This window comes from Clinocottus analis, unplaced genomic scaffold, assembly GCF_023055335.1.
Source record: "Clinocottus analis isolate CAN_PGR_092001 unplaced genomic scaffold, fCliAna1.0.p SCAF_9, whole genome shotgun sequence".
NCBI classification, from domain to species: domain Eukaryota; kingdom Metazoa; phylum Chordata; class Actinopteri; order Perciformes; family Cottidae; genus Clinocottus; species Clinocottus analis.
This window is the reverse complement of record NW_027176251.1, coordinates 16896184-16967368: the sequence shown is the minus strand read 5'-3', so window position 1 is coordinate 16967368 and position 71185 is coordinate 16896184. Positions and strand designations below refer to the sequence as shown.

The 71185-nt window shown below is 42.8% G+C and overlaps 4 protein-coding genes across 8 annotated transcripts; all 4 read right to left on the bottom strand.

Annotated features, from left to right (window-relative positions):
* Nucleotides 1-6873: 6873 nt before the first annotated feature.
* Nucleotides 6874-21364, bottom strand: fbxl4 (F-box and leucine-rich repeat protein 4). Of its 3 annotated transcripts, XR_011077228.1 has the most exons (10): nt 21280-21360; nt 19392-20025; nt 16550-16877; nt 14185-14429; nt 13711-13924; nt 11816-11887; nt 10498-10622; nt 10134-10321; nt 8078-8310; nt 6874-8026 (listed from the first exon to the last, which is right to left on the bottom strand). XR_011077228.1 is itself a non-coding variant. In XM_068570627.1 (9 exons), exons 2-9 carry the CDS (start codon nt 19886-19888, stop codon nt 8147-8149), a joined length of 1833 nt encoding a protein of 610 aa, XP_068426728.1. In that variant the 5' UTR covers nt 19889-20025; nt 21029-21364; the 3' UTR covers nt 6874-8146. The 3 variants fall into 3 exon arrangements, 2 of the variants coding, with proteins under 2 accessions (XP_068426728.1, XP_068426727.1); XM_068570627.1 differs by having other exon boundaries at nt 6874-8310; nt 21029-21364; XM_068570626.1 differs by having other exon boundaries at nt 6874-8310.
* Nucleotides 21365-42033: 20669 nt separating this feature from the next.
* faxcb (failed axon connections homolog, metaxin like GST domain containing b) lies at nt 42034-54646 on the bottom strand. 2 transcript variants are annotated; one of them, XM_068570016.1, is made up of 7 exons: nt 54390-54646; nt 52399-52520; nt 49768-49903; nt 49088-49284; nt 45310-45527; nt 44076-44192; nt 42034-43512 (listed from the first exon to the last, which is right to left on the bottom strand). In XM_068570016.1, exons 1-7 carry the CDS (start codon nt 54486-54488, stop codon nt 43184-43186), a joined length of 1218 nt encoding a protein of 405 aa, XP_068426117.1. In that variant the 5' UTR covers nt 54489-54646; the 3' UTR covers nt 42034-43183. The 2 variants fall into 2 exon arrangements, with proteins under 2 accessions (XP_068426117.1, XP_068426116.1); XM_068570015.1 differs by lacking the exon at nt 54390-54646 and having other exon boundaries at nt 52399-52843.
* A 526-nt stretch (nt 54647-55172) lies between these two features.
* Nucleotides 55173-62570, bottom strand: coq3 (coenzyme Q3 methyltransferase). Its single transcript, XM_068570360.1, has 6 exons — nt 62355-62570; nt 60844-60981; nt 59086-59185; nt 57283-57567; nt 56001-56160; nt 55173-55726 (listed from the first exon to the last, which is right to left on the bottom strand). The coding sequence occupies exons 1-6, from the start codon at nt 62522-62524 to the stop codon at nt 55563-55565; spliced, it is 1017 nt and encodes a 338-aa protein (XP_068426461.1). The 5' UTR covers nt 62525-62570; the 3' UTR covers nt 55173-55562.
* Nucleotides 62571-63109: 539 nt separating this feature from the next.
* Nucleotides 63110-70172, bottom strand: pnisr (PNN-interacting serine/arginine-rich protein). Of its 2 annotated transcripts, XM_068569469.1 has the most exons (12): nt 70106-70172; nt 69494-69602; nt 69203-69379; nt 68615-68865; nt 68023-68185; nt 67119-67315; nt 66823-66963; nt 66598-66697; nt 65930-65983; nt 65308-65502; nt 64003-65098; nt 63110-63472 (listed from the first exon to the last, which is right to left on the bottom strand). In XM_068569469.1, exons 2-12 carry the CDS (start codon nt 69579-69581, stop codon nt 63439-63441), a joined length of 2496 nt encoding a protein of 831 aa, XP_068425570.1. In that variant the 5' UTR covers nt 69582-69602; nt 70106-70172; the 3' UTR covers nt 63110-63438. The 2 variants fall into 2 exon arrangements, with proteins under 2 accessions (XP_068425570.1, XP_068425571.1); XM_068569470.1 differs by lacking the exons at nt 63110-63472; nt 64003-65098; nt 65308-65502; ... (1 more) ...; nt 66598-66697; nt 66823-66963 and having other exon boundaries at nt 67179-67315; nt 68679-68865.
* Between the last annotated feature and the right edge of the window lie 1013 nt (nt 70173-71185).

Here is a 71185-nt window from a genome sequence, read left to right as displayed (position 1 = left end):
TGACATTGTTGTTCTTCAATCTCACTCAGATGCATCGCAGCTAATTACACTTTGCACACTTAAGTACACAAATGCGCGTGTGCGTTCATTTGTAAACGAGTTATTGTTTAATTATAACTTCACATGAACTTTGCTGATCAGTGGGGCGAATCGTGTCTCCCCTTCAGCGCATAATTATTCAGGATATAATTGCTCGGCCTGTTTGTGAAACATGCTCGTCTCCCAGCAAGGCCGTCTTCTGCAGCTTCTGAGCCAGCGCTTCTTTGACATTGGCCATGAGCCAGTTAATGGTTGTGTTAAAGGCTGCTGAGAGAGCACAAAGTGTTAGATGGACAGCAGCCATTGTACAAGTAACATAATCAAAAGGTTAAAAAAAAGAAAATCAAAGTTGTCCTGGTGAGGTGCTGCTTCAAGTTCAAATGGATATTCAACACATGAGGCCGGCTTGACCAGAGTTATGCCAATATATCAACAAATTGTTTAACAGCAGTCACTGCATATTAGAAAATAATAAAAACATGACACTTGATCTCTTGACACACATGTTTATGTGATGTGTGTCGAGCAGTGGCGGCAGGGGAACTCGAGAAGTGATTCTTAGTTGTGTACCTCTTCCAAAAGCTTGATGTTTATTTATGTTTTCCTTCCACATATTTTCCTGTGGAGGTCCTTTCCGAGTGCAAATCGAATGTGCTGACTAAGCTGACGGGTCACGTGACAGGTGCTTCCTGTTATTCTCTGTTTGCACCAAACGCATTCTTACCATTATTTCTGGCCAGACGTGTGATGCTTGATGTGATTATTGTGATTAAAGCGTTCATTTCTTGTCTGCAGGAACTGCAGGAACCTCAACATGAGTACACTATCTTGAACTGGACGTCTTCAGATGCCATCAGACAAATATGATATCATACAGCACATGTATTCAGTAAAAGCGACTTGATGAGTCATGCCAAAGTTATCTTCATTGGACTTGAAGGACATTGTCCACTGTGCCACACGTGTCGGTTATTGACTCCATCAGACAGGAGGTGAGTCAGCGGCAGAAAGGCGAGACCAGCTCATGCCCACATACACATGTGGAGGCTGAACGTGACCGCTGCACACACCTTGCAGAGCAGAGAAGTGGAATGCTCAGTAACTGTGACTTGATATTTAGTGTTTATGCCAGATATTAACCATATCAGTTAACTATTGTCAACACACAGCATGTAGCCTGCGTCATAATCCATTATGAGACCAATATCTTGAGATATTGAAGGCCAAGCATTGTGATACAAACGAGGAAACTTAATCTTCATTGTCATTACACATAATCATGCAACATTTTATACATTTTATAATTTTTCTAAACTATATTGTCTATAATATAAATGCTCTCCAGCTTCTTTGTAGTACAGCTCTTCCAAAGCTCGATATTATTCACTTCTTTCCTCAATGTTCTTTTTAAAGTCAAATTGAGTGTGACAACAAGTCTGCTGGCCCGTGTGATGTGTGCTACCTCTTATCATCCATATTCCAAAAGCTTTTACATTATGGGGAAATATGTGAAGCTTCGATTTGATAATTTTGGCAGGATTTTCTCTTTTAATTGGTTGCTTAGTAAGTTGTAATATATAAAAGTACAGTACCTTGAAACGCTATAGCTGTTTCAGAATCAAAGAAGTTACTTATTATTCAGAGCACTCACATAAGAACTTAGCACTATCAGAGTCTATTTATGTCGAATGTATTAACGATTGTATGTCAAATGAGCAAGAGGAGGCGGTAGAAACTGTTTCCTGTCTCTCTTATCCGCTCCGTTTCATAACTAGACGGCGCCGCTGCACCCAGAACGGCCTCTAAACGCAGCATACAGCGCTGTCCGTGGTTCTGAAACCACATTCACGCAGAGCTGTACTAAAGGTCGTGGTTCTGACATTAGACGCTTCTATAAAAGTTTTTGAACGCAGCGTCTAATGTTTGTTATATTTTGTGATAGTTTGCACATGCAGTAACACGGAGCTACCAGTCAGAGGAAAGATGCCACACTGCGTCATAACTTTTGACAACTTAAAATAACTTCATGCAGTAACCTGTGGGCTCTCAGGAAATGTTCAAAACACCCACTCAAAGCAGCCTACTCTATTCTGACTTCATTTGATGCATTCCAGCAACTCAACAGTGTTTTTTTCTCCAGAAATCATGACCCATTAATCCCCAGACCTTGTTGTGAGGAGTTTCATATAGCCAATAGTTTATTCACTATAGTTCCATATGACATTGCTCACAATATGGTTAATATTGTAAGGTTAATAATATTACCAGGATAAAATAGGTAGGAGTTTTTGCAAATGTTTTTTTTCTTTTCTTTTGGCTCTGAGCACCATAAACCGAGTGCCGTGTAGTTCTATTATATTGGAGAGAAGGCAGACATCTCTTTGACCGTTATCTCAAAAACAAGGAAAGTAATCTCGTTTGATAAACACCACAAGAGGAAGGAGGAAATACATTTTTGATTTTGGGGTAACCTGAACATTAAAAGTTTTGAAATCTGGTTATTTTTCAAACAGAGGCCCTAATACTGCATTATAGTTCACAATTATGTCTTTAGGTTGATCTTTCTCCTGCTATTTGGTGGCTGTACTTCTGAGCAGCTTTTGCTGTGTTTACTTCAGTCCTTGCGCAGCGGCAGGAGCCAGCTTTCTGCAGCTGGCGAAGCGGAGCCTCAAAATCTCTTTCTTCACATTGCAACCATCGCTTTTGAGGTTGCACACTGCCCCCTAGTTTACCGGAGGCATTGTCCGCCTTCATTGAGAGAAACACTAGCGCTATACCTGCACCACGAGCATCAGATCAGGTCCTGGCTAAAGAAACATCGGCCATCGCTGCTGCCTCAAAAATGAGTTGTCCAACTTAGATGAATTTAATGGACCCAGTGCGGACATTTTTAATATACTCTCATACAAAACAGAAATAATACGCTTTAGATAGCATGGGATGACTGACACAGGGATGTCTTCATTATTAGTCTAAGTCAAGAAACTAGAGAAGGAACACCAAGCCACATAATGACGGGTATCACAGAGAGGCCTCCCTCAGGCAGGTCTGTGGCCTGTCGAGTCCCAGCCTGATGAGGAAGGCTCAGAGGAGACAGACCACAACATGCGTCTCACTGAAGAGAATACAATTACTACACCTGCTGCCATATTTGTCAAGGTATGTTCTGGTGTCACTCATCTGGTTTGTAAAAAGAAGAAAAGAGGAGGGGGGGGGGGGGGGGGGAGAAGGTATAAGCAAAGTGCAAACCCTAACCCTTCCCATGTTTACATCTTAATGCTGGATTTATTCTTCAGGCACAATATTTCCATCCATATATTCCCCCTGCAGATGCATCAAGCTTCGTCTGTAAGCTCTTGAAAGACAAATAAAAAGCTGAACTAATTGCTGTGGTTCTCCCTTGGATATATCAGCCTCATAGAGTAGCGTGACAGCAAGAAATCAAGCGGTAGCGCAGAGCGGAAAGCCTCCATGAATCACGTTTGTATCCATTCTCACACACACACAGCAGCCCAGCCAGCAGCAGTGGTGTTGTTGGCTAAGGAATAATCATAGGGGAGGCAGTCCAAATTAATACTTCAGCCGAGTCCGCCTCGTTCTCCGTCATTAGGGCACATTACAGGGCTACAATATACATCATTAAACTAGGCATAAACAATTCATTAAAAGGCCGTTAAGAAGACAAGCTAATGTCACTTCTCTCCGTGGTATTAATAGACTGTAAAATGGCAGAAAGGATCATTCCGCTACTAGCATCCAGTCAGTCATCCTGACTAATGGCTGCGCGTTGTTGTGGATTCAGTACATGTATAACCCTACTTTTCTCCCAATCACACTGACATGACTCTACTTATAAAGGCTCAGCGTGACACAGTAATAACACAATCTTCTTTTCTTTTGCCAGTGATGGCGTACCGTTCACGGAAGAGTAACGGAATATCAGCGGCTTGTTTCCAGCAATGTCGACACTTTGTTGAACACTAACATTCCTCATTATATCCATATCTTCACAGGATCAGAGTGCAGTGAACATTAAAAAGAGAGTCCGCTCTTTCAGTCATCAGCATTCAGTTTATTTAAAATCTAGTGAAAGTGAAGCACCCAGTTTCATCGTGACAGAGGCACAATCTTTTCACAGAACAGTGGCTTTCATACTTCGGCACAGGGAGCACATTTGCATGTCCTACCAATGGCACAAAGGTTGATCGCACATCCAGAGCGCAGAGGAGAGAATGCATATTCATAACCAAAAAGCAGAGCCATCCCACTCACTCAAGGTAGGACGCTAAAGCAAGAGAAATATTGAGAGGTGCTGAACCAAACTGCTTCATTGGTCAGACAGTGATCATCCGTTCAAAATAAAAGAGGGCTGGTATTGCCGTTTAAATCATAACTCGGACTGAAAGTGAACTGAAAATATATATTAATTTCAACATAAATGCAATTTTAATGGGCCAGTCCAGCATTTTGGGGTTTTCAATCAAACCCATAATCAGCCAATTAGAAGGTTGATATTTATTTGGTATCCAGCACAATCACGGGCCATCGTTTAGCCTCAGTTAGCACAAAGACTGGAAGCAGGAAGACCGGAGCTATTTTCTTAATTAACTCAAACAAATATCCTAATCAGCATTTTAAAACAGACTTTATGTAATTTGACTGTTTTATAGAAGGCCAAGTCATTCTCAAGGCTGTGAAATCCTCTCAACAATAACATAAAATAGGACTTGACCTCTGTGTCATGCTATATATGCTTCCAACAGCTTCAAACCGTCCTTAGTTATTACCATCCTCGTCATATATAGTTCTGTGTCCACAACCTGTTTGGCACGTTTAATAACTTCTTCTTCTCTTAGCTTCTGCGGTGCTAGATGAATTAAAAGCTCCCAAGCTAACTATGTCTAACAAATAGCTTCAATTTTTTTCTTGCATGTGTTCAACACACTACATTTCCATTCTTTGTATCAAGCACGGCTGAAGTCGTACTTCCAGTCTTTGTGGTCAGCGAGACATGTACTGAATGCAATCAGATGAAATGAACATTATTCCTCTCATTTGGCATTTTCCAAAATGTGTAGTAGTAAATGCATGTGAGGATAACGTAATGATGATTAAATAACATTTCTATCACACAGGGAAAAGTATAAATAAATATTATTTTGCATATCAATGGCCATGGCTGACATACAGTTTGTGGCATTTAAACTGGTCAAATATAGTTGTGGGATTAGAGACCAGGTGTCTGCGTACTACTTTGGTTGAAGGCCATAAAAGCATCTCACTTCACTAAAACCTACATCACGTGGACATCACACCACATTCAAACAGGAGTATAAGGCACAAATATTGACCAGGAGCATGTGCTTCAAAGAAGAACAAATATAAAGAAAGAAAATAAAGAAAATAAATGCATTTCAAGCACTTCTGCCACATGGTTATTGTGACTTCATATATTTAAAAAAAAAAGAAATAATCAGGGACAGCAATACATTTTTCACAATCATACAGTTACAGCAACATTCCACAGCCAATAAGCTATAACGTTTGTCTGAGTTATCTGTGCTACGTGTGTTTGTTGTTTAAGAGAAACACTAACGACAGACAACCTCAAAGCTCACGCAGTCTGCTGTTACGGACTGTAACCATGTTTGTGCTGGTTTTTGGAGCAAAATACATGTAAAAAACAAAAACCAGATGAAATATTAAAACCCCTGAGTTTCAGGACAAATATTGAGGTCACATAGAGTGTGTATACATACTATCCCTAACTGAAGCCACAGTACTCCTTCACACCGGTGAAGCTTCATTTTGGTAAGTAAATATATAAGAAGGAGGCTGGAGTGACAGACAGCTCAGTGTGAAAGACAACAGGAAGAGGATGCAACATCAGGAAAGCGTTATGAAACTGGTGACTTTCAAACTTCATCATTTATCTTTGGAGCCAAAACTCACTCATCAGCCCCTTAAAATAACGAACCAAAAGAATGATCGGTATGACCGAAACTAAGCAAACTGAAAATGATTAATGCAAATATCTAATTGGCCAACCTCACAACCTTTTTATCCTGACTTGGTCAGAGTTAATTGTTGAAAAAGTCTCTTTCATAACCAACAAAACAATAAAAGGCTTTTCACACAGAACACCACAACAGCACCACTGCGCTCTGAAACCCATTATTTCCTCCGGCTTGTGCAGCCTTACGACAGCTTTGCACTTGGCCAAGCAAAGAGTGAGAGTGGGCGTAGCGCAGCAGGCCGCGTCCTGAGTGAAAGGCTCTTCTAACACTCGGATAAACTCAAAGGGCAGATTTAAACAGAAATTGACCCGTACCGGGTACTTTAAAATCTGGTGACTTTCTCTACAGATTTAATCCAACTAAAATCTAAAGTTAAGTTTAACGGAGGTATCATTTGTTCAATAAGAAAGGCTCTTACAAATGCCACAATTTCATTCAAAGTCATTTCTAATATATATATATATATATATATATATATATATATATATATATATATATATATATATATATATATATATATATATATATATATATATATATATATATATATATATATATATATACACACATATATACACACACACACATATACATATATATATACACATATATATACACATATATATATATATATATATATATATATATATATACATATATACATATACACATATATATATATATACACACATATACATATACACATATATATATATACACACATATATATATATATATATATATATATATATATATATATATATATATATATATATATATATATATATATATACACATATACATATACATACACAGTGTATAGAACCCATATATCATGGTTGGAGACTTCCTCATACTATGCTCTCAAAAAATTATATTATTATTAGTATTATAATATATTGTATTAATAGATTGGTTGCAATAGAAGCTGTATGGTTGACATTAACAATTTGACCTTAAATGATAAGTCGATTAATTGATTAGTCAATCGACAATTATGTGCACACTTTGATCATTTAGAAAATAGATTCTGTCCTTTTGCTTCTGTTCTCGCTTTTATATAATTGATTATTGTTTATCTTTGGGTTTCTGTCAAACTGTGTAACGTCTCAGGGTTTTGTTTTCAGATGAGTCAGCCTTTCAGTCTTGTGCTGATTCTATGCCTCGGGTGTTTTTACTACTTACGTAAGTTATTTATAGCAGATGTGTACGTTTAAACAAATGTTTTTCACAAGTTCTCACATATTTTTCTGATGAAACTTGTTATCAGGGAATCTCCAGTGCAAGGATAATTGATGGTGTATTTCTTTTCAACATGAGTCTGCAGTCAGTTGTTCACTGTGCCCGCAATCCGTGCACTGTATGAAATAAGGCCGTGTTCACTCCGTTGTTTTCACCTTCAACACAACAGCCTGCGTATGATTTCTAGTCATCAAATCAAAGTGGCTTGATGTTGGCGGGTGCCTTCAGAACGACCCTCATGCATTAAAACCACCAGCATGATTGCTGCACATTCTGCCAAGACACCGACCAAGGCCCTGATCTTTGATTACAATACCAGCTAACACAAATATGTGACTCCCAAGGTCCAACCTCTTCCATTAAGACCATGTTTCACACCTTTTTGTGTCTCTTCTTTTTGTCATAATAAGCTGTTCAAGGGAGGATTACACACAAATGTTTTCGTTTTGTGTTTTGTATCTAGTGGCACATTCCCTAGCCTAGTGTTGTTTCACAATACATAAGTGGTGATTTTGACTCTGGGAAGATGTCGCAGTTTTACTGCAACAACCCTGATTTCAAGTGTCCAAAAAAAATAACAAAAAAGTTTCACGTTCTATAAATACTGTGACTGGAAGTCTTTAACTGTTTGTGCTCAGCTGGTTAATCCAAATAACCTCCTCACCCGTTTCGACTGTTGTGGTCTGTAGGACCACTTAAGGAAGATCGTGTCTGCGACACAGAGGCAGGCCAGCTATCTCCTAAGACATCTGACCTGCCTCTTATTCACTTTGGGGCAGTGTCTGCGTGCGAGCACTTCCCTCCTCTTACTTCATCTGGACTGTGTGGTAAACGAGACAATGCTGAGGTCACTGAGTGAAGCTCTTCTTGATGGCCACCTTAGGAAAGAGGCTGGAGAGCTCTTGGACAACTCGCATGTCTATCTGCGAACAGAAGGAGACGTCCAGGAGGAGAAGTCGTGGACAGGACTGGAGTAGTTTCTTCAGGGAGGCAGCACTCACGAGCCGAGTACCTGAAGAAAAAGAACGAAACATGAACAGAGAAGAAAGTAAGTACGGGATAATAAAATCCTCTGCGGTATGTCTTTCACTACCAGTGCTTGAAGTGGGCGTCACTGTGGCATACTTCTCACAAGCTGCCGGGACTCTTTCTGTCCCCTCCATATCAGGCTTTCTGGGCGATTCATAACCATGTTTAAATTTGCGAACAAATATAACTGAAGAAACACGTAAAAGGTGATTGTACACGGCAAACATTTTCAGACATAAATAGTGAAATGATAGTTTATCTATTGCCTATAATAATTGTCTAAAATTATGTGAAATTGCATAGTCAAAAACTTTTTGGGGGGGGAGAAAATACAAACTTATTCACTGTAGAAATTAAGATCGCGCACCCCCTCCCCCCCTCCCCCTCACACACACTTCAAGCACTGCTTACTTTTACATATAATTGAGACCGAAATAATAAGCTTCATGTTTATTCTTTGCACCATTTGAGTTACTCTCCACCAAACACATCAGCCCAACTACAGCAACAGAACTGACACATCACCATAAACAGCCTGAAAAACACGCTGTCATGCCTTTGTGCTGCCAAGCCCATCACCTTACGCAACTGGAACCATAGTGTTTGTGAACAGCAGCCACTGCGGTGCAGTTACCACTTTGCTTAGTGAGCAGTATTTCAATAGTAATATTTAGGTTTCTGTTAGCAGAAAACTTTTTCAGAAATTCACGACTGCAATCTTGGGATTTGCCACACAGACATGTTGAATGTACAGCCATGCTTCGATCATGACCGTGCACAATCACAAACGAAGGCAGTCATTCAGAAAATGGGGTTTTGTGTAATTGCTGAAGACAGATCCGTCTGTCTGCGCCTAATCAGCGCGTGGTATGAATAAGTACAACAAAATAAACGTAATCTGCATATTGTTTCTTTTATTCATTCCACTACATATACGCTGGACACACCCGACACTCCCTGCTCCCTGGGGGGCAACATGCCACCAGACACACCTGGAGGAGATCTGAGGTCTCAATAATAACCGATTTGTACGCAGAAAATAGGTCCAGGAAGAGAGTTATCCCCCTTCCAACACAAAATCTATTAAAAAAAAAAACTTGATGGAAGAGCATGTGAGATGGATGTGTGCACCTGTACGGAAACTCTGGGTGATTTGAAGCCATTAAATGTGAGAGGCATCGTTATCACACCTTTATTTTCTCTGCATATCACACATTACTTATGGATCTTTTTCAATTGTAAAAGATATAAGCCAAATTCTGATCAATATTTCATCAGAGTTGTCTCACCATCACGTTTCCTCCATCAAAAAGAAGAGAGGGTCTCACTGTTTGCGACTGACACCGTGTTCACCTCGCCCACAAGCGCCTCCATTTCTTTGGTCTGCCTGTCAGTATTTGCCGTTGTTCACTAATCACTAGGCTCATTTCATCTACATTCATGTGGTGCTTCGTGGGCGGGATATAAGGCCGATCCATGTGCTGACATATTCAGAGTTGATAAATCTGAATACTTCTGCGGGTATACGTTCATTTCCTCATGTGTACGAATGCAACGTTTAGTGTGGATCCAACACACTGTTTTATAAATGAGACCTCAGCTCTCTACTTAGTGAACTTTCCTGGTTCTCTGATGTGATGACAGCCAACACAAACACATCTGACCACGTCTCACTCTGAATAATGCTTTGGTAAATATCACGTTTGAAAGAAAAACACATGAACAGCTTAAGTTAACTAAATGAATGATCACTCTCATCATCTCGGTTTATGAAGACATATCCACATGTATGAGGTCAGAGCTTACCCAGTATGTCGAGGTGCTGCAGTGAGAGGCAGCTGGCCGCCAGTTCCTCCACGTCTGAGTCGCAGACAGTGCGGTTGGCGGTTAGGAAGAGTTTGCGCAAGCGTGGCAGGCTGCGTGCGAGCTTCTGGAAACATCCGGTGCTGCTCTGCAGCGTAGGACACCAGCCCAGGTCCAACTCCTCCAGCATCCTGAGGGACCACAGAACATGCAGAGGAGCACTGGGGTGACTCAGTCCACAAAATATAGAAATTCACTGAAAACAGATATGCTCTGCTTTGCCCTTGTGGTCTACAGCTCTAAGATGGAAAGGTTTACATGCATAACGTGTTAGTCGCATTAAAGGCTACATTGGTATTGCCTATACCTGCAGCCAGAGACGAGCTCGCCCAGGCCTCGATCAGTAAGGTTTCGGCAGCGCCACAGGTCCAGCGAGCGGAGTGAGCGACAGCGAGCAGCCAGCATACTGGCCACAACATCGTAGTCCTCAATCTGCAAGAGAGACAGGCAGCTGTTAAAAAACAGTCACACCCTCTCCATCGTATGCCACATTTGCAGGGCAACAGTCTGTTTAATGTTTCATGGAGGGCCTTTTGTGGGTTTACATAAGCTTTTAATATGGACATTCAAAAGTATAAAACTCTGCAGCAGCTTACTCAAAGTTGTAATTGATTTAGATCACATGATTTGTACAATTAGAGCTGTAATGGTTGGTGTATTCATACCAAACAGTCGTGGTACGGGGTCACAGAATGCATTGTTTTGTACATTAATGCACGAAATGCTCAACCAAGAGATCACAAACTTTTAGCCGCACGCCTTTTCACACAACAAGCAGATAGCACGCGAGTGTGTAGAGGGTGCCAAATAATGGAGAGAGTTGTGTACAAGACCAGGATGGTGTGTTGCATTGCTTCATTGTTAGTTATGTAAACAAAATAACAAAAACATAATCAACAAGCGAATGCACATTCAACCTCATCAGCCCGACCCCACAAGACGTAACGGAATGCAGGATGTGTCCGACCCTGCCATTTGCCAGTCTGCGCCCACAGTAGAGGGATTAGTTTGCGGTGGGTTTGGCTGGCGGCTAATGGAACTACCAGTACACACAAGTACGCAGAGGCTGCGTACCTCTTGGCTGCTGCATTAAGTGCACTTTTCTCGTTCCACATTAGGACACTTATACCTCAAGAAAGAGAAAGAAGAACCTGCAATAACATTTTTGATTTTCTTTCAGCTTTTCTCACATGCTATACATAAATCCTCATTAAATATATCAGCTGGGTAGAAACTGGGCTCATGGCAAAGTCAGTGGGTGACTTACAGAGTCACTCAGTCCGTCAAAGACCGTGTGAGTTTGCAAATTAGAACTGGAAAATATGTTTGGGGTGAATTCTCCCTTCTTTTTGAAAAACATATATGCCGAGGCACTGAATCTACCACATTATCGCCATGATACACTGAAGATTTACTATAATGTCTCATTTACTCTGATAATCTTATAGTACAAATTATGTTTTTCCGTCGGATTGTGTCACCTTTGGACAGAGACAGGATAGCTTTTTCCCGCTACTCCAGACTTTTTGTTAAGCTACACTACTGGTGTTTCTGCCATATTTTGGATATTTATTTTGCTTCATTTGGACTTCTTCCTGTGTGTATTTGTGCTGGTGCGTCCTCACCCTCACACAGCTCCCGAGGTTGAGGTGTCTCAGCTCTATGCAGAAAGTCAGGATGCTCAGAATAGCCGTTTGCTGCAAGTGACCAGAGGACAACAATGAGAAAGATGCAGTGTTGTCATTTTATTACTCAATTAACACATTGTTTGTATCCATTCCACTTTGGTACACTGCAATCAGGACATCACAACAACCACAACTGATGATATTTAACAGCTCGCCAACAAACTGACTCTGAGATTTAAAAGTATGGATTTAAAATGTATACATTAAAATATTAAAACAATATGTTTTCATACAACAGTAACATGTCGTCCTAAGTTCCTCCTAAGTGATTTCCTGTCTGCTACCTGGGACACTCGGATAGCGTCCATTGTATTTAAAATAATTTAACTGCTAGTTCGTATGTCTCCTTACGAAGCCAAGCATCGTGAGGATAGAAACCTCTCCAGTGGCACTGCAGCTTGGAGAGAGACACGGGAACCCAAAACTGCAACTGCCAACACATGTACCTCGGTGGCAGGAGAAAGTGTCAGACATGAAAGTGAAAGCCTTTTGTGTGTGCAGGTTTGGTGTGTGTGTTTGAGTCTGTCCCTGGCATCTTTATAAACGCCTCTCTCTGGTGAGCTAGCCATTTAATTAGAGCAGTGACAGGGTAATGACAGCTGAGATGTCAGGGCCTCGAACAGACACACACAGCTTGCTCTGTCTGCCCGGGTATAAACAACCTGCAGCGCGCTGCCTGGCTCCACCGCAGAAACTCTACACTGCCTCACACTGCCCACAACGCCGCTCTGAAACATGACGAACGCTGGAGAAACGCTACGGTGTAACACCAAAACACAATACAGCTGTTTTCACACGACAGGCAGGCCTGAACCTGAACACATGCATGCAGTACGTGTCTTCAAGACACCCTTGGATCAGAGTTGACACGGTTCATCTCAAAAGACAACAACATAGAATGCAATACGCTCCAACCTTAAAAAACAATAACCATCAAATGAGCAGAGGTCATTAGTCTGGCATGAGGGCAGGGTTTGAAGTCAAACCTTTACTTTACATTTTTTTTCTTGTGATTGAACCTATTCAACTTACAGGGAACAAATCTCAACTGGCTCAAGCCATTCCTCCCAAACTCTGTTGAGACCATCCGTGTGGTCCAAAAATAAGTCTAAAGGGTTTGAGATGATTCATTGGTTAGGAACATTAAACCAAAAACAATTCTGTTCCTATTGATTTCTTTTACTGGATAAAATCTCCAGGCCTTAAAAAAAAAAAGATTTGGTACTGCTCACAGCTCAAACTGCAACTGCAACCTGTGACGAGGCTGTGTGTAGACATGACTCCACTGTGAAGGCTCAAAAGCTTAAAAAGGACGAGGACGAGGCTTACTGTATTTCACTGTTCACATGCTGTAGTTTCATCGTACACCAGAACTCATGTGAGTTGCCTCCCAGGAACAGGAAGCATGAATTGTTTCGTTCCGGACAGATATTTTACATACAAATGTGATATATCCGTCTGTATGCTCAGGAGCCGAGCATCTGATCATTATTACTGGCTTGTGATGGTTTTTGCTTCTTGTGCCCTTCATAGTTGTTACATTGGATGGAGATGCAGTATGTGGAACAGGTATCTACATTGACTGCCACAGTTGATAACAAAAAAACTAAATCAAACCTCCCAACACCACCATTAAAACTGCTGACTGAGGTTTGCTTGTTTTTTTTTCTTGTCTAAAAGATAACCAAGCAACCTGAACATTGCAAACTGCCAGGGCAGGCATTTGGGAAACAAACATATCATGTGACAATTTGGACAGGACGGATGTAACTGCGCAGGGGAAAATGTCATTTTGGTTGTCGTTTCCCAGCTACACTGTTGAGCACGCTTACCTCTATCTTGGTCCGATAGAGCACCAGCCTGCGGAGGCGCGTTAGTTTCGAGATGTGTGCGAAGGCCTGTGGGTGGAGGCGGTCGCAAGAGGACAGGTTGAGCTCCTGCAGCACAGGACAAGTCTGAGAGACGACCTCCAGGCAGGCCTCATTCAGGAAGTGGCAGCAGGACAGCTCCAGGCAGCCGAGGCTGAGGCCACAGGCCTTCATGAAGCTGAGAGGAAGAATAAATGGAAAGGGAAAAGCATAAGAGGATGTAGAGACTAACAAATGCATGACACATCAGCAACCTACTAGTCCAGCTGTCTCTCTTTCAGATGATAAGGCGTTCCTACTTTCTTTTTGCCATAAATTAAATAAAAAAGTTTCAATCCATGTCTTTGCCTCAGCATGTCCCTCCCTCAAAACAAATGCTTGTGACCATTTGCTAGTTTTTCAAGGTCGTCTCTTTTTCTAGCCCGCTGACAGCCTGACCTGCTGAAGCCCGTCAGGGTGAGTGCTCCGCGGTTGCCGGTCCAGGACAGGTTGAGCCTCTGGAGGAGGGTGCAGCGGCTCTGCAGGTGTCCCAGGGAGGCGTCACTCAGTCGCCCCCAGTAGGGCTGCAGACTCAGCTGGGTGTACTGCAGCGGGTCGCAGCAGTGCTGGTGCAGCAGCTTACAGCTCTGGGCCAGACGGCTGAGGTCTGGCAAGGTCAAGTGGCTCAGTATCAGCTGAATGAGCTGAGGATGGAAGATGGGGCGAAAGGGGGCAACAGAGGAGAAAGAAAGATAAAAGGGGAGGGGGAAAGACAACAAAAGAAAAGAGACAAAATATACCTGTTAGGTCTGGTAGGGAGAAAGTTAAGTAAAATACAGACCACGAACGAGTAGAACACAGTAGGGAACAGTCGTCTGGAGAATGTTAATCGCGTCCCCTCCGCCATATAGACCAAAATACTGTTTATCTGGGACACAAAGCACTGATAGCAGGATCAGTGAGGAGGTGAGCCGGCTTGTTTTGCACCGTGTTCATGTGCCTCTGAAAGGGAGAGGATGACTGTGCTCGTGTAAGTGTGTGTTGCAGTGAATTAACAATACACGGCGTTCAAGCGGGTATCAGCTGACAGATAATGGCTATATTGTGTTTCTGAAACAAGCACGCGGCGGTTGTGAGGACTGCCGTTAATGGCAGCGGTTTGGGGAAGAGATAGGAGAAGGAATATCAAGCATACTGCCGGTGTTTTGAAGCTCGCCTCAGACAACACGATACGTCTGCGTGGCATGAAAATTACTCTGTGTCAGTGACTGCATAAGAGATCACATGTCAAAAAGAGGGCCCCAGCCACAATGTTCATGTGTTCGTGTGGAATACTAGTTAATATAATGTACATATACACTCTTGTAAGTTGTGATCATCTCCATCATCAGCTATTTAAAACAACTGTTGGCCCAATTAGTCACCTAGATACAGACACATAGGGAAATAGGGTCCAGGTTGATAAATACTGAAGTTAACCTTTATTGTTATTGTCACGCATGTCAGCAATTTTGCTGTTGGTAAAGGGAATTTTTACAAAGGCCTTTTTTCTGCCTTGTAATTAGCATACAGTTGTAATTTATCCATTGGTAATGTTTCTACTAATAACATTCCGCAATGTAATTAAAGTTGCTCCTTTTCATAGTTTAATGTAAAAACTACCCAGACACTTTATATTAACTGGCTAAAAAGCATCCCGAGGAGCAGTGTTTTTATGTGTGTGTGTGTTTTAATGGCTTTTCACACTATTCCACTGATCTACAGGTGGCAGTAAAGTGCCAAGAAACACTGAACTGCACCAACAAAAGCAGTGAAGAGGAAGACCACAAACATGGAAACAAGGATGGAAACGATGCGGTGCTTAAACTCTTCTAGTCCAATTTTGATTTCCAATTTTATAAAAATCTGAAAAAAAATTCTTTCAAAGAACTATTATTGACAACGAGGCTCCAAGAACTGTCCCGAAAAACAATGTTCAGCACCAGCGTCAGTCTACACTTTCTAAAGTCTAAATGGTATCCTGTCACTTAGCTATTGTCATTTGTAGTGGTTGTTTGAAGAAAACATGCAATACAGATGATTAGGAAATACATTGTAGTTGTATTTAAATACTTAACAATAAATACTAAACAATAGTTAATAGCTTGGCAATAGTGCTGCTTAGAGATAATGCTAATATGTTGATATATAACAGGTGATATATCCCTCTCTAATCTATTTTATATTGCTGTGAAAACATCTCCTTTGTTAAAGTTTCTCGGAAAAAAACTACATTTTACAAAATGACATTGGGACACTTTATGATAGCATTATATATTTGACCTTCGGCCAAGATGCATGTTTACTGAGCCAAGCGGGAAACGTGACATGCACGTCAATGTAACGTCCGTTAATGTTCGCAGTTTGGTTTCATGGTGTCGGAAGAAGCGCTGTGAATACCTTGAACAGCATGCATAGAATTGAATATGCGTGTCTAATAAAATTTGGTTTATTTTGGACTTTCCGAAGTGACGAATTGTGAACTTTATGTTTTCTTTACTGTGTGTGAATGGGACGTTACCGTCTGTCCGCTGACGTAAAACTATCTTGTGGCGGATCAGGGCTGATCAGTGAGATTTGATGAGTAACGCTGAATGTAGTCAAAACTTCTCAGGTTGTCTTCAATGACATCCACTAGTACATATGTGGCTGCCATTGGTATGACCTCCATACTCAAAATAAAGAAAAATGATCAGAGGGACCAATTGGTCAAAAATGGTGTGCATCTACGTTTTCCCTTAGGCACGAGTGATTCATTGTACACATCATTAAGGTCTGTAATCACCTCATAGGGCAGTTTGTCAAAGTAGCCATTGCCTGTCCTCTGCTTGCTGTCTCCTCTGAATGGACCTCCCAAATCGGACAGCTCCTCCTCGCTGTCACTCAGGTCATTTATGTCGATGATAGGCATCTTATAGAGGGCCAGCATTGGCCGCTCTTTCACCCCACGCAGGATTACAGCGTCCAGCTCAGTGTAGTAGTCCAGCAGAGAGCTGTTGACCTCCAGACGCAGCAGGTTAGTGGGGAAGTTGATGTGCTTGATGTTCGGGGAAAACTGACGTGCCTGGGGTGTCAGTACCTTGGTGGGCTCCCCCGACCACAGCACCTCCCACCTGGACAGAAGAAAGAGTTGTACTGTGAAGCCACAACCAGTAGGCACCTGAACTCTGGCCTACAGCACTGTTGGTTGGTGGACTCACAGGCATCTATTTATCTAATGAGTGGCACTACGATGCTTTATATGGCTAATAACCTCTGACCATTATAATAAGTCAACATGATGTCATTCCCTGACGTTTGTCTCACATCTTCACCTGCTAGTTCAGTGTTTCAAAGCTTGTTTGGTGTGACAGACTGAAACGGCCACTGTAAAGTAAAAAAAAAAGCCTTGACACTGGACACCATGACGTATTCACAACGTCACAGACTCATCACAGACGATTGAAGTGATGAACTATTTAAATGCCCTCTTGTTTACCAAACTTACAGAAGGTAATACCATGGTTATGGTATTATTGACACAAATAGGTTGACAGATTTTAAAATGTTTGGCAACTGGTAAAGGTCCCATTATGTTTGTCTTGACACTGGTTACAAATCCATACTCTTTTGGTAAACTATATGTAGGATGATGACCTTGTATTCCAACTCAGTACCACCTAAGGTGACTGTTTAGTTGTCTGTTTACAAAAAAAACACAAGGAATAATTGGTATAACTGTACAACAATCACTTGTGCAAGCTGTATGATAAAAATAAAAAAAGAGATGCGTTTACTGACAATTCCTTTAATACATGTTAAAAAAAACATTAAAATATAAATCCCTCTTTGCTCGGGAAACACAGCTGTGACCTCAAAAACCCGGGTAAAAATGCAATATATTGGTCACTTAAATCTATAGTCGTCTGTGGAATACTAAAAGGTGGCACAATTTGACAAATTGAGATTTGGAGTTGTTTCCGTGCAGTGTGTGAATATGCACCTCAAGGTGTGTTACACAGCGTGCCTCTGCCAGACAGAGAGACCAAACGTCTAACTCCTCAACTTGATTTGATGGAGGTTGGTTCCACAAAAGTAACGACCTTTGCTACACTTTTCCGGGGGCTTTTTTGCTTTCTATGTTTGATTGAAAACTGCATTACAGTTTTATCTTTTGACTGTTATCACTAAAATGTCAAGCTAACATTTGCACCATCTGATTTTGCCGTTATATAACAGAAACTTCACTGCTCTGCTAGGACACTGTGGGACAATTTCCTAAAGTAACCATGAACATTATTTATAGAGCACTTACGTGTTTTACAAACGCACATAAGGATGCAAATGTCGGGTATCAATTTGTGAGAGCATAAAAATGCAAGTAATGCATAATAATTCAAATTAGCTTAACATTGTCTCCAGGGTTCAGTCCTAAAACTAGCAGACAATAGCTTCTACTTCAAAGCTGTGCATACCTGCTAGTATTGTATTTTCTTAGTGTTGATCAACAACAGAGCAGCTTCTTTCCTCAGGTCTTAACTTCGGTTTGACGCCTAACCTGATTGGGCATGTTTTAAACCCTGGAGCATTTCTTTGGATAGTCCAGTTCGTTTTGGCTGGTGTGAAAAGAGTCAATCGAAGCCTGGTGCCAACCTAAAACAGAATGGAGACCGCTTGAAAAGGTGGGTCTCACGTTCACTTCCAAGCGGACTCTGGTGCGGTTTGTTTGCTGTGTGAAAGCAAACTACTACAAACACTGGCTTTTTGAATAGCATACATTTGATTTTAGTATGATTTTATAAGCTAAACTACTAATAGATCAACCTGCTGATTGTGAAGTGTGTTCAGAAAGCGATAATTGATCTGTATATAATCTATTTATGAGAGTTAACACGTATTCATGTCAGCGTGGGTATTTTCCCTAATTAATAGGTTATAAGCTGTTAAAACAGCTGTTCTTGTGTCCGACTCTGTACTTTGTCAGTTCATTAACAAAATTAAAAAAATAAAAGAGTGTGACAGCACAGTAATACCCACAAAATCATACTGCACAAGGCTCCAGATGCGTGTCTGTGCAATCACCAACGTTTGTCATCTGGGCCCACTCTGCTGGTCATTATTCATAACATGTGGTCAATTTGTAGTTTAATAATACTAATAATGTGTAGTTATTTCTTTCTGAGCTCATTGTGACACCAAATAGCATAACTAGATAAGTACATCAACTTTTGTCAGTCACCGGAAATTGATTTCCACATGTGGGCACTGGGTGACAATTATAAAAACTGCCCAACACATCACTCATGTGTTCTTCTTTTGGTTTGTTTGTAATAAGGCAGTGAAAACAGAAAAACCGGCTCAGAACCAATATGCAACAATGTTTTGTTTTGTCCCTTGGTCCAGACCTAATGAACCCAACTACAGGTGTGAAAGCACCCTTGACTCCTCTCGTCATCCTCTGTACTCCACAACAACAACAACAAAAATGTGTTTTGTGGTTGTTCTTTTCTTGTGTAACATAAAGGGACTACAGATCACATTTCGTTGGGAAACAGTGTGTTGTCGAATGAAAACAAATTAACTTTGAACTCTTGGATCACTGCTGAGAATGACTGATGATGGTTTCTTAGATTGATGGTTGTCTTTACCTGACATCAGTTGGTGGGTTCTGGGAGAAGGGGTTGTGAGAGCAGGCCAGAATTTGAACAATGGTTCCAGGGTAATAAGTCTCAAGCACATCCACTGCTGTTGGGTAGACAGGTTCCTCGAAACCCAGTTCAATATAATCCTGGCTGTGGAAGCCTTTCGGGGTGCGACGGAAAGGTGGTGGAGCACTGGCACATTGTTCCCACCACGTCCCGTAAGCTCTGAATACTGCCGTCTGAGTGAAGTCCCCTGAGCTGGGGTAGACATTGGGTACCCCGGCCAGGTTCCACATGGTGTAGGACATGCTGTTCTCACTGCCGTAGTGGGAGCTGAAGTCCAGAACCTCCTTGGCATACTGCTCCACCTCCACACTGGCCGGTAACACCGCACGCTGGCCGGACTCAACGGCCCTTCGACTGGTAAGAGCCTCGCCTCGAGTCCCACTCCTGGAGCGTCGCCGCAGACAGATATAGTAAAACATGCTCAAGAGGGTTAGCATAAGGAACTCTGGGGCTGATGGGGGCAGTGGGGAGAAACAGGCTAGAGGGAGGACAAGCCTCCACCTACTGGAAGAACACTGGCTCAATGGCTGGGAGTGTACAAAGCGCAGACTAGAGGCCCGGCTGCATGCATGACCTGTAGGTTAGGCAGAGACAAACACAAGTGAGAACACCAAGACAGCAGGTCTGAGACACCACAGAGTATAACTCAACAACATTGTGAATGCTCATCTATTTGGCAAAAAAAGGTTTAAGGGGAGGAACATGTGCACCTAGATTAGTAGCTGGACATAAATGGAAGCTTTCCAAAATATAGAAACCTGCCCAGGTCTAGGAGAATGTAAATTAACAGATCCATGCCTACTTTGTGCACTCACAGGGAAACTTCCAGAGAACAAAATATCATTGAGAGCGAATGTAGAGCTTATTGATAGGAGTTGTTACTGTTAAAGCTAATTGATTTGAGTTTAAAAGCTGTTAAAGCTCATTGACAAGCCCGTGGCGTCCTGCCAAAGGTTTTACTTAGCTAATACTTTGCTGGCATTAATGTACAGTAGTAGAAGGTGGCACCGCCCACGTTAACTGGCAGATACCTTACCAGATATTCCTACTTCAAATCAATTAGCTATACAACTTAAGACATGATTCAAGGGCCAACTTGTGATCCAGATGTAAACAAAAGGCACAGTTCCAATAGTATAATTCAAAACAGGACTATGGCCACTAGTATCAGTCCCAAATGGATTGACAGGCGTTTTCAATACACCCGAAGGCAATCAAATCAAAGTTGTTTAATGTTTACAAATACTGGTAACGCTTTAGCATGCATGTTTTTAATTGCATTGACATAAAACAGCTCTGAAGTTAATGGAAGACGGGGAAAACCGCACATAGCCATTCGGCTCGTCCATAATAAGTAACAGGAAATGGCTATCCTGTTTAGCATTAACGTTAGGTCAGTAAGATGTCATCTCTGCTATGGTTTTCTAGGTGTGCCGGGAAGGACAGTTAACTAGCTAGCTAACAGACTTTGCAAATTGTGCAGATGTAACTAGCGTAAGCTAACTTGTCATAAAACCATGGTATACGGTTTCCCATTGTAGATACATTGACGTTACACGTACATGAACTAACGTTACCTTGAAGAAACAGTTGCTTTCCTGAAGTAACGTAACGTAAGTCAGTGAGGGGAGCTGCCTCCCTCCGCTCATGTTGTTTGTTTAGCTACGTGTGACCATTAAAAAGCTGGTGTTAGTCAGCTAGCTAGCCAACGTTAGCTAGCCCTACCGTAATACAAACAAGCTCAGCTGTCAAAACATAACCGTTAGCCTCTGTATTCAGCGCTGCAAAATTGAGCAATCGAAAAGGATGGGACATCATTTCAATTTACAGTGAACGTAGATCGATATATTCATTCATGATGATCAATCCTCTTCGTCCCTTTTACAGGACATTTTACAGCCAAACCACATCATACCGTTTACCTTGTGATGCGTTCCCGAACACTCGGATAATGCAGTTACTTCGCACATTATATCCAACCGTGTCCAACTATAATCTAGAAGGTAGTGCTGGAAATACTAAAATAGTTCTTCTAAATTAAGATTTTGAGATGCTATGTTTACTGAACAAAGAGAAGGAAAAAAAGGAAACTGCAACATGTTCCTTTTGACAATTTCATTCAAAACAAGTTACGGAATTCACGGAATAAAAAACGCCTGCAATTGGTGGGAGCTAGAAGTTACATGGGAACCGTAAAAGCCGCATCACTTCCGCGATAAGCATTTTTAAGCAAAGCATTCTGGGGACAGTAGTTATTTGGTAGTGCGCTAACTATGGAAGCATAATTAGTACCTGATGAATGGATGCAGATGACCACGATTCTTTCCCTACATACAGATGTTGAATATATTTTCGTTCATCTACTTCTGCGTTCACCTTCAGTATTTTATATCATAAAGGGACGTGCAATATAGTAAATACAGTATAATGATTTCGTTCAAATGTCATTGTACAGTTTAGGGTGGTGGATTAGTATTTCTTCTCTATGTGAGACACCGATGATGAGAACTTCTAAACCTCCTGCAGGTTTTTTTTAATTACAACTTCAGCCATATGATATTTGAGTATAAAAAACAATATAGCCGAATATAATATTGCTCATATAATAGGACAGAACAAAATATTTCTGATTAGAATTTATCACAGCGTGCTATTATTATAATTATTATTTTATGTTGCACCTTCTGGAAGAGGACATTTAAAAGATATATGTATATTGGCAAAGCTGGTGCCACAAATCAAAAAGACATGTGTGCTTGTGTGTCTCCCTCCGCAAACATAGAGATGAGTCCAGTTAATGGTTCATTAACGCGTTTTGTGTAAGTTTTAATCGATAATGATGACGTTACAGTTGATTATAGTAAATATCTAATCGTTTAAGATCATAACTATGATCAACTTTTTGGAAGCTCAAAGTCTTATACTTACTCCCTTTTTACTGTCAAGTTGCATTCTCATGCACAGGCTTTATTAGCAATTTGATAAGGTGACTTTTGATATGATCAGGATTTTTTTTCAACTCACAGTCTGACAATTATTGTGTTATCCAATGGAAAACAGCTTGTATATCTCAGTCTGTTTCCAGTTTTTCAGAATTAAATTTTGCAGTGACACCTCACACTGAATGTGTTTCCTTTCAGGCATGGGTATGGGCATACATTCTTTGTGGACAGAAGAGATCTGCTTTCTGTGTTACATCCAGAATTCTTATTTGACAGTGGGCTCTTGCATTTTACGTTTGTTTCCAGGAAAGAGAAAGTAAAGTTGACATGGAGGACAAAGCCAAATCAGAATTCCTTATGAAGCGCCACAGAAAATGCTCAGACAGTGCCTGTCTGTTACTGAAGATAAAAATGTGCCAGGTATTCTTATCAAACAAACATCTGAATGACATTCTTTGTCAAATTAAGGTTGTGAAAGAGGACAACAACAAAATTCCTCATTACCACACCTTGGTATAACTGTATAAGGGCTTTGTTGGATTTCTCATGAAACATATTGCCACCATGCTGTCACAGTCTCCACAGTACAAGCCTCAATTTGATTAAATCACGTAAACAGTGAGTTTGCTTTTACTGCACTATCAGTGGTTGGTCCGCCGTGAGGCGGCTTATTTGAGGAAATTACTCTATCAGCTTTCTGACAGTATGAGAGTGTCTCGACCTGCTGCATGAAAAAGATCATGGTGAATAGTTTCTGACTGTTATTGAGTGTATGTGTATTTTTTGGGTTACTTGCTCAGTCCAGGAGATACATACAGTGTATATGTATATACACTGTATGTATATACATGTGTGTGTGTGTGTGTATATATATATATATATAAATGGTATATGTGTGAATATTTTATGTGTGAATATTTTCACACATGAAAGTATGATTGTTTGGGGGCTAGAGGTTTAAAGGAAGTTGTCAATGTGCTAAAAGCCTCTTCTCTGCAGCCTCTAACCTCCGCCAAAAGCAAACAACAAGACGTCACATACCAAAACCCCAGTGTCGAGGAAGACAAACTCCCAGCATGCAGAGTGTTTGTCAGGTCATGGAGGTCATTCTTGGTGGTAACTTGGCATGTTTAGGTAAAGCTCGCGAAAGCGGTGGTCATAAAGGAAAAAATATCATCATGTCCTCAGAAAAAACCCACAGAAGATAATGTGTGAGCTGACAGAGGTTCTGCTCTTTAGGGAAGAGATGGCCTGATGTCTGGAAACCCCTCCAATACCTATGAATAAAAAGAGTCATATCACAGCTGTTTCATGCAAAGGTTACAGTGATGTTTGCTGAGTTATTGGAGCTCTGAGAAGTATTTTTGTTTTACTGTGATCTTACTGTATTACAAAAGTGTCATTCTTTATTTATGGATGTTTCAAAAAGGCCCACAGATTATACATCTTCAACTCAGCCAGTTGGTTGGAGGCATAACGTCATACTGCTGTGGATCATTAGCTGGAGATACCACTGGAGAATACTCATTGTGTTTCTTTCCTAATTGCACAAGAAAACATGCATTTAAGACCAGCCGTAAATGTGCTGGTTTGTAAATAATGGTAAAACATATGTATTACTATTTTGCATTTGATATATTTAAGTCTCACTGTACTAGTTGTTAGTTCTTTCTGAACAATCTGCCATCAAATGAACATGTGAAGCTTCGTTTGACTCATTTCTGCCTTTGTCCTTGTTGATATACAGCTATCTGCACCGCATGTGTGTGTGTGTGTGTGTGTGTGTGTGTGTGTGTGTGTGTGTGTGTGTGTGTGTGTGTGTGTGTCCAAATAAAATGAAATCTGGGAAATATTATATTTAATCCCTGGCAACATATGTTAGTCACATAGTGACTGTGATTGCAGACAGATAGTACAACAAATACACATTTTCTGCTTTCAATTACCAGAATTAAGTTAAATTCCATTCAGTTTATTTTGTATAGCCCAAAATCACAAATACAAGATTTGCCTCGGAGGGCTTTACAATCTGTACACATAACATCCCTGTCTCAGGACCTCACATCGGATCAGGAGAAACTCCCCAAATAAAGATAGTAAAACCCTTTAACAAGGAAAAAAAGGGAAGAAACCTGAGGGAGAATGTATTTGTACAGCAGTCTCTGCCACTTTTAACCTGTGACAGATTAAATTCATTTAACCATAAAAACAGACAATAATTGCATTACTACAACTTTAATTTATTTATTTAAAAAAATAATAATAATGTAAATCAGTTGGTGCCAGAAGTTAAACACTTCAAAGTTATAGAAAACAATGAATTCCTTTGTATAAGGAGCTGGAAAAATGTACAAGAAAATATTACATTACTTTGTTGAAATAAAGTTCATCAAGTTGAAAATATAACTGTTTCTGATAGTTACACATCTGGCATGGTGATTTTCTTACAGTATACGATTCGTCATCCAGTCATAAAGTATCACACATTAAGCTTGATTGCGTCCAACCATACAAGAAATGAGAGTTTTTTTGACCTTGTTTTGGATTAAATTAAAGATTAAATTGGGTTTCATTTCAGGCCTAAGGCAGTAGCAAACAGACCTCTGCTGATCTTCAAATTGAAAATGCGTGAGCATCAATATTACTGAAAAAAATCATTTAAAATATCAAAATATTAAATTATTCTGTACTTTGACTTGAGTATTCAAGGCCATGAATAGTGGCAAAAACAGACTCATGCACGCAACCTCATATTCACACACAAACACACACACACACACACACACACACACACACACACACACACACCCCATGGTTGATACAGGGCTGATAATTAAGAGCCTAATGGAACTTGGATGTGTGTGTACGGTGGTGGTCATGTCTTGGCTGGCATTTGCGTAGATGAATGACTTGTCCGGTCGCTCTGTCTCTGCAGGGCCGAGGCGCCACTGTCGCAACCAAAAGAGCCGAGCTTCCCCTCAGACCCCGCAGGCAACCAATCACCAGTCCAGCTCTCATTAGCAGGCATCCATAGTGGGCGACAGGAGGAGATAATTACCTTTGACTACAAGAGCTCTTGGTCTCTTTCTCCCAGTGGCATCAATGTTTGGCCTGTGATAAAGACTGTGGGCCGCTTTAGAGATAAAAATACACCCGGTGTGACTAAATCGGTCTCTTTTTTGAAAGGAGGCTCGTCTGTGAATTGTAAAGTGCTTTGATTGTGATACTGCTTGAATAATCAGATACACTTTGGCATCAATGCATTAAAATCAACTGCTTGGACTTGTTTCTACAAAAACAAAAGGATTAACTCTCACAGAACAGCCCGTTTCTCAGCAATCCCTGTACCAGTTTTTCATCACTTTGTCTTGATTGATCTCTGTCTGAAACATGCAGCTAAGACCGTAGCACAGAAACACATGAGAGAAGGATGCCTCACCCCATTCACTCTCTCTCCTGCTCTCTCTCTCTCTCTCCTGCTCTCTCACCCAGACAAACACACACACACACACACACACACACACACACACACACACACACACACACACACACACACACAAAGAGACACACAGAGTGTATAAACAGTGCCCAGCCAGATTTAGAGTTAACAAGATAGGATGATGTGAATAGAGGGCCAGTGGGCATGCTCTGTGATTGACGGGCCGGGCCGCTGTCAGCTCCTCCAGGCAGGCATCAGCGAGCAGCGGTCCTGCTACTGTCAGAGCTCTGTTCTGGTCCACTGTGCCACACATACATATGCACACGGCCGAGCACACACAAATGCAAATGGGGATGGACACACACGTTTGGGCGCATGCACAGATACATGGGTACGTTCACACTCTCTCTTTTTCTTTCTGTGTCACTCACACACACACACACACACACACACACACACACACACACACACACACACTCACACACACACACATCCATGCGCTCGCACGTGTTCTGTCCCTCTGCTATGCCCCAGCTGTCAAAAGCCAGTTAGATAACGAGTCTGCTGCTCTCCTCTTTTTCTTTTTTGCTTAGAGGCTGAGGAGCCGGTTATTGCTTGTTGTATAGAACGGTGTATGGGCGCTTTTCTCCCAGCTGCAGCGTGGTCAGCCCACATGGGGGAACGTCTCACGAGGCTCTGAGAATATCCAGGCATGCCTGCCCATCTCGGTTTAGATTGAAGGCAGAGATAGGCAGCCTTGCAATGTGGCTAACCTCTTATTTTGAAGCGCTTCGACAAAACAACAAAAAGGCAGAAGCACGTAGCAGTGCGTCATATTGTCTCTGTTGATGCACTGTGGGACTTTGCGTACACTAAGGATGTGTAGAGGCTTATGATATATAATTGGACCGTCATGAATTATGTTACAGGATAGTTTACCTCAGACAGGTCTGTGGTTTGTGCCATTAAAAATATGACTTCCTGGTGGCAGGACATTTTATTATTCACATTCATTTGAATATTTCTGAGAGTCCAGCATGTTTTATGCATTTAGTCCTGTCAGCAGTGCAAAACCTGTGTGGGCAGTTAAAGTGTGAAGTACCTGGAGCCGAGAGGGTTGCATTTGATTGACAACAGAGAGGGGCGATGGCAGTGCAATTGTTCTTAGGTAAAGATTTGCTTTGCTGGTAATCAGCCAGCAGAAGAGAGGGGGTGAGTGCAAATTTAAAGCTGTAAGAGAATAAAAATAAAGATAGCATCAAATATTAAATTCTCTTATTTTGTATATGAAGCCATGAGGACTTATACAAAAGCCCAAATGCTGTGTAACACTCTAGTTCAGCCCCTCCTTTGTTAAAGTATATAAACAATAATACTTTTTGCTTCATACCACACAATAACGTACGCTATTTGTACATTTCAAAGCATTTAGTGTGTCATTCTGTCATTAATCCTGAAGCAGTTGTGTGATCAGTTCACAATATAACACAGTTGTAAGCATATAAAGTATTCATGTTATATTGATTAGATTAATTCATTTTGATCTGTTTATTTCTCACTCTCTATGACAGCAGAGCAAATTCAATCCACAAAGAAGATCATGAGATGTGACTAAAAGTACTGGGATTTATTTTTTTAGTATGTGGACCTTAAATGAAAATCATTTGCGTTTTGACATCAATTGATTTGTACGTTCAATGAAACACTCAATACAAATGCTTAAGGATTTGTTCATGTGTTGACTTATAGATTTGATCAAACACGAAAACTGCAGTATGTTATATTGTCCTTTATGTGTTTATGGATGCTCTATGTTACTTACCTAATATTTAAATTTCATGAAGCCTCTTTCAGATCCCATCTGCTCATCGTTTTGAGTCTCCGCTCAGGTCTGACCTCCAACAGAATCTTTGACATCTGACTCCCTTTTCCACTTGCTGACAATGCCATTCAGCAGAACGCTTCCAATATATCCGACTGATTGCGAAACTTATCCGGCTTTTTGGTCTTAATGACAGAATCTGCAAATATAATTACTGCCGCAAGAAAACGCAGCCAGAGAGAGCGACGAGAAGCTGTCATCTGCTATTGTTTTCAGTCGGCGTCCTCCAACTGAACTTCACCGACCGACAGTTTAATTGGTTTCAGGGAATCGGGTGTGAAGAGGAGTCATGACCTTGATCTTTCTCCATGATAGAGGATTGTTGGTTGTTTTTTTTTTATCAACTATACATGCAAATATGCAAAGTGTGTGTGTATGTGTGGTCGAGAATTGAGATGGAGGTAAACAGATACAGATTGTCTCAGTTTATTGTGTGTTTAGTGGCTGATTAGAGGCCTAATTAAATACAGTGTTGGTGAGTTCAGAGGCAAACAGAGGAGACGCTGACCCTGCGACTTCTAATGCACCCCGGGGATCATCTGAACAAAGAGAGGAGATGCACATAATCTGATAAAGTACATGCATTTAGAGACTTTGAACAAACAAGCATCATCAGGCTTTTATCACCAGAACTCCCTCTTCACCTTGTATAATAAATATTAATAGGAGAGCAGTCGGGAATTTACGCAAACCCAAACTTCATCTCACGGCTGTACGGTAAAAAGCACCACAAATAGTGTATATAGTGGTATAAAGTAAAGTTACAATCTTGACACATGTCCAAGACTAACTGTGCTCACGGTGCATGGATCTATGTGGATCTATGTCAGTAGATGTCCACTAATCCCTTCTAATGCTGCAGGAACGGGTGTCAACACACTTGGTTTCACTGAAGCAATCAACAGCCAACCAGTTGACATTTTGAAGCCATCTTGGTTCGTGCAACAAGAAGTGACACGAGAGGCTGTGGCCAAGTACAACCCAACGCTGAATAAGAGATTTTAAGGCTAACAAAAAGATTGCAATGAACTTTTCATGAACTGAAACATACAGTTAAATAATGTTGAAGAAGTTCTTCACAGACTTCTATATGACCAGACTTCTTTTTGCAACCAGGAGTTTCCCCCATGACCATTAGAAAGAAGTTTAAGGCTCTTATACATTGGCTTCACTTTCCCAAACATTAGGTTGCTACGTAGATGTGTGTAGTCACACAGAAGAGGAGGGGCAGAAACGTCTTATTTCATGAAACATATATAAACTTGCAACTAGCTTTGTAACAAGCCTCAGTCCCAGGTGTTGATACCCTTTTGAAGGTTTGTTACTTGTCCCATACAAAGAGACAGACCAACAAAAAAAAGAGTACAAACACGTCAGATCTGATGCAGGAGATCTTTTTTTACCTTCTAACGTCTCTGTAAGGCTACCGGCCCCGGCAGAGTGGACACACTGCAGGACCGTGGCAGTCCCAGTCCCACTGGCGAAGCCCCAGAGGAAGAATTTACACATTTAGATAGGAAACAGCAAAAATATATGGCAAAACATAATCACAATATGACGAATGGGAATAGAATTATGCAGATGGAATTATTTAGAGAAAACAGTTCAGCTTGCTGCAGTTTCAGTGTGCAAAGAAACACGTACAAAATAATAACATGAACAGATACCAAATATATGCAATCAAGTAACTAAATTGTTATCTCATTTGAAGTAGAAACAATTTTTAAATAAATGCCACAGGATGTGAAAGCATCATATTGCAGCTAAACGTTGACACATGCAGAGAGAATATAGATGTGCTGCAAAACGTAGTCTGCATATACGACTTTACAGACGATCACGTACGGACTGTGATGTGGAGGCCAAGTGACTGGCGCGGTCTAAACACCAGGAAGTGTGCTGTATATACAGAAGCAGAGAGCGCTCATCGTATCTGCATGTCGCCTGTTGTCAGTGTCATTATTAGTAATCCAAACCAAGGGAGGAAATTGTTTAAAATGAGCCAAAAATATCACTGCAGTGGCAAAAGCCTTTGATTTCCATTTCGCTCATGTTCCTCGTCAGGCCTGTGAAGGCTACTTCACATGCAATCCCCCTCCGCCGCTGCTGCACCCGACCCCACCTCTTTATCCCCCCCCAGCTCTCTCATCCCCTCTCCACCCCATTTACGCCAACAACACCCCGCTCCCCGCACCGCCCCCTCTCTCAACAGGCTTCTGCGGAATTTATTCAAATATTTTGACATTTCGCCTCCCCTCACTTCCCGAGCAGAAATGATTTGTGACAGCTGGAGATGGGCTCGGTCGGAGGAGCTTCCTCCGACAACCCTGCCTTCTTTTTTCCCCTCGTCCTAAAGGCAGATTTTTTTTTTTGTACTCTTTCGTCTTGCCCCCCCTCTCCTTTATTCACCACTGCTCCTCCTGTCAACTGGCGAAGGCCTTGAAAGTGTCTCTCCTCGTTTTTTTCTTCTCCTTTCTTTCTTCCTTTCTTTCTTGTGACTCCAGTGTGAGAGACAAACTGGGTGATATTTCTCTATTTGTTGACATTTTCTGTTTGCTGCCTTTTTTTCCCTCTTCTTTTCTTTTTTTGCTTAGTGCCCACCTACTGTCTGATCCGGCGCTGACACCATGTATTGGCAGCACTGAGGGTAATCCTCACAGGAAACGTCTTTCATCCCAATCCTGCACGGCTGCACCGCGTGCAACAAAACGACTTCTATTATTGTTTATAGTAGACGAGAATGTTAATTAGACGATGGCTGTCGTACAGTATGATCACCCGAAGGATGAGGCTCGTGCACAGTGCAGTAAGTGAAGTCTGAACTACCAACAGTTTTCAAGGTGCCTTGTTTTCCCACATGCATTTCAATAAGCGATGAACTGATAGAGCATCAAAATGAAGAAGCGGTGCATCAGGCAATGCCGCCCATGACAGCGGTGTGCGGACTACAGCGCAGTGCACTGACAACAAAGACTCCATTTGAATAATGCTGCTCATTAGTTGGGGGACAGGGCCTTTTTCTGTTGGCGCCTGTCCCCGGTCACTTTGCGATAGACAAACACACACACACACACACACACACACACACACAAACACATACACACACACACACTCAACACCAAGGTTGTCATCCATCACTGCACTGGGAGAAAGGTGCGGGCTGGCCAAGACAAATGCGTCTTTCTGTTTTTTAAATGTATTTCCTCTGCGATGATGATGAGACGTTTCCTCCGGTTGAGCGTCGCGGCATCCAGACAGAGAGAATAAAGTGACGCCAGCTCTCTCACGCTGTGCACAGAGCCACCTGAAAAGACAGCTATTGGAAGAAAGATCAGAAAATCCAGTGGAGACGTGAGGTGCTGGAAATCAACTTTGATATCAGCACACGTGTCAACAATAATGAAGCTTTTGGCGAAGCGTCAGTAGATGTTGTCATCCAATCAGGCTTCAGAAACAAGAATTACACTCTCAATTTCTCTGTTAGGCTTTTTTTTTTATCCTGTTAGACGAGATGATCCCATGTCTGTTTGTAGAATAGGTTATAAGTTACCGCCAGCAGTCATAAAGAGGGAAACAGCCGGCCTGGCTCGTTCCAAAGGTCACCAAATCCTCTCATCAGTCCCTCTAAATCTGACTAAAAACATGTCATATCTCTTTTGTTTAATCCATACAAGAGGAGAAATAATCGTAGTGTAAAGTGACATGTTCCTGCAGTCTCAGGTAACTGTCTGAGATTCCTGGAAGATACCACGCTCTGCCAAGAAATGACTCCCCAAAAAACCAGGTGCCATTTTTACATTTCGGCTTAAGGGATTAATGAACAAGCTACAACGTGTTGCTTAGTGAGCTTTCGATGTGCTTTTAGGCAACATTGGGACAGAACCAGACTAACTGTGCCCACTCCACACACCCATTTCCAGTTGTAGTGCTAAGCTAAGCTAACCACCTGCTGGTGTTAAAGCTTCATTCCCTCTCAGCAGCACAGCACATAAGCACATTTTCCAAAAGGTTGAAGTGTTCCTTGAAGTTTTAAAAGTTATGGGATTGGTAATGTAAAGGTGTCTGTATAATCACTATAAGCAACAACACTCAGTATCAAGAGAATCCATCATCAAGAACGTGCATAAGCACATCTCTAAAGGAACAGAATTAGTCCGGGGCTAATCCTTTATGCAAATGAAAAACCCCGACGACTAAATAATCTGATTTAAAAAAGAATACAGGAACACTGTGACTGTTTGAACAGACCTGAGGAAAATCCAACAGTAGCTCTATAAAAGGAGAGAATCAGTCATCTGCCAAGGACAGCCGGAGCTAATAAGTGTGTAACATGATAGAAAAGAAAATTAGTTCATAGCTGTCATCTTCCTGATGAAGAGGCAATCAAAATCAAAGTGAATCATTCCGTGAGGAGGATTGTGTTTTGGAATTCAAACGGGCAATGCTTCAATATGACAAATCAGCCGGTGTGGTGCATGTTGATTGATTCCATCCATGAAAACCTAATAGATTTAGCCCTCTGTGAATTTGGCTCTCATTAACCTCGCAGCGTTTTCATATGAGAATGTATTGGAGCCATTTTATCCACCACTCAAAGGCAATTCACTGGGTGATAAATCCTTTGGCTTATCTGGCTGCAGGTGACAGCACAGCAAAGCACTGAGGCTGACTGGGGCACAAACACACACACAACGATGCAGGCACACACACACACACACACACACACATTTCCACATAAACAACGATACAAACATCCTGCAGACACGCACGCACATTTCCTTGATGGGGTCGCCATGGTGACCCGCAAGCGGAAAAAACCTTGTGATCCGACCGGAACCGAAGACATGCTCCTCGACCCGAGCGACCAGCCGCAACAGAAAAATCTTCCTCTCAGCTCCCCGAAAGAGAAGAGGAAGAAGAAGAAGAAGAAGAGGAGGGAGGGAGAAGAAAGAGGAAGAAAAAACCCACAGAATTCAATTACACAGTCGAAACCCACTCCTTGCCCTCCGGGAGTGATATCAGCACCATTTAAAAGTCTGATTACTCACAAAACCAATAACATTTTGACTCCTTGGTAATGGACCAGTAGATTAGAAAATTTAGATTACATTTAACTGCCTGTAGATTCTCATTAAAACGCCACCAACTAGTTAGAAACAATAGGTAATTAAGAGTGTAATGAAGCGCAGTAGCGTTAGCGCACGGCGGCTGTATGCTACTCTTGTGGGACCCAGCCTTGCTTTGCGCTTATCCTGCAGCAAAGCCACACCAGCGTCTCATTTGGGCAATACGACATATTTAATTAGATTAATGAATTTCGGTGGCGTCTCCGCGGGGTTGGCTGTGCTCCTTGCGGTGACAGTGTAACAACAGATTATATATTAGGGGAGGCCTGCGAGCTGCAGGCAGGCCGGCGCAGGTTGGTCCCTCGACGGAGGCCCGACGTGTGACAGTTTGGGTGGAACCTGTCTCAGGTTCACTCCTGCTAAATTGTCAAATGCAAATAATCCCAAGCAAATGTGTGCTGCACGAGTAAACACAAACTTGTATCCAAAACTCCAGATTTGATTTAGCAAAGCGGGGCTCTATTGAATTAACGAATGATTGATTGTAAGAGAGGGAGAGCACAAACAAGAGGCAAGAAAGCCCAGGGTGATGAATGGGTTAGCGCCGGGCTTTGAGCTAGTCTCTGTGGCGCTGGCCGGCCACAAGTAAACGCTTCTGCACAAAGTAAAGACTAAAGGAAATGAACCGGGCCATGGCTCTCTGAGGCAGACACAAACTAGTTGGAAGAGTTTTTTTCTTAATGTTGAGGATTAACTCTGAAATGCAGATTGCACAAACAGAATACTATGAAATGAATAATGTGAGGATTTACCCATGAGGGCATGATAGTGCGTTCTGTTTGCAGAACAACTGAAATTATTTGCTGGAATAGTGAAGATTAGGATTTATATTTTTCAGTGTAACGTGAATATTTGTATCCTGCTCTCCTCTCTCTGACACGTCTGCATTGCATAGCAACATTTCAATGTCACATGGATGCCTTCTTGTAGAACGTCTTAGCTCACTCGATCCTTTTGTTTGGTGGAGATAAGTAATTCCCTCTCAGTCCTCACATGCAAAGCACGAAGACAAAAGCTCATTTCACAAAATTCAAGGTGACCAGGTTTTCAAAATTAAGTTTTCGTCTCAGGTTTACGGAAATGTTTTCGATTTGTATGACTGTAGGATTTGAAGTGGAGTTTGCAGAATTCTTTTGGCTCTAAAAGTCACCTTTTAGCTTTAGCGTTAGCTTGAGGTCACATTTAGCTTCAATCTTATAGATTCAACAGAAGTTAAACTGTAGGTTTACAGTTGTGTAGCTTGTTCTTTGTTGCACTAAGTATTTATATCTCTAATCTATAGTGAATTTAAATTATAACTTTTGTTTTCACTGTAGTTTTAGCTTTAACGCCACACTAAGACTATTTCTGTTGTTAAGTTTGATTTAGAATTGGAACATACCATGATTGGCTACAACTACACACACACACACACACACACACACACACACACACACACACACACACACACACACACACAAATACACATGGTCAAGCATTTAAACAAAGCTTTGCGTTTTATAGACGGAGAATACAACAACAAAAAAACACAAAAACACCAGCAGCCTCGCCACGTTGAGCCAAATTTCAGACCTTAAACTTGACATTTAACCACCCTTAAATGAACTGTTTGTGCTATTTAAAGCTAAAGTCAGACTGCAGGAACATTTGGAGGCTGTCAATACTGAGCGCTGTACACCTCTCTGTAGGGCCGGTGCTCGATGTTGTCCTAGAAAACATGATGTTGAGACCAGTCTTCTTTTGTAGTATCACACTGCCCTCTATAGGGTTGGATCCTCACTGCGTGGACAGATCCTCAACACAGACATGGGACTTCCACTCATGTACCCTCCCCAGCTGTTTTCAAAACTCTCTACTGATGTAGATTTCAACACGGAGAGAAGCGCTGAGGAGCTTCTTTTTTTTTTTTTTAGCAACATTTACCTCCGTTGAGCTGCATTCAGTGTAAACTGTAAATGGCTTGCTTTTTAAATATTGCACTGATTTCAGTGGCAGACGCAGATGTTGCACTGTCTATGCGTATACACACAGACTGTATGTGAATCACAAGGGGAATATGTCTCGAAAACACACACACACCTCCAACCTGGCAGAGTGTTTGTGCTTGTAAACACAATTGAGCCAGATTCAAACACACCGTCTCTCCAAAAGGAGTCATGGAGGAAGAGGAGGAGGGGGAGGAGGAAGAAGAGAGAGTAGGAGAGCAGATGGCCCAGTGCAGATAGACTCGGAGACTGGGAGCGAGGAGTGTTCTCTGAAGGACGAGGTCTTGTATTGTTGTGGCTGCGAGGGCCGCTCCGTCACACGGCGTACCGGGGGTCCCCAAAGGGCCTGGGTCTTATGGTGTCAGTGTCCCCCCCCAAGTCCTCATCCCCAGCCCTGGCCTATTGTCATTCCAGTTTTTTAATTTCTCAAACGCAATCAAGTGTGACACAAACTGTTTACCTAGCGTGTCTGCCACAACCAGGAAGAGAAAAGGCGAGAGAAAAAAACAGACACACAAGCCAGGATCTCGGCACAAAATAATCCTCCATAATACCAGAGAGTTTAAAGAGGCTTTGCCAACACCTCTCTCCACCTCCCCCCACCCTTTTCCCTCCTCCCTTTGCTCTTATGAAAAAAGGAGGTGGAGATAAAGAGAAAAAAAGGGGGGACACACATCAGAAGAAAGCTGTTAAATTCGCCCCTCAGTCTCGTTTGGGATTGCTAATTATTGTTTTTACAGTACAACAATTGGGGTATTAGGGCATAAGCGGCTGGAGATAACATCCAGTAGAAGGCGAGGGGGTGGAAAGGGGAGAAAAGGGAAGAGAAGCGTGGGGGAGAAAGATAATGGGTCGACAGAAGGGGAGCTATGATAGGGTCTGGTCCATGGCGGCGTCTCTGCTCTCTCTGCAACAACACACCACAGTATCAGGAGACTCACTGACTCACTCCCGTCTCCAAGGATCTTGAAAAGTGAAGAAAACTTGACGAGGAAAAGTTTTGAATGTTGGACAGTTTATGAACCGGCGAAAACCAGAGAGAGTGAAGGACGACGGAATCATAACCACGAAGTGTAACACATAACTCTGAGACGCCACTTGGACAAATACAAAAGAGTTAAGTGAGTAAAAAAGTTAAAGCTGCTTTAATAAAAATAATGTATCAGCAATGTGTCTCTTTTTTAATTAACAATGGATCACATGACTCTTTATATGTGACAGGTCACTTATGGGGATAAAACCACAGAAAATTACAATATTCCTCACTTCTACAAAGCTTTGTAGCAATATTAAACACACTGTTTTGTTTTTTGGGCCTGCCACTTCACTGCTTTGGCTTTCATAGGGCAAATTTGGGCCACGGCAGGATTTTATGCTCCAGCACGAACAGGCAGATACAGTTAGCAACTAGTTGGTGATCATATTCTTAAATTTAAAGAACATCTCTAACCACTTCGCACCTGAGAAGGTGAGATAGTCTATAATACGCTGCAACAGGGTCGTTCCGCTGTGGAATGACATGTCGTGGCCGGCAGCTCCGACCTCTGCAGGCATGACTCATTCATTATAAGCGTCACCCCTTAAAAAGGCTCAACCGGGCTCAACAGGTAGATGATCGGTTAGCTCCTCTGGCCCTTTGCTCCAGCAGGTACCAACTGTCCTTGTACTTTTTCAAAGTTTAAAAAAACCCTCTGTTGTTCAACTTTATTTATGGTTAAGGCTGTAATAAGTTATGACTTATTTATGAAATAATTAGCTTTTATCCCAATGACAGTTTTTTTGTACGCGTTTGTGTGTGTGTGTGTGTGTGTGTGTGTGTGTGTGTGTGTGTGTGTGTGTGTGTGTGTGTGTTTGCTTGTATATGACTCTTACCTGTTATGCAGCCATCAGAATTTATGGAAACATCAATTTAAACTGTTAAAGTGACTGTGAGAAGTTGTAACAAACTGTCTGACAAGCATTGCTCTGTTGGTTGTTACAGGTCAATGCATTGTGTGTCATCAGCAGAGCAATACAATGTGTGCTTTCATTTTTTAGGACGTGGCCAAATGGCAGCATGTGCACAAAGAACAAAAGGTGTTGAAGCACTGAGCATCGAACACTCAGCTTTCTCAGCCACATAAGCGTCAGTTGGGATTGCAAGAGAAAGTTATCGATGACACGTCAGCTCACATAATTCATTTTGTTTCGGTGAAGCAAAAAACTCAAAGTAAGAACTATCATATTATAAGTACTGAAAGTGATGACGATGGCTGTGTCTCATGGTCGAGCATCAAGGAAAACACACACACACACACACACACACACACACACACACACACACACACACACACACACACACACACACACTGGCTTTATCCTGTGAATGAGTAGACCAGCCAAAGTCATCTGGAAGCTTTCACATGCCAATGAATAAATAAAGCTCTAATTAGTAAAGAAAACAGCGCCACCTGTTGGTGTCCAACCCTTGTGAACTCAGACCATTATAGGGTGCTGTGGGAAACACCTGAGCCTGCAAAGGCTGTACGTTAAGGGGTTGGCACGGGACACATGCACGATGTGTGTATGTGGGTGTGTGAGAGAGCACGTTTTTTTTTTGTTTTTTTTTCATGTGGGCCACCCGTGTAACCGTGTGTGTTGTATGGCTTCCATTTGTAAAGAGGCTTACCGAGCATATGTGTTGGTATTGTGAGAGTGTGTATGTGTGTGTAAGAGAGATTGTGCGCTCCCCCCTGTACGTGTGTATGTGACGGGGTCCGACAGCGTGTCCTGGGGCCCACCTGGCAGCGCTGTGCAGATTCTCGGGCCTGAGCAGCTGGCCTGGGGGCTGGTGAGGATAGGTTTGAGAGGGGGACGGGGGGTCTTCCATGGCCCCTGTCCCACCAGACCCAGACAGTAGGAGGCAGATGGACAGGCCACAGCCACTGCCAGAGGGCCAGAGGGCCAGGGGGCCAGGGGGGCCACAGGGCCGAGGGAGAGGGCCAGCCAAGACCAACTGAGCTCACTCACACACAAGAAAGGAAGAAGAACACACACATAAACAGAGTAACAAATGAAAAACATGAAAACACAAGAATAATAAAATTCATACTGCATGTAGATACACATTATGAACATTTTTTCCCCATATTTTCTTAATTGCTAAATGTTTCACGATACACACGGAAATAGATTCACGATTGTTTGCGAGGTATGAGAATAGAAGAGAAAAACTGTGTGTCAGGTTTATGTGTGTGCAGTGGATTGAGTGTGTTATGTTGTATTTACATTTTTAGTTGCTCCACTAATCCTCAAAGGATAATTTAAATGTACTACTTAATTTGTATTGTTTTATTGGTGTTTAGGGCTGGCCATCTTTAATATCGGCAATGATAACTTTGTGTTATTATTAAATGAAGTAATTGCTTGGATCTGGGATGGTAGCAACATTGCCAAAAAGACGTTTGACATGGCAAGACAAACACGACTCTTCAGACAAACACTCAGGTTTGCTTCACTCGAAAATGAAAGCTAACTCAAAACAGCTTGTTGGAAACAACCACACTTTGACTTCTGACTTTGAGGATTTCCTTGTTCACCGTTGACCTGCTGTAGTTGTGTGTTGATTATTAGAGACATTTTGATAGACTCACGTTCAGCCTCACTTCCACATAAAGTAGTTTACAAGTTGATCAGAGCACAACAGACGATAAGCTGTAAGTCAAAGCCTCTGTGTGTGAACTTTCTGCAACACTTGAGTGACCATATATTTGGTGACTTGGTTCTAAAGAAGGCTTTGCAGGACTGTCTGTTGGGTGGTAGCTCTACCATTTTGCTTCAGACTGAAATGTCCTGGATGGATTGCCAAAGACAGATAATGAATCCTCATAACTTTGTTGAGCCTCTGCCCTTTTTGTATGGCTGTGAGTGAAATATCTCAAAGGTCATCAACGGCCATTCGTGTCCCCCACCGGATTAATCAGAATCACTTCGGTGGTAGTCCCCTCGACATTTCCTCCAGCGCCATCACCCGTTAAAAATTGCAGGTGGTAAAGATGTTGAACAGTATACCTGAAACACAACATGTTAGGACTGTCGCTGTCAACATGTTAGCAATTAGCTCAAAAACCCCACTGAAAAATAACTTTAGAGTAGATGAATGACACCACGACAAGACAACAAAGAAGACAGGTGTGTTATATTAAAAAGTCAGGATGGAATAGAAAACACAACATTAGTATTCAAGGAGGCACTGTAGCCGACATGCTTTTACGTATGACACAGATGCTCATGAACACAGATCCATCAACCATCAAGCCTCTATCCTAACCTCATGGTTTTAAGCACGCAGAAGAACAACGATGTTTCTTGACAACAATGCCCAAAAACAACACCATACGGAGGGCTGTTCTGAAAAAAACAGACAGGCCCGGTGATTTGAAGAGACTATGCTAAGAGTGTGTAGGATTGACACAGAGCTTATTGTGAACATGTACTATAGGTGGTGGTGGGAGGTAGCCACCGGCTCCAGCAGTCCAGAGAGCCACAGATGCTCCACTGTTTGTGTGTTGACTCTCTGTAATTTGTTTGCTCTAATTTGTTTTGCCGTGCCAGGGGAGTTCCGATTTTAATTTTGCTCTGTGTGTGTTTACCCCTCTTTGTGGATCGCTGATCTGTTAAGCATAGAGAGAGAGAGAGAGAGAGAGAGAGAGAGAGAGAGAGAGAGAGAGAGAGAGAGAGAGAGAGAGAGAGTCAGTGTGGAGGGTAGGTTGTTCAGAGAGCCAAATTAAAAAAAAGGAGCAGTGCAGATTGTTTTAAGCTCTGGCAGCCCCTTCAGGCCCAAAGGCCTCGCTCGCAGCCTGCACCTGCTCCGTCCCCCGGGAGCCTGGTTCCTGATCCGTGGCCCTTGCTTCTCCTCCCCGGGCCCCTAGCCCAGCCGCCTCCTCCTACTCTCCTTTAATTTCTCCTTCTATTTTTCTTGTCTGCTTTTCCTCCTCCCCATCAACTTCTCTCCTTTTCCTTCCCTTCTGCTCCTCTTAAACTCAAACTCTCCTTCCCTGCCCTCCAAAAACTCCTTTCCTCTTCCCCGGTGACTCCCATCTACCCCTTCACTCCTCAGTGCCGGCCTCTTCACCCCTTCTCTCCTCTCCACCACCTGCTCCCCCCTCATCCTTCTCCTCTCGCTCCTGGTTACTTCCACGTTTTGTTGTGCCTTTCTCTCGTCCTGACTCAACTTCCTCCAATCCTTCTAATTTTTGTTTCTTATTTTTCTCGTAAAATGTCCTCTTCCAGTTCCCGTTCCTCCTCTTCTCGCCTCCAGCAGCTGGCAGAGTCCTAATCAGCCCCCCTCCGCACCTGAATGATTGCGACTTGTTAGTCTGATTGAAAACACACAACCACACACGAAAGAAATACAGCCAGAGATATGACAACATAACACAATCTGTGGGCTATTATTATTACTAAACAGCAGAGCAGAGCCCAATAAAGCAGCGTCATAACATCAACATCCCTTTTATTAACCCCAGACACATAATGAGGATGCAAATTAAACTCACAACAACAAGCCTATTTAAAATTGTCACAGCTATTCTTTATTGAAATCCACCAGTCGCTCCAGTTTTAACTGCACACCCGTAGGTGGTTTAAACAGTCAGTCTGCTCTACATACAATATGGTACACTTTGTCACACATACAATATTAACATTACCCCGGCAGTAATGCGATGATAACAAGACATTTAGTTTTAATATGGCTTGATTAAAGCAGTCCAACTGTATATGATGCCCAGACTGGATGAGGCGACTGAAAAGCGCACAATCCAGGTGAGGGGCGGGTCGACGGGATATGAACCGCCGGACAATGTGGCGGCAGAAGGTTGCCTTTGAGTCCAAGTGTCTGGCTCAAACTCTGGCCTCCTGTCACTAACTATCGGGGCTTCTCGTCTGAAGGGTCACCTCACCACAAACACATCTTTACACACATGGAGCCATGCAGAGAGTCTCATTTTGAAGTTGGCGTGGCAAACAATTACAATCCAGCAGACACGGCGCTGCATTAGCATTCATTCGGAGTGAGTAAGTCCAATATTCACTCTGCTTTTTGCTCTACACCAACCCCTGAGGGAAATATCTGCCTCTTACGCTGGTAAATGCTCCACTATGGTCACCAACTGGTCTCTAACTTTGTCTGCTGTTGTTTGGTGCAGAGCAGGGGGCGAACTGTGTTTTCTCTTCTCTTTTTGCTTTTGCTTTGTTGGTGGAAACGCATGTGGAAAATGATTGAGTGCAAATCCAAACAAGAAAGGTGCGGGCTGTTAAACCACAACTGCAACAATTTAGGGAATCTGCAGCGTTTGGTGATCGACCTCTGTGGTTTCATCCTAACAAGCGACCCATTTCACATCACATTGATCCCTTGTTAATATGAAACTATGACTGTAGCAGCTTAAAGTAAAAATCCACAGGTTTCCACAGCATCGCTGTCTTCGTTTTAAAATTCTAACAACTGTATGAATCAGGAAAAAAGCATTAAGGATTTGACATAATAGATGGACAAATCTTGGACGAATACTATGAACACAACAAGCAAATATCAATTCACCTTCATCTGAAAACCTGGAGAAATAGAACCCAAACTCCCTGCATGGCTCCATAACATTTAAGTAAGAGAGCTTTCTTGTTACTTGAGTGAACTGACCCTTAACCTTAAATCACATCTACTCTATACGCACCACAATCTTTTTACATCAATCATATTGCCATTACCTGCACTTCCAGCGGGCTTAACGCGACGGACCCAAGCGAACAATACCGGAGACATTTTGGTCCATTTTATTACCCAAGGTTTCTAAAGTAGTGATGTTCAGTTCTGTCCATTTGGTATTCTGACTGTCTCTACAAAGACTTCATCTACTGCTTCATTGATGGCATTCACACCCAGTAAAATCCACAGCGACGCAGCACAATCGTGATCAGAACACTCAGCGCTGTACTTCTACATACACACATCTATGTTCCCCATTCATTTGGCCTATGCTGTCCTCTACCTCCACAGCAGATTGAAATAAGGTGAAAATAAATTTCCACTAGTGCAAAAAAACATCTCTCTTTGAGAGCAGTAAGAAAACAAATATTAACTATATATATATATATATATATATATATATATATATATATATATATATATATATATATATATATATATATATATATGTATCATAGGATCAGAGAGAAATAATAAAGCGGCACTGATAATAAAATATATCGCAACAAAAAATAACAATTCTCACCCATGTATTTAGTGAAAGAACTAAGGCGGAGTATAGTTGCTGAGCTCAGTGTGCACTTTGCACCTCCACACAGACTGACAGGTCACCTATGAATGGAAACCACTATATTAAAGTTTGGGACTGCAGGAAAATTATTTGCATTGCAGGTCCTCGGGGTGGAATGACCTTGATGTTGCAGAATAAATTAAAAAAAGGCATTAGGCTGACTGCTGACTCCACCTAGTGGTCACATATACAAATTGCACCCAAACCCAAAAGGACGTTTCCATCAAATGATTGAAAGCACCGACTTAGCCAATAACAAAGTGCGACAAATAATAACTAACAAGTGAGCGATAAAGACAATAACTGGTAAATCAAACACACATCTGCCCCTCTTTCCCTCTGACTTCTATTCCACAGGAGTGCATCTTCGGACGTGGTCTTAATGGGGACATCCGGCACATTTTGATACAGATACTCCCCACACACACAGTGGCATGAAGGAAACGACACGAGGATCAATCTAGACTTGAGAACGAACTGGCACCCGGTGTCATCTGTGTCTCCTCTCCAGCACACGGATGGTTAACAGCGGGGACACAGCAGCTGTTCCTTTCAGCCACATGATCAATCTCCACCTGTTCCACCGGGTTTGTGCGTTAAGACACGTGGCGGAGTGGTGATTAGTCGCATCGTTTCATAGCAAGTGATGTGCCACCTGCCGCGTCTGCACCGCCGCTGCTTTCCTTCGAGGTGTATCCTTTGTGTTCACCTTTCACACCGGCTTCTGCATCTTAGAACGAGACAAATAAGGCAAAGAGAAACTGCCACAGGGGCAGTTCTGATGTCACAGGAGGGGGGGCAGACCACACAGTTGCATGTGTATTATAAGGTTCAGTTTGTAAGCTCTGCATATTAATACCCTGTCCATCAGAAAGGTATATTGTTGTGGGTACTGGAGGTGGAGGAGCTGGAATAGTTTCTTCAGCTTGTGAGTGCTGCTCTTTGGCAACCCGTCCAGACTGCCAGGTTTCCCCGGCTTAACCGGCACAGTTCTCGTCTCCCGTCAGTCTCAATCTGTCAGCCGATCGCGACCGTTCTCCGGTCAAACCTCCGGGTCGGGGACCAGCTCCTCCTTGAGCTGAATGTCATTGTCGGATCCCGTGCCCACGTCTGAGTCGAAGAGCGAGTGGTCAGACTCGGGCGAGTGTGTGCGCGTGTGCGTGTGTCCGGCCGAGTGGCTGCTGGCGTCGCTGTCGTCCAGAGTGTCGGTCCGTGAGAAGAGGCCAAAGTCCAGCAGGCCTGAAGGGGAGACGCCGCCGCCGCTGCTCTCACTCTCTCCGTCAAAATATAGATCCTCCATCTCCACAAACCACTCGGGCCAGAACCTCCTCCGCATCCGCTCACAGAACATGGCCAGGTTGATCAGCTCCCCTGCGAAGACATCACAGCAGGTTTCACATGCACACGCCTTCACAGGTACGGTTAGCAGCAGCAGGAGGTACCGCTGGCGTCAACCCACATCATGAGTCTGACACAGAGGACAATACGTCTGGGATACTTTAGGTTTCGTGCTATCTCTTCATTATGAGCCCTTTCGTCAGGAACAATGTATCAAAACATCTACAGAGAAACTGCAAATGTTCGTTTACCAGCTCTGATTTTGCTCTCTGGAAAGATAAAAAGACTCAAGTGTGCCCTACTCTGTGCAAGATGTGAAAGCAACAATTAGAGCCTGTGTCAGTGGCACTGCATTGCAGTAAAATATGACTGCCATCTAGTGGCTGAAATAGACAAATACATCAATAACAAGTCAGCAAGGAAAACTGTAAATAACAATGTAAACTCTGCTTATATATTATATAAACTGCATTACAGGGCGACAACAAAGCTCAAACTACAGCATTATGATACACAGTGAATATGCAATAATGTACTTTTGGTCATTTGGTTCATTATTAGAATATTGTGTTCTGCTACTTGACAGATGCACTGACCTTTGATGAGCTGCTCTGGTCGTGTCCCAGGCAGAGTCCACATAGCCTGGGCTAGATGCCCAAACACTGTGGCATCTAATGTCGATATTTTAGAGCCCATAAAGTACTTCTTGTCTCCTGCAGGACAAAGAATACACAGAAATGTAAAGATCTGATGCAGAAACATTTTCAGTTTTCAAGTATTGTTATAAAATAATGAAACAGTACGGAAATAAACATTAATGAACACTTAACAATTTGGGTTTTGTTTAGAGTCTGTTGTCTCGTATTTTTTTTCAGATTTCAGATTCACACTTTAGGTGCTCGAGTGGAAAACGTTAACTGAGAAGCTGAGTGTACTGACGGTGCTTTAACTCTCGCTATATCCGCTTTCTGCTTTTCAACGAGTGGTCGTTTGTTGAAAAGCCACAAACAGATCGATGGAAATCACTTTCGTCTCCACTCTGTGTTTCCATCTGAAGACTGATTTTGTATCCTTGTTAAGGACATCTCCAACTCTCCCATCTTTAAGTGCAAACACAAAGGCAATGCAGTTTGGACAGATACCAATGAATCTTTTGGGATTTTTGTCTGGAAGGAATTGAAATGTGTTTGCACGCTGCTTAACTCCAGACAGTTATTTATTAATATTGTAAAACATGCCTTTTCATCCAAGGATTTATCCCTGTGCATATGTAGCCTGAAATAATGTGTCAGGCTCTATTAGTCATTATTACTAATGCTTCATTAAGCCACATTAGTCTGCCAGAGCTATCCAACTGCTTTTTGGCCATTATCGCTTTGTGGTGCTGTAACAAATGAGCTTAATACAAATGTCTTAAAATGAACATACGTCATGTGCCTGACTCCATCTTTAAGCTGCCACTTTTGATTTCCTGCAAACTTAATTTCTGAATAGATTTTAGACCATCTAGTTATTTGAGAAATCGAGCAGGACTCTATGTACTCATGGCTGGATATGTACGGTTTACTATAATATGTAATAATATGTAATTATTTTAACCCAAATAGAAAAATCTTGTCACTCTCGAATCAGATCATATCACAGAGTTTGGGTAACCCTCATTCATTTGATGAGATAACAACATTTTAATGGCAAAGTTTTGGAGGCATTAAGAACACACACACACACACACACACACACACACACACACACACACACACACACACACACACACACACACACACACACACACACGCACACACACACACACACGCACAGCCCTTGTCCTACCCAGCAGTGTGGCCAGCGTCCTCAGGTCTTTCTCCATCAGTGCGTAGACCTCGTCCTTAGAGAAGCGCCCGATGCCATGGCCGTACATCTCCCTGCGCACCATGCTGCCGTTCAGGTGGCTCAGCAGCCACTTCAGTGTGTCGCTCAGGGGGCCGCTCATCGCCAGGAGCTTCTGAGTTTCCTCCAGGTTGTCCACCCACTGACAGTAGGCTATCGTCCTGAGAGAACACGCACACAAGACACGACAGCGTTGAAGTCACGTCGGCTTTCACTGTGTCAGAGCATGCGAGGGTTGCCCACTTTCTGTTGCGATAGACTCATTTTGTATCAACAAAACAAAACATTTACACAGCAGTTATTTTTCAAAACAGAGATATTAAAGATGCAACACCTTCTTGTATCCTCACTAGTCCTCTGGATCGACTTTGTCACAGTAGAAAAACAGTCATTACACAGGTATTACAGTTATTATTCACAGTTATTACTGAGACTAATGTCCAAAGGTTCACCTACTTCCAGCTCTAGTGAGCTAAATCTGTATTTTAGCAACGTAAAGCAACTCTTACAAGCTGCACACAAGTCCTCATCAGCGATGCTAGCTCTAAAAACAAAAAGGAAGCAGCTGAGCTCGTCAGGAATCGGACATGCACGCTGGTTTTAACAATACGACTTTTTAAATCAGGGGTTCAGCTCCTGTGTCCTACTGCCATCAAAGCTTTATGGCTTTTGACAACTTACTTTTCCTCATCAATAAAAGTGCACCACCACTTCAGTCCCGCTGCCCATTCATCAGCTCGCTGCTGTCAAGCCGCTGCCGGGACACAACGTCATATATTCCAAACTGTCAGGCCGCTGTTGTGTGTCGATGAGGAAATGCTCGCAGTCTGCCGCTGCCTCTCCTCCAGTAAATAGGTTAGAGGAGAAAAGGTGACTGTAAACGCACCCCAGAAATTTCATTGCAGATTTGGATATTTATATTTGTTTTCAAACAACACTATTGGTTGCATTGCACGGCCTCTTTGTTGAGACATTCCTCTTGCTCGTGTTCAAATCTTTAAATAAAAAAAAGGAAGCTGGGCAGCTTCATGAGCCGGCCTGACGTTAAGTAGAGATTTGTCTCACAGCAGTAGACAGACGGATCATGTCTGTGTGTGCAAACACGCCTCTCTAACTCTCCTTCTACTGATCTACATCTGCTCTTTTGTGGCTGCAGATTTAATAAAGTTAGTTAATAAGAGACACCTGCATCTATCTCATTAATACACAAAATGTATTAAAAGAGTAACTGTCTCTGATATTTGGTACATTCAACATGGACTCTGCTCTCTGTTGATATTTTTCCCGGCCAAGCTGCTTAAACACTAACAAGATTAAGCGTCTGAATCTTTATACACTTGCACTTTTTCGCACCGCCCTTATTGGAAATACGCATTCAGCTTCTCTCACAGCTCTTCTGAAAGCCTCGTGTCATAACTCTGCTGGCCGTGGTTAACCCCTGAGCCGGGATGCGACTGTAACACAGCCTGCAGTCTTCTGGATCACTCCAGATGACCAGTCGCTCCATAGGGATTGAATTAAAGCATCTGCCCTCCATTACTTCTGGGAGTAGCGACTGTCCAGGGGCCATAAATGACTTCCTGTCACAGTATCTGCTTTCCCAGGAGCATAAACAGTCCTTTGTTTCAAGATTTTTTTAAAAACCCTGCTTAGCAGAGTAAAATATCAAAACAAGATTTAGGCGTTGAGTTTGAGGGGGTGAGACATGCAAACCAAGACTTTTTTTTTTGTCCTTGCTGCACTTTGTAATTGCAGTGAGTAGGTTTTTCCCACTCCTGGTTGTAATTTAACAGAAGATAATGAGTAACAGTAATGAGTAATTGGTTCCTACTGCACACTAAAACTCATACAATCATCAGCAAAAGGATGAGGCTTTGGCTTTTTAGAGTTCAAATATTATTTCAATTTTTAAAAATCCTATTATAAGAACCAATTTTGTTTTGATTGAATTTCACAAAAAAAAGTGGTTTAAAGAAAAAGGTTGTATTTAGATTTAAAAATTACTTTTATTGATTACTTTAGCTACTGGGGCAGTGGAACAAACTATTAAAAAAAATCACACTTAATATCACGTGTTAGCAAGTCTGATACACTTCCAACAGATACATAGCAACATTAGCATTCATATGGAGTTCCCCTGATGAATGCAAGTCCAATATTTACTGCCCTTTTAGCTCCGTTCAACCACTTAAAAAAGAAATGTGTTTTTTTTTTATAGCAGATAAATTCTCCACCATGTTCACCAGATAGTCACTAATGTTGTCTGTGTGCCGTTTGGTGCAGGGCAGGAAACATTTAGTGGATTTATTAAATAAGCGCTGCTCGCTGCTGTTAGACACACAGTGAACGAGAGGGCGGAATTTATGGGTTGTAAAAAAACATTACAGGGAGCTTAAAGAGGCTAAAATGTGAAAAGGTCACTACAATTGACTTTGGGTAACTGCCATTACGCAAAGTCATTTGATCCATTGTTAACATTACACATATTGATTAGTGCATTTTTTTTGAAAGGCCAGCTGTCTTTTTTTTCTTTCTACGAAACTAATAATCCAAGGAAATGCTTAGATAGTTATGGCAGATAAAGCACTAGGCATCGTTACCACAGTTTCCTGTTGTCTTATTTTTACAGCAGCCTCAATCAGAAGGCTTTGTGGGAAACAGCATGTGTATGACATCACCATCACTTCCTGTCTGATGCTGGCCAGCAGCTCTCTAGCCCTTCAATAAGCAACGCAGCCGCCAGTGTCCTTCCCTGACATAAATAATTCAATCAATAGGTCTATATGTGAGTCTAAACATGGCACAGGGCGTGTGGAGGAGCAGAGAGAAGACAGCAAGGAGGAGACGCAGGAAGCATGACCTCTATAGCTTTGGAGAAATGTCATGGAATTCCCTTTTTACAGCACACGAAAAAGGTGCAATCTCCTATATTTCACCTAAATACAACAATGTCTTTACACATTGAACGGTGTGACATGTGACATCCTCATTTACACTCTCTTTACAGATGGAAACCCTGCAATGATCTGAAGGTGATGACTAAGGTTCAGTTAAAAATGTGTCCTGACATTTTTAAATGGAGGAGAATAGGGCACATCCTCCTGGATCAAACAGTGAGTGTGTTTGTGTGTATGTGGGGGGGGGGGGGGGGGGGGGGGGAGATAGTGAAAGATGGATAGCACTTTTAGGTAATGGAAAACACTCAGAGCCTCTGTGCCGGGTGTGGGAGGAGTGGGAAACAATTTCCTAGCAGCAGCATGTTTCTCACGCAGCGGTACTGGAGTGACTCACCACAGCAAAGCAACACAAGGCTGGAGAGCATGGAGTCGGTCTGGCTTGGAAGGCCGCATAAACAATGCTTCAAAATGAAAAGATCTCAAAATATAGATTTTTCGCCGTAAAATTCAATTGCTCTTTTTCAACAAGGTCCGTGTGGGCGGCTCCTGATACCGTTTGAGTTACGGTGGTAAAATGTGTATTGAAATATGAATACATACTATACTCCCGTCAGCAAACGCGTCATTTTAGCCCTCAAACACAAGGGGGGCATCGAGTCACAGAGACGTCATATATCCTTCCTTCAGAATGAGCTAACGTTGCTTTATAGCTTCTCAAGGCTGAAACAAGCTTTCAGCAAGCATCATGTGGGTTTCTAAAAGAGTTTCCAAAGACAATTGTGACTTGTCCAACACAACATACTCTCTACACATCAGCTTCCTACCAGTACAGGTGTTCCTCGACCATCTTGGTGACAGCTCGGGACACGGCTCTCTCATGCGGGGTGAGGTTGATGTTGAGGTTGACACCCAGCTTCTCCTCCAGGAAGTCCACGATGAACTCGGACCCCGACGCCTGCTCGTGATTGTACTCGATCCAGGGCATCTTACCCTGCGGCGACAGCTTTCCATCAAAGTAGTTCTGCAAAGAGACAGCCTCAGATGAGAATATGTAGAATCCAAGATACACATCCTGGACAAAAAGAGCATGTTATTGTGGACTGACAAAAAGAAATTTGTCAGACACTTTATCATCAATGTTATCTCAGCTTGGGTTTGAACACTGCAAATGTACAGAGAGTCTGGAGAGCAGAAAGAGTAAACTGGGAGATGCTATTAAGTTGAATTGTATGATCTATTGTTTCTGTAGCTTGTCTCATAACCTTAAAGCTAGGATCGGTCTGCTGCACAGTTTTTGACCATTTGCTTTTAAATCAGTCAACTTTGTGGAAATTCATCACACAATTTTGCATTTTATTTCCTTGAATAATAAGTTACTGGACATTATCTATTCACGGAAGGTTGTCATATCAGCTGGTGATCTCCAGAAAGTGTAGTGTAGAAACACCACGGCAAACAGCACGACAGACTGACATAAACTCTGAGACATTCTGCGGAGCGTCACCTGGTAGGGCAGGTCCACCATGCGCAGGTACGTCTCTATTTTGAGGCAGAAGGGCGAGAGGCTGGGCACGCCATTCTTTGGCCTGGAGAACTGATGGAGGATGATGGCATCTTTAGAGTCCAGCTTCTGCTCCTTCCTACACAGATGAAGAACACAATATCTTTAGTAAGCCAACAGTTCGTACTAATCTACATGAGCTTACGCTCCCAGAACAGTTTGAAAGGACCATTGTATAAAATAACTGAATATGATTAGTTCTCTTGTTGTTAAACTTATACTAGTAGATTTAAATTTCAATTCCACAATGTCAAAACAAATGTTTATTTATCTGCTGTCCCCAAAGCCACTTAAAATTTAAAAAAAGACCTTCATGTGAGAATAATGTTTGCTTTTGAGTCATTTCTGACTGAAAGAATGCAAAAGCACTTCACTCCAAGAAAGAAATACACCACAGCAAATGGCTGTGGTGTATTTATGCTTCGATATCTTTAACCCTGTCGGTGTGTGTTGACACCAGCAGAAACAACAATGGAGAGAGCATTGATACAAACTTCACAGACAGTAACGGTATCCTGGCTGAGAGCGAGAGCTTTTACTACCTGTGTTGTAGGTCAGCTGGTGCTGTGAGATAAATACCAAACAGACCTCAGTATCTGCACAGGGAGCAGGGACTTGCTGTCCAGTTTCAGGCTCTAACTAACCTTCCTGGGAGGAAAGGGTCACCTGTAGTAAATTATAGCACCGTGACAGCAGCAGGTCCCCGTGTCCCTGACCTCTCAACCACCACCAACACACATATTTATTTTCAAAGACGACGGAAACCAAACGTAGTACATGTGGAAAACTCTATTGATACTAAACTCCTGTATCACTTATCACCACCGAGCTGGGTGGCATTAGAAACTTCAATTCAAATTGAAATGATTGACTGAGTCATCACACTGCTCCGTTTGAACACACAGTTCTCATTCCTCGTGCCTGCTGTCTGAACACAACTACACACTATTCTCCTGACGTTCTTTTGTCTGGCTGTGCTCCCTGGTCTGCTGTATCAGTTGTCCTCACAGAAATGCTGCCAATATGCATGTTTGTTAGTCAGTGTATTGCTGTATTGTTATCATCACCAGGCCAACAATGCACTTGTTAAACAATGTTCAATTCAGATCTATTAGGGCATTGTCTCGTTTGGAATTATGTTTTATTGAGATTATAATCTTACTTTAACAGGAACATAAATGTGACATAACACGCAGGTCACCATGGATGCTCATAGCGCAGAATTCAAGCTAGCTAGCTAGTGCTGTAACGTTATTACAAGAACATGAAGTCAAAGAGTTAGATGCTTATACATTTCCTATCATTGGTCAGCTATTATATTTTTGTGTTAGATGATGGTGTACGGCATAGACGAGCAATGCCGGGGCTTCTTACTCCATTTTAGGAGCCATGGGGGGCATCTACGCTGATATTTATTCTACCCTCGGTGATATTGATGGGTTGGATCACAGAATGATGTGACATCATCATATATATTCCTAAATCACACCTATACAGCAATGGCTTCAATACTTTTACATATGTTATGATTATGGCCTACTGTCAGTTGGGAAGTGCATTAGTTTTAGCTAGGTGCACCTAATAAACTGGACAGACAGTATGCAACATCCATGTGCATCTGGGCCTGAACGTGTCGCTGTCCATTGCCCTGTGGTGCTGAAACGGGTCGAAGTCTTGAACGTCGCTGTCCACAGTCACGCGGTGCTGAAACCTTTCCAAATCTCGTGTCTATCACACGCTCCTGCTTCATCTTTCCACCACTCAACGAGCTCTCCGACCATTAAAGGACAGGAAGAAGAACACAAGCCAGTGCCAACAACACACGTCACATGGCACGAACACACGACGCCGGCGGGTTGCGGCGGGTCCTCAGTGGCCCGCACGTGATTTTCTGCACGAAATACAAGGTTATGCAGATTATGACGGGGGGCCGAGAGTGAAAGCAGAGACGACCAGGCCACTGTTACAGGATGTACTTAGTCCCTGGCACGGGCCTGCATGGCCATAAATTAAAAAACAATAATAATTCCCCATTGGATATGCACTCCCTGCACTAACAATAGCTCCCTGAGATAAATCCACTTATCCATCGCAGGGACTGATCACATCTCATCCACCCGCCATCACTGCGAGGCATCGATGTAGGTGTGTTGTCCTTGTGTGCACGGTTCTCTGGGCGGCAGCTGCATGTTTGTCACGGCAGAGTTCAGAAGAGGTTGGTCTGAGGAGCGCTTCCTATATAACACGCTCATATGCCGACGGAGCGGCTATACGGGAGCGGAAGCGTGACTCGTTTATTATTTATTTGATTTTTTTTCTGTGTGCATCTCTCTCCATCTAGCGTCGTGTCCTTGGAAGGAGGAAAACAGAGGGCTGAAACCTCAGCAACCACCGCGAGATCTGCACAGAAAGGACTCCCGTCTCCATTCATACTTTTATCACGCCCCATGGCCAATGACGCCGATAAATCACCGTCCGCAGGCGGCATTAACAGACCCGCGCAGCACTCTGGGGATGAAATAAAAAGAAGTGGGGATGGGGATGGGGATGAAGAGGCATGATGTGCGTCCTTACCTGATGGCTAGCAGTTCGTGCAGTAGGTAGGCTGCAGCGGCCAGCAGGGCCCCCCCAGTGATGTACAGGGTCTTCTTCCACCAGGAGTCCGAGCCCAGAACCGACATGATGCCCCCGTAGTCCTGTAAGGGGACGGCGATGATATAGCCATACAGAGACTGCTGCTGCTCGGAGCCGCACAGCCCGAGGGGCAGGCTGTGATTCCGCCCGAGTTCAACCACACACGGCCGGGAAGAGGCAAAGCCAGCAGCCCAGTACATCCTCCCCGCCCCCCCCTCCCGGTTACAGCCACCCAGTTTCCTCCCTGCTGTGGTCCCCGTTAGGCTTCATCTAAACGCCCGGCGGGTGGTCCATGGCATGGCGGCGGCGTGCGGCTGTTATTGCTCCAGAAGCATCAGAAGGCGTAAACATCTCGACTCGCCCTCCCCAGGATGAAGCTCTGCGCCCAGTCCGCTCTCCTTTGCGGGGCGCAGAAAGTCTCGTCAAGCTCGTTAGAAATACAGCAGCTTCACTTCCGGTTTTAACAAATTCAAAATAAGATTTCGCTGTTTGGCTTTGTTGCACTGTCCTTTTGATGACTTGTGCAATAACAACAATCACAATTACCATCATAATTATAATAATCACAATAATCATAATGGAGTTTCATTTATATTTTCTTTAAACAACGAAAACGTATTTGAACATCAACTTGTAAAATTACTTGAATCTCTTCTCGTGTAATCAAGATTGCTAAACATTATTTTGATTCTCAATTGAATGGAAAAATATTTCCTGATTCGTTTTGTCTATGAATGTCAGATGTCAGCAGTCCAAAACCCAAAGATATTTTATTTTGTGTCATATATGAAGAAGCTATTTGAGAATGTCCCGAAAAGCTTCAGTGTTTGCTTGTACGTTTTATTTACTTCAGTATCAAATAGAAGCTGATAATTTTCCTGTTGGAGAACTTATGATCAATGTTTCAGCTCTAGATGTCGGCAAAGAAGCGCAGTTTGTTGGGACTGAAACTACCCACTTCGGTGCTGGATTATTTTTGCCTTTTCCAAAACCGTCTACAGATACTTGTTCATATATATATATATATATATATATATATATATATATATATATATATATATATATATATATATATATATATATATATATATATATATTAAGTGTTTCACATCACCTTGTTACTCTGCGCCATCTTTCTGTATCTGTAGGTCTTCGCACCACTGTCTTTGATCTAATGTGTATTGTGGCATATTTGAGCAAGAACTCATTCATGACCATACAAAAATCTAACTTTGACAGAAATAAAAAGGAGGAGATCGGATTAATCTTCAACAAAAAGATACTACAAGGAGTTACGAACGTGTTTTTAAAATTACATTTGTCACAAGCAAAAATAATACTCTTATTTCCAGGGTGCACTCGAGCAACTTCCGGTGATAATTTGGGTTACTGTGGTAACTTGACGCAGCTGCTCCAGCAGTCACCCCGCCCAGACGAGCCGAGCCCCCTGCGTCCCAGTGAAACCAGTGGCTCGCCATAAAGAACACCATGACAACATTAACTGAGTCCCCGTGTGATATGCATGTCATACATGTAACCGTCAGGGCTGCGGCCTTCTCAAACGTCTTCCTCGGTACCATATCTGCTGTTCGGTGTATTTGTTTAGGATTATTATAGCATAACTCACTTCACGCAGGCTGGAGCCTGTGTGGTTGTAGTATATTTAATTATAAATATTATTATTTATAATTATTATTATAATATAATATAATATATATTATATTATATATGATAATATATATATATATATATATAATATAAATATTTAATTATATTGCAGTGCGCTGTGTATATATATATATATATATATATATATATATATATATATATATATATATATATATGCATGAAAAAAAACTAGTTGATTAACAAACGTGAACAAGAAGTTTGTATAAACATGTAAAAACAATCCAAATCAAAAGTCTACTCACTCTGGAACAACCTCGGAAGTGGAAGAAGATATTCATCTTGACGGATAACTCCACCGACTGTTCTTGGAATCGGTTTGTCGAGCATGCCGAGAGGTGCATGTGGACGTATATACTGATAAAAGATGTTGTGGCCGCGTACGTCGGTTAAATCCCTGTCTCTTTCCGGCCAAATCTCCGTTTCCTTCCGGTCAACCGGTGACAAATCTGTCCAGGTCTTTTCGAGCAGGTGTTTCAACGGAACGGGATGAACTGGGCATTTTAATCCGATGCCCGGAGATGAGCTCGAAAAGTCCTCACTGCAGCCATTGGCTACTGCAAGTTGGGCGCGCACTCCCGCGGCTTTAGGGAGCGCGCATCGGAGTAGGCTTCCTTGTTATTGTAGTCAGATGAACTTCTGTGGTGAGAGTAGTCCTAGTGGTCCAGCTAAATATGTCCTGTCGAGGTATCCCCCCCAATTTGTTTGATCTTTCATCAACAATGCAGTGGTTTCAGTATTAGCCTGGTATACATTTATATAACATCAGCACATTTCTTTTTGCTGGCCCGCTTGGCCCTTTAAGAACACCATGCAAGCATGACTTATTTTTCGCCACAGGCTGGATTTGCATTACATAATGCTTCCACTCATATTCCATTATAATCCCGGAGGAGGCGGCTGTTCCCACCCTCATGTGTGTGTGTGGAGGCATCTTCTCCGGGCTTGAGCATAACCAACACAAGACATTAATAGTTTTAGCAGTCGGACGCAGAGAAATCAAGACACGGTTGTACTTTCACTCGTGAGGAATGCAACTTGGCAAAAGGACCATTTTTAATTGGAGATTTGGCAAATCACAAAATATTCAACCTCAAAATAAACAATAAACTCTGAAGTTGCGCCGTTACACATCTCTATCTGAATGATACATTTAGGGGAAACGCCGTTTCCTTTCAAGCTCAAACACTGAACCTTCCTTTACCTGTTTGCGTCACCTTATAACAAAGGCTGATGGGAAACCTAAAAGCGTGACGCAATCTTATTGTGGTTTGCGACTCGGCCACGACATTACATCTCTCATCCTCTCTCAAGGCCGTCCGTCCCCTTCCCTCTAACGGCCCCATTTTGCCGCATCACATCTAAAAGTATATCTCCTTTTTCTCTTTATTTTCTGACTTGGTCCTCGGTTCTTGGGCTCAGCTGCGGTCCTCTGGGTGAGCGGCGCTCTCCTCTGCGTCGGGGTAGTTGCTCACTTTGACCGCGTGGAGGGCGTAGTTGATGGCAGTGCTGTTCGTCCAGCTCCAGGCTCCTGATGCAGGGTTGTACAGCATCCCTTGGACGGACTGCACCGAGAAACCATCTGAGAGACGGAGACCAGAAGAGCAGATTTTAGTGGCTCGTGTTCGACCATTCAACGAAACGTTTGTATTTTGTGGAGAATACGCTGTTTACTACCTCCTGCACTAAATAAAAACACGTCTGAGTAATTTTGTCATGTGGATCAACGTGTTGCAGGGAATGTGGAGTTCCAAAAACATATGCTCAATTGTGCTGGTTGTCAACACTTCACAATCTGTTGTTTTGTCGTTGACAGAGGAACACGCCCCTCCCAAGTGAAAATTCAGGGGACTTACTGGACTCCAGGAGGCGCTCCAGTTCTACGGGGCTGATGAACTTTTCCCAGTCGTGCGTCCCGCTGGGAACGATGCGCAGCAGCTGCTCGGCGACAACAATCCCCAACGCGTACGACAGGTTGCTTTTATTAATAGTGGTGATGAAGAGAGAGCCGTTCGTCTGCACATAGGGAAAAGGGAGCTGTTTTAGTTCATAGAGTAGTTTTTACTGGTAATGTGGCTTCAGAAAAACATTGTACAATGACATCCCATCAAGTGAGACGCAACTGCTTCCTGAATGGGAAGAGTATTTATAGAGTGGATTAGATGGACAGAGTCCAGTGTGAGAGACTAAAGCACAGCAGTGCCAAACCCCAAAGTTCAACCGAGGTCAAGATTAACAATTTCAACAGAGGAAAAAGGGGAGGAAGAGAGAGCGGATGGGGGAGAGCGGAAGAGACAGGAAATAAAAGCAGGAGAGTGCAGTGAAATGAATCCAAACAACAAAAGAATTCATGCAAAGGTGCCCTGAAGCAAGGTGCAGTCTAAAGCTGCTTTCTTTTTTGTAAAAAGAGTGAGAGAGGACACAATTTAGGAGTTATTTGCTCATCCTGTATTTATCAAGTGGATATAGAAACAACCATTTAACCATAGGCAGAAATAAATCATTTAAGTTGTCAAATAATTCAATTTATTGGTCAAATACATACAGACGATGATAAAATGGGCGAACTAGCTAGCGAGCAAGGATAGTAATGTGGAAAGTACTTAGTAGCCGACAATGTGGTCAGTGTCCAAACTTAAAATATTAAAGTGAACGATATATTTATATTTCTTATTAATTTGGAAATAAACTATTAATAAACCTCCTAATAAGATTCAAAGAGCTTCACTTCTCTTTGGGAAAAGTCAGGAAATGAACCGACCCTTTGCAACCCTCGTGCCTGAACCAAATGCAGCGTCATTAAGTGAAGATTAGGCCGTCTTTTTCTTTTCCGATGCCCCCCCCCTCTCCCCCATCCCCCACACACACATACACACACTGATCTGGGAGATTACGATCATCTGGTCTTAGTATTGATGTACAGCTTTCACTAAAGCTCGTCAAGGTTCAATGCAGCCCGTACACATAAAAGCACATGCTAACCCATTCCCAGTGAAACACAACAGATGCAAACAAAGCAAACATAACAAAATCACCATCTGCACGCTCGCGTACGCTCAGATGAACACACAGAAATATTCGACATGAGCCAACAGCTGGAGGAACACACACAGACACACACACAATCCCGGGACACACCTTCAGCACGTGGTTGCAGCAAGAGGCGAAGGTTTCCAGGTCGGCCAGATGCTCCACCACCTCGGAGGCCACAATGGCGTCGTACTGGCCCGCCCCCTGCTCCTCCTCCTCCTCCTCTTCCTCTTCTCCTCCCTCCCGCTGCGCTGACAGCTCCTCCAGAGTGCAGGCCCGGTAGCAGACCCGGTCCCGAAGGTCCGGGTCCCTGGACGAATGCAGCCGGGCCGTGCCGATGCTGTCGCCTACCGGATCTATTCCCAACACTTTGGCTCCCAGGCGACCGAGGGGCTTGTGAAGGAGGGTGGAGATGGAGAGGAGTCAAAATGGAGTCGAGTATACGTCTATTTTAATTTTTTTAAATGCATTCCTGGAAGTTAGTTCTAAACTTTATTCCACATTATAGAAAAGTGCATTTGGCAGGAACTCTGGATAGTGCGGCTAGTCCTCAGACTACAGATCCCATGAACCCCTTCTGCCTTCTGTGATTAGGAGGATGTTGCAAGCACTGTCGTGATTTATTATCATTGTCACTTCATTAACTGTAATGTGCGTAACCGAGAATGAAACAAGAGGCTTTCAACGGGAAAAACATGCACGCACGCAGTTTTTTCACTACATGTATTGTGCTGCTTCATAGTATAAGTTTACAGAAATGCTTCGTTTAGGCTTTATTTTCCTCAACTAAAGTCATTCCAGTCATACCACCCAAAGCCAACGTGTCTACATCCACCATACATACATGTATAGGACGCATACAGATGTGGTAAGTTGACCCTTTGTTTCTTCTGCAGATGTGTCCAGGTATCCAGAATGTGTTGCATCAAAGAGGAACTCCTGACCAACTTTTCGCCTCCGTAAGGAAAACATTTCCTTATCGGGGTGTTTAGTTATAAATGTAGCTGAATCTAACAAATGGTGTCTAATTAATAGTCATTTTGTTTACTGTGAGATTTTTAAGTCAATGTTTGGTGGTGGCTGAATTTCAGTAAGAAAACAATACATGCTATTTAAAGATATGGTCATTGAATGCATGACGTGGATGGAGAAAATGTGCATTTTAGAAAGAAAAAAAAAAACAGCCTTTTAAACCAGGAATAGTACACATCAGACGCGAGTGGATGTGAACTACAACGCCCTCTTCTGGACCAACGTTAAAACGCAGGACCGTGTGGTGAGCTGCACTTGTTTAGGGGCCGATCTCTCTCCTCGGGGCCGATCTCTCTCTCCTCCCACAGCTCATCCCCTCTGATGGGGAGCGTTGTAGTGACAAGACACTCAGAGACGCAACAACAACAACTGCCATCTCAACAGACACTTTTTGTTTTCTTCTTTATGTGTGTGTGTGTTTATCGGTGTCTGAACATGACAGCCTGTGTGTCAGAGCCACAGAAGCACAGGACCTGATTTTGTCTTCTCAAATCACACAACACAGCTGGTACGTCCTCAGCTCAAATAAACCGGCAGAGACGGACGTCCCTGTCCCGACTGCCCGGCTATCGGCGCTAACAAACAGATAAACAAGTGTAAATGACCGACTGTCGGCTCCACCACACCGAGACCAGTCAAATCAAAAGGGAGGGAGCATGAAGCTGACGGTTAAATGTTTTTCGGGCACTGGTATTTATGTGAAAGGACTGGCTCTCGAACGTAAAGTGCTGGAAGCACAATCTCGACTGCCATCTGAAAAGAACAGGCTTAATCTCGACAAACAGATTTTGCACGAATGCATAGGCACAAAGACATTTTTGTCGACATTGTCTTCGTGCTGCATCTTTTCTTAAGAAAACACACACGTGCCCATTTTACCTCTGTGAGCAGGCCTCCTCCGCAGCCCACATCCAGGACTCTGAGCCCTCCGAGTGGCTTCCCAGGGTGACGGGCCCCGTGCACGTTCAGCAGGTTATCCCTGAGCAGGCAGATACATGATCAGGATTTCACTCGACAAAAAACAGAGAACCAGACAGCACAGATGTTGCACATCAAGAAATGATTCAATAAGTTGGCACACATTGGAATTGCATTATTTAAATTTGTGTTTGCTTTAGCGCCACGTCAAAGGGCAAGAAAAAAAAAGTTGTTTGTGACTTGTTTTTGAACACAAAGCGTGCGTTCCTAAAATCTTTCACAGCTGACGGGATGCTGCACCGCAGGAGGAGGTGGAGGGGAGGTTGGAGCACTTTTTGCTTACACAATCCGCCGTCATAAACCATCTCCATTTCACCGTGAGCCACAGTCAGTGTCTGCCAGCTAACGACCACAAATATCCCCTGGCTACAAATTCATCCGCCCTCATCGCTCCTTTCCTCCCGCCCAGCCTCGCCTGCCTCCTCCCTCACACGCTGTCTGACGACTGCCGGCCTCAGGCGTCACACACGTGCAAGGCGGGCCCAGATCTGGCTATGCATCGTCCTCATTAGAGCTCTGTTGGGGCACAAGAGCATTCGTGCAAGCGGCGAGGGAGGGAGGATTAGGGTGTTGGCAGATAATCCACCTAACTAGCTCCCAATCTCAGCGACGCACGGAGAGAGACGGGGGCCAAATCTACATAGCCACAGTCTGGAGAGGAATATGGAGCCATCCAAACATGATGAACCATTTTTAGAAACAATTATTCTAGTGAGAAAATGTACTCAATTGCTAAATTTGTGCAGAGAATGCTAACTAACGCTAAAGGCGTTTTACTAAGCTTTCTGACTTCTGAACCAATGTTGAAATGCATGTTCGCTTGTTTTAACATTAACCAGGGGAGAAGCAGTGCAACAAAATGGCTAATTTCTTCAAAAAATAAAATAATGCATCCCCCAACTTCCTGATTGATGTCAAAAAGCCTCTGTCTGTTGCAATAGAGTCATTTGTGGTGTAATATCCCTAGAGCTGGCTGTGTTATAGACAATTACACACATATGGTGATTCAGATTTATTCAGGTTTGCTGATGATTTGATCATCTATATTCACAGGTCATATTCAATAAATAAATAAATAAAAAGTTCCCATAGTTTATAGCAGGATTGTCTAAAGAGTACAGCAGCAACAGCAGGGATGCTGCTTCTCATTTAGACCCCCCCGCCCCTCCTCCTCGAGGGGCAGACTCGTATCATGAAAATCAGCCACACTCAGACATTCACTGGCACCGGGTCTGTCATGCTGTCACCACAAACACACATCACTACCATCACCATGGGGGGGGGGGGGGGGGGGGTAATGTAAGGATTATCTTGTGTGTTTGGGGTTAGGCCTACAGCAGATCTTATCAATCAAAACAGATGCAGGCAGGCCCCCCGAAACAGTTGAAATGCTATTTGTTGAAAATGTGCTGATGTGTGGCGGAATCCTGTCACTTTCGATCATGCTGCTTTGCGTGTTTTTTTTCTTTTGCTCTCAACCACCACAAGTCTGGATCTCCTCCAGGTCATGTTTTGCCACAGTTGCTTGACGCCTCTGCCAATCAATCAGCGACGAAGGCGCGACTGCTTGGCATTTCAGAAAATACGACTTTTGAGATGCATATTATGTGCACGCACACACACACACACACGCATGCACACACGCACGCACACACACACCGTATAAAAGGCACCCTCAGGTCATTCATTGCATGAAGAGCTGCGAATTCTCCTCGTTCATCCCACCACTTGCCGGCCAGTAACTGGAACCTCCTCACCTCATCGGGGTCCACTGTGGTTTGGGAGGATGACAGAGCCCTATGCGTGGTAAAAAAAAATAAAAAGACTACATTAAAATCATTCCATATTGTCCTTAAACAAGCTCTACTGGATAAAAACAATATTGCTGCAATATTCTCATCAAAAACCATATCTTGAGTTGGGAGAATCTCATTAAATTTACTGATGCCTGTCAGGTTTTTGAAACGTGACACGGTATGGCTCCGCCCCCTTTTAGTGATTTTATTAAACAGCGCACTCAAAGTGGAAAACACACTAGATCTGCTTCAAGGAGTGATTGTGTCATTTCACATAGGTCAAGCTCTTTTAGCAAATCTGCATTTTCTGTGAATTCAGCAAACTCGTGGAATGCTCTTCCATCACTCATAAGCACAAAAGAAACGTACAAAACATTCACGCATGCCTTAAGGAACGGCTTGTTGCCACTCAGGTGTGCAAGCATTAATGTACTGTCTGTCCTGCCTGCTTTTTTGGTGTTTATGTGTATTTGTCTTGTTTAGCATTGATGTATTTTATGTGCCTCTAGTGTTTTATGTCATTATACTGTGGGTGAACTTTTATTGTCCATCGACACATCTTAGTTGCATTATGTTCTTGGAAATTTTGTAATTTCAGGCTGCCATAAAAAAAAAATCTGGCCAGGGACAGGGAGTCAAATTAGCCTCTCTTGCTTAGTTTTACTGTAGATTAGTATGCATTGTCCCTGCAAAAATAAACAAATAGATTACAAATAAAAATGGTCATACCTAAAACATAAAAAAACACACATAGCTCTTAATACAGGGAACAAACCGCAGCCAATGACACAGACAACCTTGAAAATGTTTAGCTGTACCCTGACTGAATCTTTAATGATGCTGACATCTCCAGTTGGTGCTGAAAGGATTGCTCGATTCCTCAATTGGGAGAAGATTACAAAAAATAACTGACTGCTTTTCTAACCATCCATTGATCGAGTCTATCGAGCAAGAAGGGGATTTCCTGCTTGTAACTTTCTCAAATGAGAGGATTTTCTTCTTCTAATACCACTGAATTATAAATATAGAGGTATTAATCTGTTGGCTGGGTTATAAGAAAAACATCCATTTTGGGCTCTTCCGATTAATTGACGGTTAATCAATAATGAAGCAAATGTTGGTTGCAGTCCTACTTTAAAGTCTTTCTTACACCCAGTAAAAAGCTTTTAGCCTTCTAAAAAGTTAACTTAAATTGAGCTCAACGGTGAGCGCTCAGCCCACGTGATTTGATTCGACCTTTCTCTGATTCGTCAGCTTGAACACACATCGGGGAACTAAGATTTGTCCCGTTTATAAAGACTTAAGGAGATCAAAATGTGCGTGTCCCTAAATATAGGACCAAGAGGGACCACCGACTACAACGCGTCGTTGTACCTGGAGTGACAGGTCACGACGTGCCGCTGGGTCTCCAGACAGGCGCGCTCCCGCCGCCACAGTGCCCGCTGTTTGCACACCGCAGTCCAGCTCGAGGCGCTGCGCGCCGCCGCGGTCGTCTTACGGCTCAGAAGCCCCAACACGAGGCGGCCGGACTTGTTGGCGTACATGCTCGTGCTGACCGGCCCGCTGCTGGACACTGCGAACGTAGCTTCGACAGGTCGACCAGCGGTGTGCGCGTATTTTCTGCTCGGGCAGAAACAACCTACTCTTTAGTTCCTACCGGTTGCTGACGGGGGAAAGGAGTCTTTGAACACCAATAAAAATGGTACATCAAGCAATTTCCTCGTGTGATATATTCCTTGCTATTTCAAGGTTTGGGTCACGTTACAATCAATAATGCTCAGGCAGCTGTCAGAATTTTTTGAGGCTTGATATATTTAGGCTGCATGATAAACTCTGCCATTCAGGGTTCATAAGCATTATTTGACAATTGATATCCTTTAGAGGAAAATGTCAAATCTGCACAGTAGCACTTCTTTTTAGCAGAAAAAGAAAAGCTGGTGACATTTTATTCCTGACCATGTCGTACTCAGCCATCTTTAATATGAACAAGTATACACCAGCAGGGAGCCAGTCTGTCATGTGTGATTTAGTGTTGACTTGTTAATGTAACTGTATGAATCCTCGTGGGGTGTTAAAAATCCTGTTTGCAGTTGTATGCTGCATTAACAAAAGGAGACAGTGAGGCGAGACAATGAACAAACAGTTTTATTGGACATCTTACAATAATTTTTGGAGGGAAAAAAAGTTAATTCTGTTATGGTTTAAAATGGAACAACTTGAGTTTGTTTTTTTTAGTGTCCACTTGGGCTTATTACTCTGCATAATGATGCAAGTGAAAACTCCTACCAGTCAAAAAGTATTGTTCTTCAGTCACACTTTAAAAATAACAACATATTTACAAAGATGAAAGATGTACGAGGGGGTTCACCTACACAACTGCCTCTATAATGAGACAAGCCTGTTCAACTCATGGAATTAAAATGGTAAAGTGCACAGATCAGGAGGTTAACTGTGCTCCTCAGCGTCTGCTACGACGGGAGGGGGATGTAGACCTGAAAGAGAGGCGTTGACACAACATTAATACTGCACCAATCACACATTCCCACTCAGATTGCAAAATACAAACATGCACAAATACCCCCTCCCACCAGACACTGTACTCCAAAAGTACCAAAAGAAACTACATAATATCCATTCAAAACTTGTGTTCTGCAGACTCTAGAGAAGCTGTGCACAGTAAGGCTTCCTTTGTGGGCTGAAAGAAACATTTCAACAAGGTGCTACGAAACAGACTCTACTAAGACAACAGGGGAGGATGTTGAGAATTCATGTCGCTATTGTTAGAAATTCCGAAATGGCATTTTGCAGTTAATAGATAGTCACATGAAGCATTAAAACCCTTTATTGCATCAGACTTGACCCTACACAGGTAAGCAGAAGTGACTGCAATTGACAGTACATTTTCATTTGCCTTTTTAAAGTTGTTGCAAATACATAGATGAAAAGGGCTTCCAACAAAATCACAATGAGACATACAATGAATACATACAGTAGGAAAGAAAGGGAAAAAAACGAATACTACCTTGATCGCGACTTAGACTTGTGTTTGCGGCTTGCCTTCTTACCAGACTTGTGACATTTTTCCATCGACCTTGAGCGACTACGTTTGGATTTTTTTGATTTCTTTTCCTTGCTAACTTCCGGAGTAGGGGATCTACTTGAGTCAGAGTCTGAGCGCTTCTTGCTAGCTTTGGCGGAGCCCTTCTTGCTGGCTTTGCTATCCTGCCGAGAGTGCTTGTCACTCTGAGAGTCTGTGCACGAGTCATTCTCTTTTCTTTTCTTCGATTTCCCATTCTCCTCAGTAACTACAGAGGTACCTTTATCCTTTTCCTTCTCTTTGGCCTTTGGCTTTTCTCTCTTTTTATCGGACTCTTTCTCCCTATCTTTCTCCCTCTTTTTCTTGTCTTTCTCGTGGCTATGACTCCTTTCCCTCCCCCTCTCTCTGTCTTTGCTGGAGGCCTTCTGCTTGTGTTTGCTACTACGACCACGACTGCTATCTCGGCCGTCCCGGCTCCTTTTCTTTTCCTTCTCTTTCTCTCGGCTGCGACTGCGGCTGTCTCTGGCCCTGGCTTTGGCCCTGTCTCGCTCTCTGGATCTGGATCTACTCCTGCGGCTCCGGCGCTCTCTGGAATCACTGCGTTCTTTCTTGTGGCGGCCTGATCTCTCAGTGCTGCTCCTCCTCCTGTCTCTGACCTTCTCACTACGATCACTGCGATGCCTGTGGGAGCTGTGGCTGCGGCTTCGCCTACGAGCTTTGTGGGAGGAGGAGCGGCTACGCCTTCTCTTCCTTCGAGGGGAGGATGATCGTGATGAACTGCGGGAAGACGCGGAGGAAGAAGAAGACGAGGAGGAGGAAGAACGACGGCTGCTGTGGCTGGATGTGGAGCGGGAGCTGCTGCTGTGACCGTTGGTTGGAGAATTGCTGCCGCCTCTCCCTGAACGCTCCTTCCCTCTGCCCGAGTGCTTGCTCTCGCTACCTTCCTTCTCACTACGGGACCTACGCCTCTCTACCAAGGGCTCCGCCTCCCTTTCCTTTACTTCTTGTTTGTGTGGATTCTCGGGCTGGCCCTCATCATAATCCCCTTTTTCTCTGCTCAATCTCTCCTTCGCCATCTCTTCTGTAGAAACAAACAACAAAAATAAACAAAGAAGCATCAGGTGCTGTAAAACACTAATAGTATTTATAATCTTGAGTGATGTTCAAGATGAGATCAAGTCAGCACTAAATTTGATCTTTTAACTCCTGGTCAAACTTTCTGCTTTTCCACAGTTGTGTTAACAAATGAATTCCAGATGTAATTATGAAGGCGTGAACATCACGTATTACCACGTGCAAGCAGAGCCTCCTGTGCTTGTTTTTCTTGCAGCTGCTGCATCTCCCGCTCTTTGCGACGGAAGGCGTCCTGCTTCTCTCGGATGCGGTGATGCAACTCTTCCTCGTCGGTGTCGGAAGATTCAGACCCTCGCACGCTGCGTTCGTCCTCATCATCGCTCTCATCTGAACCATAGTCACCAAGTCCACCTGCCACGACAGAACCCCCGGGTTGTTGAGTGTTGGTCAGGACAAAGAAATACTCTTACAATCAGGTTTTACTTTTTAAAACCCTCAATTCCAACCCGATATCCCAGTGAAAGACACTTACTCCTGTATAACGTAATTTTTCACACTGATAACTCCTTTAAAAACTAACCAATACATATAACCCTTTAAAAAACTAGTAGAAATTCTTTGTTTTCAAGAGCATGCTTCTATCATTTAAGTGCAAGACTAAACCAAAATCTATCCCTGAGAGTCCACTATTAATTAAATGAATCGTATAAATTAGGAAGAGGATTTGTGTGTTATGGCCAACAGCTTTTCCTATGTTTCTACTAACACCGCGCCATTACCTAAAAATTTTAATATTCCCCCTCCCTCCCCTCCCGGTGACAGAAAAGGGGATACTCACTGAGACCAGTCAGAGAAGCCAGTGCACTTGACTGTGCCAGCTGTTTTGCAGGAGCTTTGATTCACATCAACAACAGGAACAACATGTTAAAACACATACTGCCATTTTCTCATAGGCAAGAGTCGCTAGAGAAGGGGGTCACAGATAAAGCACTATTCACAAGAGCTGCCTTTGGTAACAAGAGAAAAGAAAAAATAAATAAAATTGGAGAAAAGAGAGAGGGTTAACAAACAAAATTCTGAAACACAATCCAAGTCAAACAGTCGCACAGGAGGGAAAGAACCAATCTGTACTAATGCAGTCATGTCAATGGAGGAAGCCCATTGTGTCTAAAAGTTGGATGCTGGTCAGATTCAATGCTGAAACTTAATTCACTCGTATCATAGTCTTTCAGCAGGTCCTTCAATACCATGTACCAGAACACCAGGTTTTCAAATACTGTTAGTAAAAAGCATTGCTCTGCTGTCTCTCCTGATGCATTAGCAGAGAATGGTTGAAAATGCTTATCAGACATACTACCATGTCTGTCGCTCAATTTTTCTAGTTTACAGGGCATAGTTGAGTTTTATTTTAAATAGATTATGCACATGATGGATTCTCTTCAGATTTAAATACGTCTTGGCGACAAGCATAGATGATGCATTCTCTGGCAAAAATCAAGAGCAGACCTCGAGTGGCTTTGCGGTGAGTCTCTTTGGCCACATGCTGGATCTCTTCATTGGTGACCTCAAGCAGGATCTCAGTCAGAAGTGTTTTTGTGATGATCATCTAAAGACAACGAGGGGGGATATTATTTTCAATATTATTATTTTCAATATATCCTCTTCAAAAAACAGTCAGTTCAACTTCAACCATCTACAGGCAGAAAGAATAATCTGAATGATCACACTGACCAGCTGGAACTCCTTTTCCTCCTCCGTCATTTCAGGCTCACTGTCCTCTGCAGGTGGCGATGGGCTCCGGCCAGAAAACTCTTTCTTGATGGAGACCTTTTCTTCATCGTCATGGTCATCATTCGCCTCATCATCACTGTCCTGATGCAGGATACAGGAGCAAGGGCAGATATTTAAATCAACAAGCATGTGCCAGAGAAACTGAAAGTCATTACAACACCAATGCAACACAAGAAGCGTAAACTGTTTTTTAGAATAAACCCCTTCACTGTCAAGACCAGGAATGTGTAACTTACAAATTTGCTCTTGCGGGGAACACGTGGCCCGTCACCTTCCTCTTCTGCCTCATGCTGTTTGCTATCTTCTTTGGCCATTTTTGAACGCTCCTTCTCCATCCGCTCTCTCTCCAGCTTCTTCTGTTTCTCTCTGTCCATCTTTTCGAGGCCCTCTCGAATCCATGCAGGTAGTGTGCGCCTTTTTACTGCATCCAAGGCTGAAATACAGGGTCAAATAAATTGTTGTGGAGATACATCAACCAATTTTGTGTCTTTATAGGCTAACAGTATCCTGAGCTTAACTGTGATGTGTGTTAATCAGGCCACAATGAGCTGATGATCTTGAATTACTCATTTGGATTATAAATATATGTAAAAAAATAAATAAAAGCCCATCAGAGTTCCCAAAGCTCAAGGGTAAATTAAACTACTTGTTATATCCTGCCGGCAGATAAATGAAATAACGGACAAAATGTCTGTCGAGAAATATGCTAAATAAATAACTCAATCAATTAATAGCATATCAAATAGCCTAATCACATGCTTGGTAAGATGCAGGGCCAGCGACACAGCTTGGGTACAGGGGGTTGAATTTCACACAGCCTGTAAAACAATCATCAGGGAATATTGGGGAAAAGGCTGGGAAAGATTCAGCTCAAATCTCGTGTCGAGTGCAGGGCATGCGAGTGGAGCGGATCTGTGAGAATGCTCAAGGCCGCTACACTCAAATGACCCACCAAACGCACCAAAAAAATTTAAAAAGCTGCGTTGTATTTTAGTTAGGGCTGTACCAAATGTAATTTTGTTTAATTAAAAACTTTTCTTGAGGTTTTCAAATGATGCAATGCATTACATCACCCTAAAAATAAAAATCCTTAATTTGATGGCTAGCTATTGGTTGAGTGAAAACAAAAAACACACTCACCTAGCAGCGCGGGGGCCTCCTGTTTGACAGGGAGCTGGATAGGAGATCTGGGCCGGTCTCTGAAGCCGGGTGGCCTGGTATCTCGTCTGTTCTGTGGAGGACCCTGCCAGTATGGGGAGTGAAAGCTTGTAGGCGTGGGGGCGAAGGATGAGGCAGCTCCATGCTGTGAAGAGACAGCACAAACTGAAAATTAAAGCTTGTTTAAAGTACATAAAGTCCTCTGTTAACTGCCACTAAGTGACACGCACTGAGTGTTGGGTCGTCGTTGTCTTTCCCCAGATTTAGTTAACTGACATCCATCCATCACTCCTGACTGGGCTAGAATGTCCGTTTGCTTTCGAAAAAGATTTAGAAAAGAAAAAAATGGAGCTAATAAATACAACCAAACCATGCTGGCATGCCTTGGCCGGTCTCTGAAGCCTGGTGGCCAACAAGCCAACACTTTCCTCTGCAGCGCATCAAGAGAGCAATGACTGATACACCTAGCTGCTGGGACCCGGCACAGTTTCTATGGATTGCTCCTTCTTGAGTTACTTGGTTGTCACACTAAAACCCAAACTCTTCAACAGTTTCTACTGTAGCATCTGCATACCTGATAATCAAACTGGTTCATAGCCATGGGGGCCATGGCGTAGCTGTCGGGCTGTGCCCCATACCCATGGCTGTTCTGGGGGTAAACCCCGTGGTGGGCTTCAGAGTTGAATTCCACGCTGTCCTGGCTGTTGCTGTCCTCGCTGGGGTTCACCACATCCATCGGTCCTGACCCTGGAGGGATCCAGGCCTGTTCAGGGGGGGGTGGAGGAATAGGAGGAGGCGGCGGCGGCTGGCCATGCATTCCCCATTCTGTTTTTGACAACATAATTAATAAACAGAAGCCATAGCAATACAAACACACATGTCTACCGGTAACCCCCCCAAAAAGATTTTTGTTTATTTTCCCCAAATCTACTCAAAAGGTAGTTGGTATCCAGCAGTTTATCTCAGTGCATACACATGATAGATCACAAATTGTGTCAGACATCACCCTGATTCTTTTCAGTCTAATAAATATTAGTAATCCGCTACTGAACGTACTGACTTTTTCCTGCACCGTTTCCCGAACCGGAGAAAAGAACAGTTCAGACAAAAATAATAAAACAATTGGTGACAATTGAAGTGATCAAAGGGATTAAAATTGTACCTGGCTGCCACATTCTGCCAAATGCTGGGTCACCCTGGAAGGGGCCATGGTTGCCTGGTCCAACTGATTCAAGGCCTGGGATGTCCTGGCCATTGGGCTGAATGTTTTGCGGCTCTGGCCCTGTCGAATCCTTTTGGGCAATCCATGCTTGTGCCAGGGCAGCCCAGTCCACTTGACCTGCACACACCCATGCAGAACTTGGTACAGGTCTCGTGAATGTGGGTAGGTATGCAAAAATGTGTTTGGGATGAGGGAGGGGGGTTCATAGTTGCATGCACATCATCCACAAACCTGGATCTTGCTGGTGCTGGAAAGACTGCATCCACTGTTGCTGGCTCAGAGGCCACTGCGGCCAGGGCTGTCCTCCCTGGTCCCACATCACTCTCCTCTGGATTTACAACTGAAAGATCAAGGCCAGCTAGGGTCAGAGTTAGATTTGCACCATCAGCATCATCTGTTTTTACATGACGCGGTCTGCAACATTACACTTGGCTCTCCTCTGATGGCCAGAAAAGAGCGACTGCTAGCTTTATCTCGCTGACCGGGGAGCTGTGTTTAGCTATTCTTTAGCTGCAACCAGTTCCTCCATTAATGGTGGAAGCCAACACTAACGTCATGTGGTATGGGGGGAACATACTGTGTCATCTCTGACGCATGATACTAAAATAAACTTCGGGCCGGTGAACGCTCAACCTCCAGCGCAATTGTGAGCTAAGGAAGCTAGCCCAAGCTAACGTGAGCTAAGCTAAAAAATAAAAAATAAAGCTAGAAGGTAGTAGCACCATTTAGGTTAACTCACCGGATGAAAACATGTGCGTTACAATTTAACTTAAAATTTACGCTGTCGGGAAAGTGGGAAAGAAACTTCTATGAGTGCTGTGCTTAGAGTAACATAGTCCCCACCTTTTCCAGAAGGGTTCTCTCCAGCTCTGCGGTTCTGAATCAAAATGGCTGCTACAGAGGACTACTCGGATGAAGTGTGAATCGAAGTACTGCTGCCTTCAGAGACGGTCGGTAATTTCTTATTTCTAATATTTCCCATTTAGTCTTTTCTTTTCCAAAATTGCGTCGTATTTGGAGTTTACACTTAAGCGTTTCCATATGTGGACATCTTAAACACATATATCAAATTAAAAAAAAACAAAGCTTTCTCGATTTCTGCGGGAGTTTCGGCAAAACAACTAAAGAACTACATTAATCAACCCGTACCTTACAATTAATGTGACTGTTGCTACGATGTAACTCGTCTTGGTTTATTTTAGGCAGACGTTTGGGGTAAATTAATTTGTTAAATCATCAGCTGCACACATGTAGACGGTTTTTCCACTTTTTACTTTACACTATGATTTCTTCATTTGCAATTCGGAGTTTACGAGCAGCACGTGAAGGCAGCATAGGGACCGGGAGCCATTCAGATGCTGATGAGGTAAATAATAATGAGCACAATGATGCTGAACACATGAAAAACTTGAATAGAAGTTACTCAGGCGAAGAAAAAAATAGTCAAAAGTACCATGACATGCAAATTTCAAATAATCAATACAAACTAAAATTCAAGTTTGTAATTGTGGGTGGTTCCACAAAAAACATAGATCCACATTTTCCTGTCCAATAAACTATCAACCTACTTAAAAAAAGACCTATGAGGAAGTAGTTTTGATTTATAGCACACTTTTTAATTGACCTAAACAATAGTAGATCAATAAATGCCATTGTCTCGGTCACAAAGCTGTGAAGAAGTTTTTTTTTTTTCAAGCAATGCTGTGAGCATGTTTCATCACACCGTGATATGCATATCATATGAGGAGTTTCAGATGAAGCAAGACATCTGTACCAGATCTCGTTACAGTAATTTGCAATACGTGGAAGTGCCATACAGCCACTTAGCAGTAACATGATTTTCACTTGAAATGTGTATTTTAATATGTCTTGTCTGCAACGTGAATAAAAAAAAAGAAGCTTAATAATGTTGAATTACATTTT

Excerpts from the sequence above, each read along its gene's own strand:
- fbxl4 (XM_068570626.1), bottom strand. The coding sequence starts at position 21,304 with ATGAATATATCGATCTACGTTCACT. Across the intron at positions 14,430-16,549 it reads TTGACAAACTGCCCTATGAG|CTCATTCAGCTGATACTGAG; the intron begins GTGATTACAGAC and ends TTCCATCCTCAG. Across the intron at positions 11,888-13,710 it reads TCTATCGGACCAAGATAGAG|CAAACGGCTATTCTGAGCAT; the intron begins GTAAGCGTGCTC and ends GGTCACTTGCAG.
- faxcb (XM_068570015.1), bottom strand. The coding sequence starts at position 52,658 with ATGTACTGGGCTGCTGGCTTTGCCTCTTCCCGGCCGTGTGTGGTTGAA. Across the intron at positions 44,193-45,309 it reads GACGCTGGCCACACTGCTGG|GAGACAAGAAGTACTTTATG; the intron begins GTAGGACAAGGG and ends TTTGTCCTGCAG. Across the intron at positions 43,513-44,075 it reads ACCAGAGCAGCTCATCAAAG|GGGAGCTGATCAACCTGGCC; the intron begins GTCAGTGCATCT and ends ATGTCTTCGCAG.
- coq3 (XM_068570360.1), bottom strand. The coding sequence starts at position 62,524 with ATGTACGCCAACAAGTCCGGCCGCCTCGTGTTGGGGCTTCTGAGCCGT. Across the intron at positions 59,186-60,843 it reads CTGAGGGTGCCTTTTATACG|GGATAACCTGCTGAACGTGC; the intron begins GTGTGTGTGTGC and ends CTGCCTGCTCAG. Across the intron at positions 57,568-59,085 it reads GAGGAGGCCTGCTCACAGAG|CCCCTCGGTCGCCTGGGAGC; the intron begins GTAAAATGGGCA and ends CTCCTTCACAAG.
- pnisr (XM_068569469.1), bottom strand. The coding sequence starts at position 69,581 with ATGTGGGACCAGGGAGGACAGCCCTGGCCGCAGTGGCCTCTGAGCCAG. Across the intron at positions 68,866-69,202 it reads TGGCAGAATGTGGCAGCCAG|AATGGGGAATGCATGGCCAG; the intron begins GTACAATTTTAA and ends TGTCAAAAACAG. Across the intron at positions 67,316-68,022 it reads GGAGGCCCCCGCGCTGCTAG|CCTTGGATGCAGTAAAAAGG; the intron begins GTGAGTGTGTTT and ends CCTGTATTTCAG.